Raw genomic sequence first — 71870 nt, forward strand, 5'->3', positions numbered from 1 at the left:
CCTCTCATGCACATGAGGGGTTTCTGCTGAACAGCTCTAGTGTTAGGCTGGATTAAATTTAACGTGATCCGGAGGTGCCCATAGGGATTGTTGGGTGGAAGGCAGGGAGCCCAACACTAGGGGGCGCCAGAGCCAATGGCATGCAGAGCCAGCTAATTCTAGTTTTGTCTCCATCCTCCTTCTGGCTGAGTTCTACAAGGGCAACACTGATGAGAATACAGAGGAGGAATCTGATGGCCAGGTCTCCCCTGCCCACCCCCCACCCCCCGCCCTGGACTGGCTGCAAGTAAGAAGGCAGGCAGATGGGGGCTGGCTGACGACAGACTGAGTTTGGTGGGGCAGTGCCCCATACTATGCTAATGTACCAGCTTCCGGTGTACTTTTCTGAGCAGAGCACATTTCCAAAAAACAGAAGCGGAAAAGGGCAACAGACTTAAGGAACAGGACCCGCTTGGCTTTTCTTTAAAGTTTAAGAATTGACTCATTGCGGCACAAAATACATTCATGGAAAGAAAGCATGGGAAGAGCGAAAGTCTCTTTGATCTAGCCATAGTATAACAAGAACCAACAGCTTGCAAGTTAAAAGTTGGACAAATTCAAATCAGAAATAAGGCACAATATATATATAGATAGATATCTCTCTCTTTTTCCCCTCCCTTCCTTCCTCTTTTTTTTTTTTTTAAACAACAGGGGAAATAGTTAACTGCTGAGGCAGGCTGCTCAGGAATAGCAGTGATATCTCCATCACTCAGACGTCTCCACCTCAAGACAAAACACTGTTGGAAAAGAGACCTCCCCTCTAGCCGGGTGACGTTATACTGGGCTTAGCAGAAGGGAAATTTGCAGCTGGAAAGATGGCGGAGTTGGTGATGTCAGTGGTGCTCTCTGGACACCTTTGTTTATATATACAGGATGTGACACCGTCGTGAGTGGATGGCTCAGGGCACAAAGGAGGTGGAGTCTCTTATGTCTCCTGGAACATTCTGGCCCAGCACCCCCTTGAGGAGGAAGAAGGGATTTCCCTGCGCCTGGTGTGGCCTGCCGTCGCTCGTTCGCATGCAGTGGGGAAGAGAACGGCTGCAGAGGCCACACCAAAGCGCGGTTCCTCCTCTGAGCAAGCCGACCTTTGGCCGGCGTCCTCCATCTGAACAACCCCCAGGTCCACATAAGCAGGCTCTAGTAAGCCCCTCCCTCCCAGGTTCTTTTTGGGAGGGTAGGGGGCGGGGAGAAAAAAGTGCATAGATGCCCCCAAAGGGCCTGCTGGGAAGGGGGGAGGTCGGATGAAAATACAAACAGCAAGTGATTCGCGTCCAGCCCTTGGAGTGTTTAATGTTCATGCAGCGCCTGAATTTCAGATTGGAAAATCCTGACGCAAGTGTATTGCTTAACTGATTATTCAGTTTATCATAAATATATATATGTATATTATATATAATAAGAAGAATAATAATTTCATATATATATATATATATTTGTAGGAGTCTAATATCTGGTTATAAAAGCACACGGTATTGCATCACTCAGATTTTAGGAGGTGGGGTGGGGTCTCCATGCACGTCGACATGCTTTTAAAGTTGAGTTTAAAAGTTCCACCGTGGGGAGGGGGTGGTTCCAGGGACTCCCCAGCCGGACTGAGGTGGACCCACCCCAGGGGGAGACCATGCTATCTGCTGAGAGAAGACAGCAGCATCTCGGGTAAGGAGGGGAGCCCCCCTCCGAATACAGGAGGGAGGGGAGGTGGGTTTATGGGTGTGTGTGCAGGAGGCTTGCCGTGGAGGAATCACAATTCCCCCCCATCCCACCCCTGGCCCTCGTGGCTATAGGTATTTATAGATATGTATAGTTTATTTTCTCCATTTGTTCTTCAAGGAAGTCCATCTCTCCAATTATCCATCCGTCCGTCCATCCATCCATCCATCCATCCTTCCAGCTGTGGCTACTTCATCCCACTTCTCAGCACCTGGTTGGCAGCAATCAACATGACACTGATGATGAACGCGATGGCAAAGGCGCAGATGAGGCTTTTGCGGACGCACGTCTGTCTGATCTGTTGGTTTGAGCAGGCTGAGGAAGAGGGAAGAAAGGGGAGGAGGAGAGGAACGAGGAGAGGAGGAGGAGGAGGAGGAGGAGGGTGGTTTGAACAGAGAATGAGAAAAGAGAGAGCATAGAAGTCAGTGGCATAACTTTGGGATGGCAGCAGAAAAAGGATACCTGCTCAGCTTAAAGATTCTCTAGCCCAGGGGTCAGCAAAGTTTACCTCGCTTGGGCCGGTTCACTCCAGCGGAGATCCCCTGTGCTCTGTGGGCCAGATTGCACACACACACGTGATTTCCAGTGCCTGCATCTGGAATCTGGGCAGATACAATTTCCGGTGTCTGTATCTGCACAGACATGATTTCTGGCGCTGCGGAAGTGAGTCCCCGCGCCGCTCTGCGACGGTTTAGTGCAGCGCGCGAGGACTCGCCAAGAGGGTGGCTTGGTTCGGGCGTGGCTCGTGGGCTGGTTAAACGACCCCTGTGGGGCGCTTGTGGCGCTTCAGGTTAAGAACAGTTTCAGGTTAAGAACAGACCTCCAGAACGAATTAACTTCTTAACCCGAGGTACCACTGTAGTTCATCTAGTCCCATATCCTGTTCTTACAGATGCCCGTGGGAAATCTTCAACCTGGAGCCCCTGCCCTCCCTGCAATATCTGGGGATCCGTTTCCAGCGATATATCCAACTTCTGAGACTTGCTCCTTCCTACACACTGACTACCAACCCCCCGCCGCTCTGGGCTGGTGTGATTTGGCATGCAAAGCCATTCTTTCTCCACTGGTCCCCTTGCAGCTACCATTGGCATTAGTATTCAAAGCAGCTCATAGCCTAAACAGAACAACCACTTCCCTAATTAAACAAAAGACGAGTGAGCAAGATCTAGCACAGGAACAGACAGGACTTGCTGATGTTGTGGCCTTGCCAGGACCGGATCAACATGGGACATGTGGGACATTTGTCCCAGTCCTCAGTCCTTTTGGGACACTGAACAGCTAACCACCTTCTCTGCACTCCCTTTTGGTTCCCAGGTGCTGCAGTTTCTTAAGGAGAGTTAGATACTACAGCCTTTGTAGAAGACAACCCAAAAGGATGGTTTCCCTCCCCTCTTTGAGGTTGGCTGCTAGCGGGTGAATCATGCCCCTGAATAGGTAAAGGTAAAAAGGTAAAGGAACCCTGGACGGTTAAGTCCAGTCAAAGGTGATTCTGGGGTTGTAGTGCTCATCTTGCTTTCAGGCTGAGGGACCAGGCATTTGTCCACAGACAGTTTTCCGGGTCATGTGGCCAGCATGACTAAACCGCTACTGGCGCATGGAGGACCATGGTGAGCGCCAGAGCTCACGAAAACACCGTTTACCTTCCCACCACAGCGGTACCTATTTATCTACTTGCACTGGTCTGCTTTTGAACTGCTAGGTTGGCAGGAGCTAGGTCAGAGCAAGCACCCCATCGTGGGGATTCGAACCGCCGACCTTCTGATCAGCAAGCCCAAGAGGCTCAGTGGTTTAGACCACAGCGCCACCCACCATCCCTTATGCCCCTGAATAGGTTGAGAGGAAAGGAAGGCCTGAGGGATGGATACCCCAATAGCTGGGAGAATGGGAATAGAGACCATAGCCAGTGGGTTAAAAGTGAAAAACGTCAATGAAAGACCTTAGCTCAGTGGTAGAGCATCTGCTTTGCATGCAGAAGGTCTCAGGTTGAATTCATGACAACTGGTGGTTGCTGAGCTAATTTGCCCCACTCAGTTTAACAGTGTGGGTCTCTAGGTGAGGAAGCTTCCTGAACCACTGAGTGCCTGCTGGAGGGTTGCTGTCTAGTTCGATTTATCCTGAGGACAGTCTGGACTTTATGAACATTATGCATAAGATCTGGTTCTTTTGGTGTAGCAGGGCCAGGGAACATACCAGCCAGAGACCCTGTAGAACCGCTTCTTGCCCAGGTATATAGTACTGCAGGGGTAAAGAACCTGTGGCCCTCTGGAGATTGCTGGACTACAGCTCCCACCATCCCTGACTGTTGGCTAAGCTAGGTAGGGATGATGGGAATTGGAGTCCAACAACTTCTCTAGGGCCAAAGTTCTCCATCCCTCTGAGCCCTGGATCAGATCTAGGTGGATGGAGAGAGGTACTGAGGGACAACCATGTGGCTTCCCAGAGTACTTTTAAAGGTAAAGGGACCCCTGACCATTAGGTCCAGTTGTGGCTGACTCAGGTTGCGGCGCTCATCTCGCTTTATTGGCTGAGGGAGCCGGCGTACAGCTTCCGGGTCATGTGGTCAGCATGACTAAGCTGCTTCTGGCAAACCAGAGCAGCGCACGGAAACACCGTTTACCTTCCCACCAGAGTGGTACCTATTTATCTACTTGCACTTTGACGTGCTTTCGAACTGCTAGGTTGGCAGGAGCTGGGACCGAGCAACGGGAGCTCACCCTGTCATGGGGATTCGAACCGCCGACCTTCTGATCGGCAAGTCCTAGGCTCTGTGGTTTAACCCACAGCACCACCCGCGTCCCAGAGCACTTTTAGTTCAGTTTAAAGAACCCCTATCCTACCTACAGGGAGAAGCCAGAGATGATTGGCTCCTTCCCCATCACCTGATACCTTGGCTGGAAGGCTTCTACCTAGATGCTCCTGCCTGTGGGATTCAAGGGCATGTAGTTCCCTTTTATGGCCAGCTGGTAGAAGGGTACGTACGGAGCTGATGTCCAACTCCCATGGCTCCCATGATTCCCATGGCTCCCAAACTGAAATCCCATGGCACCCAGTGATCCAAGTGCTGACAAAGGTTTGCTTACTCTCCACATCAACCGGACACTCCTCTGCATTCCCCATGTGGCTTTCCTCCTCCGTCATGATGATGTTCTCGATGTCCTTCATGGAGAGGTGCTCGCAGAAAGTGTCGTACAGCAGCCGCTTCAGCTCGTCAACCGTCAGCTTCTGCATGTCACACTGCGGAGGTAGGAACAGTCGTCACAGGATGGTCACAGCTCCTGAATCCATTGCATGGAGCTTTGGTTGAGCCAGGAAGCATACACACATATACACACACGTACACCAGGGTTAGCCAATGTGGTGCCCTCCAGATGCTGTTGGACTACAATTCCCATCAGCCCTTGCCAGCATGACCAATGATTGGATATGATGGAAATTTGGGTTGTATCCAAGCAATGACTTCCGGTTCCATTTCAAACCACATGGGCAAAGGAAAATATGCTACCTGATGGCATTGTGATGTCAGATGACTGACAGGTGGGTGGCGCTATCCACTTCTCAAAGCAGCTCTGGGCAGGGGAGGTTGGGGGACCGTTTTACCGGCTTCATCAACTATAGCCATTCCTGGACAGGGATAGCCGGACCATTGTAGTCCATGCATTGGTAACATCGAGGCTGGATTGCTGTAATGCACTCTGTGCGGGTCTGCAGAATGCAGTGGCCAGACGGCTGACAGGAGCTTCTGGTCAAGGAGATGAGACACTATTGCTAAAACAGCTGCACTGTCTGCCCATCTACTACCAAGCCAGGTTCAAGGTTAATTTACAAAGCCCTGAACAACTTAGCTCTAGGGTACCACAGGGATCGCCTGAACTCTTATGCCCCAGATCAGTATCTGAGATCATCTGCAGGAGCACCGTTGGCCATTTCCTGACTTGCTGAGACTCGTTTGACAGCAACAAGAAACTGAGCCTTTAATGTTACTGGGCCAGTCTTGTGGAACTCATTGCCAATAGATATTCAGCAGGCATATTCTATGCTGAAAACCTTACTATTGTGCCAGGCCTATGTAGGCAATTAAGAGTACATCTTTCCAAAATGGTTAATTGATGTCTGTTTTAACCTTTGTTATGGTTTTTATTCTATGGTTTTATTGCTGGAAACTGCTTTGTTATAGATTTTTCTGACACAGCGGCATGTAAATATTTTTAAATAAATAAATACATATCCATCCCACTGGCTGGAAATGGTTTTCCGTCCCTGGCCAAGAGGAATGTGGTTCACGTGAAGAAACTACTGAGCCATGGTTAGGGCTTTGCATGAACAGGCTCAATGCTATGAATCTTAAGATAAAAGAGAGAAGCTCCTTAGTCAATGACTAGTGTTTGTAATTCAAGACCCACGGATCTTTTAAAAGGAAGGTGGCAAGGCAATCACAGACTGGCTGTGTGGCATATTTACACAAATGGGGCTACTTGAAAACGGTGGAGGGAATAGAGTGTTTTGATATATTGATTTGCTAAAAGTGATCCTATGGACATTGTTTTAAAGACAGGGTGCCAAACCCAGCAGCAGCCTCCTTCAACTTGGTTTTGGACTACAAAACCAGAGGGTTTGGACTACAGTTCCCATCAGCCCCAAACCAGCACTGCTGTATGATGGTAGGGTAGATAAGAACATGGTTGGGGCTGATGTGAGTTGTAGTCTGAAACATCTAAAGGGCACCAGGTTGGGAAGGCTGTTCTAGGATTTCATATAGGCTAGTGATAGGGAGGTTGTGGCCATCCTGATGTTGTTGGACTACAGCTCCCATCAGGCTCAGCCAGCATGGCCAAAGGTCAGGCATGATGGGAGCTGTAGTCCAGCAACATCTGGCGGACCACAGGCCCACCATTCCTGATAGGCTAATGTCCTTCCACAGGGCACAATGCAGGTCAGTAGTTTCAGTACCATGGTGAAGGCACAAGGCAGGTGGTAGTTTCAGCACCATGGAGAGTTCTAAGTGAGCTGCTTGCTCCAATGATGACTGAAACCTGTTATGACTTCACCATCACTTCTCCCAGATTCCATCCCTACCTCAATGAGTGGAAGGCCATGCATGCTGGGGCTGATGGGAGTTGTAGTCCAAAACACATGGATGTCACCAGGCTGAGGGGAGGCTGCCATAAAATGTAGAAACACCCTGAAGAATCCCCATTCCCTTCCTCTGCGAGATGGAAATTGAGCTGGGAAGCATGAAGGAGCATGACATAATTAAGGAAAATGGTGATGCCTACCTCCTGGTGTGAACCAGCAGTTCCAGTCACCATGAAAAACGGGAAAATACGCATCTTCAGTACATATATCTGCAGTAAAATCAAGAAAGAGGGCCAAACCATCAGGTTTCAGGGGCGGGGGGCGGGAATCGGTGTTTCCTTACCTTCCAAAACACAGTGTCAAAGTCAGTGCCGTGGAATTTTTCCGGGATGCCGGATGTGGAAAGTTTGGGGCCAAGCAACGTCACAAACTCCTCAAAGTCCACTTGTCCATCGCCTAGAAATGACAGACACCAGCACAAGTGAAAACGAGGCAGCACCAGGTCCCCATGGCAGGTTAAAACCATATAAAAATACAGTACTAAAATCAGTAAAAACAATTCACAGGCAGGCAACTTCTTTGTGGAAAGCAATAATTGCTCTTAGCAATGCTTCATAGAAAACAACCAAATTGGCATACTAGTGTTAGAAGTATGTGTTCTTACTAGGGGTTACCTCCCCTGCTTGCATTGCTCGCCAACCACCTATGTGACGACAGTCTTACATTTATATTTATATGGTAAGTTATTTCTTGCTTTTGTTTGTCTCTAAATAGTTTGAGAAGGGATATGTTTGCTTTTTAGCTTTGCTTTCACACAGAATGTTTTCTGAGGTCCAAATGATATGTTGTGTTAGTCACATAGCTTCTCCTGTAAGGTTGCTTTAATTATTTAAACTAACTACAGTGGTACCTCAGGTTACATACACTTCAGGTTACATACGTTTCAGGTTACAGACTCCGCTAACCCAGAAATAGTGCTTCAGGTTAAGAACTTTGCTTCAGGATGAGAACAGAAATTGTGCTCCGGCGGCGCGGCGGCAGCAGGAGGCCCCATTAGCTAAAGTGGTGCTTCAGGTTAAGAACAGTTTCAGATTAAGAACGGACCTCCGGAATGAATTAAGTACTTAATCCGAGGTACCACTGTAACTAACTAACTAACTAACTAACTAACTAACTATTAAGGCGATTCAAAGACATAAACACAGGGTCCATTTTTATGGGTCAGGGAAAGTCTGGGCTTGCTCTAGTACCTTGATCGTTTTGATTGCCCTTTTCCTGAACTCTGCTCCCCCCCCCCCCAACTCTGCAGTATCCTTTTTGACCTATCTTCCAGGTGTGGTCACAGGATAGATTTGTACAACTGCATTATGATTCTGGCAGGTTTTAATAATAATAATAATTCTACATCCCTTTCCTAATGACCCCTAGCATTGAATTCACCTTTCCCCACCACAGCTGATAGGCAGGCTGGGCCAACATTTTCATCAAGCTATTTGCCACGACCCCTATATATCTCATCCCTGGTCAGTCACCACCAATTCAGTTCCCATTAGTGCATGTGTTAGGAGATAAATATATATGCTAGCTAGATGCTCTGCCTCTGTGTGTATCACTTCACACACTGCCTTTCACTGCCTTTGATCTTGCATCCCAGCTGCCTTGACAAACAGCCATTCCATCTGATTGGACCCCCCCCCCATTCCCTGCTGCCCCCGAAGAAACAGGCACAAAGGTTAAAAAGCCCATTAGGTAACCAGCTCACAGATTAAAATCCGGCAAGGAAGTCAATAACCTAGGAAATAGAGTTGGGCTGAAAACACCATCCCTCTGGGGATCTTCTATCTACCCTGGTGATCTGGTGAGTAGATCAGATGAGCTGGCATGGCCTCTGGATAATTATTGGGGAATGCCAGAGTTAATTATCTCCATTACACGGACAGCTCTGTTAATCTGTCACTGCAACAAAGGCCGCCCAGAGGCAGCAGCAGAAAATGAAGGTATATTATTCTCCAGCTGATCAGTGCAGGAACACCGGAAGCTGCCTTATACTGAGTCAGAGTATCGGTCCATCCAGTTCAGTATTGTCTACACCGACTGGCAGCTACTTTCCTGGGGTTCAGGATGGAGTCTTTCCCAGAACTTCCTGGAGATGTCACAGATCGAAACTAGGACCTTCTGCATGAAAAGCAGATGTTCTACCACTGAAATACCACCCTTGCCCTAGGACCCATCTCATCTTAGTGGAGAACAGCCATACTCAGAGATGCCAAGGATTGAACCTAGGACTTTTGGCATGCAAAGGAGATGCTATGTCCCTTCACTGTATTGAGTCAGACGATTGGTTCATCGATTGGTTGGTTCATTGGTTCATTGTCTACATTGACTGGCAGTGTTTCAAGTGTGGAGTATCTGTTAGAATTCCTGCTCCATTATTGCAGTCATGGGATTTTTGTCTATCACGTGACGGTGTATGTTTTGACTCCACAGAGTGGAAAGTGATGGAGACAGGATGTTTGTGTTGCTGTGTTCCGTGAAGTGGGACTATTATCCTTTGTTCTTTTTCTCTTTGCTGTCTGATGCTAGAGTGAGAGGGAGCCATGTTGCAGTGCTCCATGTGTGTTTATATGTAAGTAAGGTAGTTTAGCCAAAATGCCGAGTTGCTGAGGTCTGTTACACAAGCTGTGAAGACTCTGCGGATCCCTAAGTGTGCCGATGTTTGTTGGCATCAATCGCTGTGATGTTTGGGCAGAAGAAAGCTTTTGAAGCTCCCAAACGAAAGACCAGGAGGGAGAGAACATTCCAGTCGGGCATGTGTCTCTGCCAGGGTCCTACTCGAGAGTAGGACAAGCTCCTGACAGTATCCTCTTCTCCCCCAGTAGCCTCAGAGGCAAGAAGAACAAACTGTTCATATTTTACGGCTTTTGATTCAGTCATCTGGTTGCAAGACAAAGGATCTACGTCTCCGTGTATAGGAGACGTTGGCTACTCTGAGTCCCTCCTCTTCTGTCTCCCACAACATCCTGGAAACCTACGGGAAGTCACAGGAGTCAAATCCCTCCACCTTCTCTGTTCCTGATTGTGGAGGGACCAGTGAGCCCTTGGACTAGGAGGGTCTCCCATACTCTCCAGGGAGGTCTCTGCTGTCTGCTCTCTCACTTCTCCCTCTTCTTCCACTATCTCGTAACTAGACATTTCCTCATTCTGCTGTGCATCATCCATGTCTCCTTCTCCTCCCGAAACTGCTGGAGACATGGGGGTCAAAATTTCCCACTCCTCCTCTTCTGAGAGGAGCCGATCAGACCGAGGGCTCAATTTCCATTCTTCCTGTTCAGTCCAGTCCCTGACAGAGTGGTTCTCCAGGGTTTCAGGCAGGAGGAGTCTTTCACAGTCCTACCTGGAGATGTCATGGATAGTTTGTTTGTTTAACATGTATTCTGCCCTATGCTCACCAGTCTCAGGGCAGTTGACAACATAAAATCACAAAATAAAAACACAAAACACAAAATAAAAACAAGAACAACCCTATAACCCCTGCCCTCAACACATTTTAAAAGGGCATTGGACGTCAATCAGCCAAAGGCCTGGTTAAAGAGGAATGTTTTTGCCTGGCACCAAAAGGTGTGTACAAATGGTACCTCTGGTTGCGAACAGGATCCGTTTTGGAGGCCCATTTACCATGAAAAGAATGCAAGCCGCTGCGGCGCGTCTGTGCACACGCGGGTTGCGATTCGCTACATCTGTGCATGTGCGTGACATCATTTTGCGTTTCTGCGCAAGAGCGAGGGGCGAAACCCGGAAGTAACCCTTTCCGGTACTTCCGGGTCGCCACGGGACGTATCCTGAAAGAACGTAACATGAAGCGGACGTAACATGAGGTATGACTGTATTGAAGGATTGAACCTGTTAGACCTTCTGCATATGCAAAGCAGATACTCTGCTGCTGAGCAACTGAGCCTTCCAACTAAAGCTGTTTTCAGGCTGTGAACTTAGGATCAATTCAGACATCGGGGGTGATTTTTGAAACTCCTTTAGACCACGTCAGCTTACTTGTTCACTTAGTCCACCACTGCCTATTCCCACTGGCAGCGGCTTTCTGAGGTCTCAGACTATTTCCCCCAAACATATTTGAAAATAATGTCCCTATTCAAGCTGAGGTGTTTTTTGCCAATGCAGAGCCAAGGTGGGCTGGGTTATCCAGAAACTATGGATTACCTATAGTCATCACTGGGCTGCTCAGAAAGATACTTGTCATTCCCCAGCTGCTGGGCCAAACTGGCAGCTTGTGTGTGTGAGAGAGAACCAATTTCTTGTTGAAGCCCCCTTGACATACAGGAGTTGTCAGCCAGGGCATCACTACTGAGCTGGATAATACCCCTGTGCAGATACCTGCTCCGCAAATCCACTTTGCCATCATGGCTTTCCTTTGCATGCACCTATAATTGACTGCTACTAAAAGATGGAGATAGAAAGCTGTATTATACTGAGTTAGACCTTGGTCCACGTAGCGCAATATCATCCACACTGACTGGCAGCATCTCTCCAGGATTTCAGGCACTGGTCTCTCCCAGCTTCACCTGGAAATGCCAGGAATTGAACCCGGAACCTTTGGCATGCAAGGCAGGTGCTCTACTGACTGAGCTAAAGTTAGTAATATAGGAAGCTGCCTTATATTGAGTCAGACCACTGGTCCATGTGCTCCAGTATCATCTGTGCTGACTGACAGCAGCTCTCCAGGGTTTCCTAGCCCTACCCTGAGATGTCAGGGATCGAACTGGAGACTACTTGCATGCAATGCATGTGCTGTGCCAAAGGAAGCTAACTTATATTGAGTCAGACCACTTGTCTATCCAGCTCAGAATTATCTACACTGACCATCAGTGGCTCCCCAGGTTGTCAGCCAAGGGACTTTCCCAGCACTACCTTGAACTGCCAGGGATGGAACCTGGGACCTTCTGCATGCAAACTAGATGCTCTACCACAGAGCTACAATTAGGAATGTAGCAAGCTGCCTTAAACTGAGTCACACCATGAGACAATCTAGGTCAGCATTGTCTACACTGACTAGCAGCAACTCTCCAGGGTTTCAGACTGAGAATATGCCTGGCCCTACCTGAAGATGACAGGGATTGAACCTGAGATCTTGTGCATGTAAAAAAGAAGCTCTACCATTCAGCCATGGCCTTTCCCCTAATTAAGCAGTCTCCCCCAAGCTGGAGCCCTCTAGCTATTTTGCACTACAACTCCCAGCAGCTTCAGGTGGTGCAAGAGGGAAAATCGTGCCTCTCTCTGCAGCCTTCTAAAACAGTAGCTAATGGGGGCCATCACATAAGGTAGACAAGCCAAAGAACAGATAGAATTCAGCTACTCCATGGGTGCCCCTTGCCCCTATGAATGGGCCCTTCCTGAATCTGTGGGCCAGGGACCAGAGTCCAGTTGGCTTACTCTCTGGAGCCAGTCAAGTAGGGTCAGTTTTGCCACCTTTAATATCAATCCCTTCCATGGAAAGCAGCCCAGAGATAAGAGCAATTCTGAGCGCTGGCAAATTCGCAGCTTGAATTTTATGGAGCTGTCAACCTTTTTTTACAACTCTGGGATGAGACTCTTTTCTGAAAGACAAATATTCCCTTTAGCTGGGGGACATCAAATCTGTAATAGCTCTGGCAATGGTCACATTAGAGGCACATCAGCCGGGGACGCTCATGAAGTTCAGCGCGGGAGGGAAGGCAGCCTGGCTGAGCAAGCTAGGAACAGAAGGGGGAAAGGTGTGAGGTGAAGGTGGGATAAGAAGGATCAAGATTGAGCACCCTCCCCGAAACATGTTGCCTCTCTGTTCCCCACATCCATGCCTAATAGCACCAGGGAGAAGGCACAGGGATTTGACAAATGAGCACAAGGCTGGCCAGTAGTTTCAGCACCACGGAGAGCTCTAAGTGAGCTACTTGCTCATAGAGTGCCTGGGACTTGACTGAAGCCCTTTATGCCTTCAGGGACAGATCACTCCTCCCAAATGCCATTTCTTCCTCCAGGAGTGGGAGTCTTTGCTGGCTGGTCCACAACATCTGGAGGACACCAGACTGGGGGAAGGCTAGTCAGGGAGGAGAGCACACAGAAGAAACAGGGAGTTTGATTCAAAAGAGAAGAGCAACAAGAGGGGGAGGGGAGCATCCAAAACTTTTCCCACCCCCCTCCAAAAAGTCTTACCATCCATGTCTAGTCTCTGGATGATGACTTCCAGTTCCACCTCATTGGGCATGTAGCCAAGGGACCTCATTGCTGTGCCCAGTTCCTGCTTGGAGATGAAACCGTTGCCGTCCCGGTCAAAAACTTTGAATGCCTCACGGATCTCTGTAAGGAGAGAGAAAAGGTTGTTATTTAGGCTACTAGGGTTTGTGACCAGGCCTTGCAGATAGGCATATTTGTCAATTTTGGTTTCTGCCCCCCCCCCCATTTTTAAGCTTAGTTCTCCTCATTTCCACATTAGGCTGCAAATTTTTCAGAAACAAGTCCACATCAAAATTCACCATAATTTTAGTGCGAATTTCTCTTGACAGGCATATTTGTATGCAATTTTTCCTAGCGTACACGGTTTTGCAAAACAGAATGAATTTTTTTATTATTATTGTTTTTTAAAATGTATACATTTTAATGCACACTTTACCCCAGAATATGCAGTTTTGTACACATTACTTGGTTGAACACAATGCTATATTTCAACATTTGGCAAAGTGCAACTTTCAAAGGTCTAGTACTGTTTTGGAAAGTGAGAATCAGGTGGTTTGCCTTTTGATACTACAGTGGTACCTCGGGTTAAGTACTTAATTCATTCTGAAGGTCCGTTCTTAACCTGAAACTGTTCTTAACCTGAAGCACCACTTTAGCTAATGGGGCCTTCTGCTGCTGCCGCGCAGCCGGAGCACAATTTCTGTTCTCATCCTGAAGCAAAGTTCTTAACCTGAAGCACTAATTCTGGGTTAGCGGAGTCTGTAACCTGAAGTGTATGTAACCCGAGGTACCACTGTAATGGAATTGAATCTCACACCCATCCCTACCAGAGAATATAAGAATATAAGAGGAGCTTGTTGAATCTGGCCAGTGGCTCATCTAGTTCAACATTCTGTTCTCAGAAAATCCAGGGCATGGAAACAGGGCTGTTCCTGACATGACTCCTTTTAGAGGTCTTGGTCTGGAATCTTCCAATCTTCAGCTTCACTGGATGTCCCTGAGTTCCAGTGTTATGAAAGAGGGATAAAACCTTTTCTCCATCTACTTTCTCCATGCTACACATAATTTTATAAACGTCTATGATGCCACCTCTCTAAACTAAAACCCCTAAATGGCTATGGTGTTATTCAACCTTATTTTTATTTGCTCTGAACCCTCATGATGGAAGCAAGTTGGATCTCGAATGCTTATAACATTTTAGAACAGCTACCTGTCCCATGGACTGCAAGAAGATCAAACCTATCCATTCTTAAGGAAATCAGCCCTGAGTGCTCACTGGAAGGACAGATCCTGAAGCTGAGGCTCCAATACTTTGGCCACCTCATGAGAAGAGAAGACTCTCTGGGAAAGACCCTGATGTTGGGAAAGATTGAGGGCACAAGGAGAAGGAACGACAGAGGACAAGATGGTTGGATAGTATTCTTGAAGCTACCAGCATGAGTTTGACCAAACTGCAGGAGGCAGTGGAAGACAGGAGTGCCTGGTGTGCTCTGGTCCATGGGGTCACGAAGAGTCAGACACGACTGAACGACTAAACAACAGCAACAACCTGGTTCCATGCAAAGGGTGGCATGATCTTCACTTGTTTTGTGTCCTTACTAGAACTGCATGTGCTCCTGTGTGCTGCTTCCAGCAGCCACCAGCCAGCCAGATATCTCTGGTGGGAGATGAACAGGGTGAAAGGGTAACAGCCATCCCTCTCTTGTCTTCCTCAGCATCTCGTAAACCTCACTTGAAATTTATGGGCAGTAAAACGCCTTGCTTTCAGATTCATTCCAGGAAATTGGCAAGGAGATCAGGTTAGATGTCAGAAACAAAGCCAGTCCCTCCTTGCTTAAGCTACCATTTAATTACACACAAGAAACCCCATCCAGGCAAGGTGGCAATTTATTATTTATGTGTGGATTTATGGGCTCCTAACTCTTTGTGGCCTTGATGGCACATTTGGAAATCAAAAACTGTCATGGACACACGCACACACACACGTTTCACAGGAAAAAACCCCAGTGAGGCACAGAATCTCCCCTCTTCCAAACAGACAAAACACTTAGGTTGCTTCTAGATGACTTGTTTATTGCGCATTCGTTCTGATTTGTTTGGAGGGGAGTTAGACAACATCTGCTCAGTGGCGTAGCGTGGGGGGTGCAGGGGGGGCCGGCTGCACCGGGCGCAACATCTGGGGTTAGGGCAAATCCATGGGTTAGGGGTCGCAAATCCACGGGTTAGGGGGCGCAAATCCACGGGTTAGGGGGTGCAAATTACTTGCCTTGCCCCGGGTGCTGACAACCCACGCTACGCCACTGCATCTGCTATTTATTGAACATGTATTCTGATTTGCTTGAAGCTGCATGCTCATGAAGGTTAAGGCTATCAGTGGCTAATAATCATGATGCCTCTACAGCAGGGGTCGGCAAGGTTCACCTCACCTGGGCCGGTTCACTCCAGCGGAGATCCCTCTGTGGGCCAGATTGCACACGCGCATGAGCGTGCACGGCCATGATTTCCAGTGTCTGAGCATGCGCAGATGCGATTTTCGGCATCTGAGCATGTGCAGATGTGATTTCTGGCACCGCGGAAGCGATTCCCCGCACCATGCTGCGCTGGTTTAGTGCAGCATGTGGGTACTCGGTGAGCGGGCAGGTCAGTTTGGAGGTGGCTCAGGAGCTGGTTAAATGACCCCCATGGACCACTTGTTTCCGGGCACAATTCAAAGTGTTGGTATTGACCTTTAAAGCCCTAAATGGCCTTGGTCCAGTATACCTGAAGGAGCGTCTCCACCCCCTTTGTTCAGCCCGGACGCTGAGGTCCAGTGCTGAGGGCCTCCTGGTGGTTCCCTCACTGCGAGAAGCAAATCTACAGGGAACCAGGCAGAGGGCCTTCTCGGTAGTGGCGCCCACCCTGTGGAACACCCTCACATCAGATGTCAAAGAGACAAACCACTACCTGAAATTTAGAATACACCTGAAAGCAGCCCTGTTCAGGGAAGTTTTAAATGTTTGACATATTTTTGAAGCAGCACAGAGTGGCTGGGAAAACCCAGCCAGATGGCTGGGGTACAAATAAATTAATTATTATTATTATTATTATTATTATTATTATTATTATTATTATTATTATTACTTAGGTTGCCTACTCCTGCTCTACAGTCAGAGGCAGGGATACTTCTGAATATTAGTTGCTGGAAGTCACAGGAGGGGCGAGGGCTGTTGTGCTCTGGTCTCACTTGATAGCTTTGCACAGGCATTTGACTGGCCGTTGTAAGAACAGGATGCTGGACTAGATGGGCTGCTGGCCTGATCCAGCAGGGCATTATTATTATTATTATTATTATTATTATTATTATTATTAATCCACCCATCACCCTCAGGTCCCAGGGCGGGTTACAACAATGGACACAAACATTAATATTAACATACAATATTACACAATATTAAAAACAGTTGAAAACAACTAATTTCTGTCTCTGTGTGTCTGTCTTTTATTTATTTTCTTAAGTTACATAACAAGCATCAACAATTTAACAAAAGACGAAAGGACGTTATGAAATCTACCCCGTAACAAGCTGAACAAAATCAGAAGAAAAACACCAAGAAGCTTCTATGCACAGACACCCACAAAGAAGTTCATATAAATGCAGAGATAGCGTATTTAAATTAATAAAAAGTGAAAACAAACATTTAACAGATCCATATTCTGGAGTACACCCTAGGGACTTTCTGTTTGCTGTCTGAAGTATTTGTATAAGCAATAAGCGATAAAATTCCACTGGTCTCTCGCAAACCAATCTCTGTGTTTATTTCCTCTAGCTATTCTTAGTTTACATGTGATTTTATCTGCTGAAACCTTTCATACCATGCTGTTAAATTAACACCTTAACAGTCTTTCCAAAAGGTGCAATAGTCAAATGAGCAGCTTCTAATAAGTATCCTATCGTGGTTTATCTCTCAAGTCCATATCTGTAAATAAATTTAGCAGAGCAAGCTCTGGGGTCTTCCTGACATACTGATGAGCAATTTTATCAGTTTCATTGAAAACCTGATCCCAGAAGGCAAATACATTGACACTTGTCCACTACATATGTTTGGAGTTACCACTTACGTTCTCATCCTCCACTTCCCAGCTGCTTTGTCACAAAAAATGGTCTGATATTTTGGGGAAGTGGGTTTGTTGTGCAAGAGCTCTGAATCCACTTTGACCGAGTGGCCTGAATTTGCTTGCAGGTGACTGAAACCTGCTTGAGAATAGCAGCACTCTGCATGGGCACCAGTATAAAGGTAAAGGTAAAGGGACCCCTGACCATTAGGTCCAGTCGTGGCCGACTCTGGGGTTGTGGCACTCATCTCGCTTTATTGTCCAAGGGAGCCGGCGTACAGCTTCTGGCAAACCAGAGCAGCTCACGGAAACGCTGTTTACCTTCCCGTCAGACTGGTGCCTATTTATCTACTTGCACTTTGACGTGCTTTCGAACTGCTAGGTTGGCAGGAGCAGGGACCGAGCAATGGGAGCTCACCCCGTCACGGGAATTCGAACCGCCAACCTTCTGATCCGCAAGTCCTAGGCTCTGTGATTTAACCCACAGCCCCACCCGTGTCCCTCGCGCACCAGTGTACACCTCACCAAAATGCATAGTAAACTTGGGTGTTTTACTTGTCAGGTGTGTAGCTCGAAAGGATGTGGGGGGTGGGCTTCCTTTGCCAATGGGGAAGCTGTTTCCACATCCTGCACCAGAGGGACAATACAGTGGGAGAAGGCAGGGGCGTAGGAAGGGGTGGGTGGGGGTGGATCATCCCAGGTGCCCTCACTGAGGGGGGTGACATTCGGCGCACCTCCCGCCAGCGACTCCCCAGCCTACCCCAAGCCATTGGGGTAAGGGGAGGAGCTGCGCCACATTGCCGGCAGCATTTCCCCCTACCTCCTTTGTTTTGACAGCTTGGGGGAGGCTTGGGAGTCGTGGGTGGGTGGCGCTTTGAATGTCCATCATGGGAGGCTTGCTCTGCCCCTGGCTGCAGGGCATGCTCACTGCTCTGTGCACCTGAGCGGCTATCGCGTGCCTGGGAGGGCAACCTCTGCACCACATCCCCCTCGGGAGCACGCCTGCCCCGGGCAGCATGGGCATATATTCCACAGCTGGGGGGAGAATGGAGGGGATAAAGGACCTGGGGCAGCTCCTTCAAACAAATACAATGGTACCTCAGGTTAAGAACTTAATTCGTTCTGGAGGTCCGTTCTTAACATGAAACTGTTCTTAACCTGAGGTACCACTTTAGCTAATGGGGCCTCTTGTTGCTGCCGTGCCGCTGCCGTGCGATTTCTGTTCTCATCCTGGGGTAAAGTTCTTAACCCGAGGTACTGCTTCCGGGTTAGCGGAGTCTGTAACCTGAAGCGTTTGTAACCTGAAGCGTCTGTAACCCGAGGTACCACTGTAGCTGACTATCAGGGAGATGGCATTGTTAGGCATTTGTCAAGCCCCACAGTCTTTGGTTGGGCTGCACTCAGAACACACACAGGTGTGCATATTCTGAACTAAAAAATACCCATAAGAAGAGCCTCTCTGGGTCAGGCCAATGACCCATCTAGTCTAGTGTCCTGTTCTCTCAGTGGCCAACCAGATGCCTGTGGAAAGCCCGTAAGCAGGATTCGAACACAAGAGCCCTCTCCCTTCCTGCGGTTTCCAGAAACTGCTCTTTAGAAGCATAGTAACTGTATCTGACTGTGGAGGCAGAACGCAGCCATCATGACTAGTAGCCGCTGACAGCCCTCTCCTCCATGAATTTGTCCAATTCTCTCAAAAAGCCATCCAAGTTGATGGCCATCCCTGCTTCCTGGGGGGGACGGGGGACGACAACTCTATAGTTTAACTCCGTGTGAAGAAGCCCTTTCTTTTATCTGTCCAGACTCTTTCAACATTCAGGCTTCACTGGATGTCTGCCAGCTCTGGTGTTATGAGAGAGAGAGGAAAACATTTCTCTGTCCACTTCCGCCATGCTGTGCATCATTTTATACATTTCCATCATATCGCCTCTAACTCTCCTTTTCTCTAAACTCCCAAATGCTGCAATCTCTCCTCACAGGGGAGTCTCTCCACCCTCTCGATCATTTTGGTTGCCCTTTTTTTGAACCTTTCATCACTCTACAATATCTTTTTTGAGGTGAGACAACCAGAAAAAGTACAGTATTCCAAATGCAGTCGCACCATAGGGTGTGTGTGTATGACATTAGGGTATCAGCAGTTTAATTTTCCCTGTCTGGCAATGCCCAGACACACACTTTCAGTCCACAGTAAATAAAACACAGACAAGGAACAGGCGGTAGAGTGGGCAAGGCTGCTTGAAATACTTTAAGGGCTGTATTTAAAGAATCTTTCCCTGTGTGATGGCAGCTTGTGCCAGCTTCTTAAGACCCTGGGCACGTGGGCAATAGAGCACTATGGCATGCCCACTGCACACAGATCCACTATAACTCCTCTCAATTACTGTTCCCATAAACATAAATGTCGATAAGAAAAATTGTACCTGGCTCCTGGGGTGTCCCCTCCCCCCTTTTAACACCAACCAACCTACACTGCAAGGTCCTTGAGTTAACTTCTTCAAACCTGGACAGCTGAAAGCCAGTTTTGATGCTGGTTATTCTTTTAGAACACTTAACTATTTTTCTGATGTGTTCACAGGATCTTTGGTGACTCGAATTGACATCCCGTGGTGCTCGGAACTTGACTGCATTTGATAGCTCTATGTAATGAGATCTTGCACTGGACCATTTGTGGGTTGGTAGGCGTTAAGTCCTTGATAGAATCTGACAGTGGACATACCGTCCTATTAGCTGCTTGGCAGTGCTTGATAGCTGTCAGCTTGCATGACGGCCTGCATGATGTCTCCGTAAACACTCAAGAGGTGCCCGCATGTTGAACACCACAGTCATAGACTCACAGAACCATAGAGTTGGAAGGGACCATGAGGGTCATCTAAGTCAAACCCTCTGCAATGCAGGAATCATTTGCCCAGTGTGGGGCCCAAACCAATTACCCTGCGATTATGAGTCTCATGTTCTACCGACTGACCTATCCTACATATATCTGCTTAAGTGCATCAGAAAAGCCCTGCTGGATCAGGCCAATGGTCCAGGTAAGCCAGATGGGTGGGGTATTATTAATAATAATAAAATCCAGCATCTTGTTCTCTTAGTAGCCAACAAGATCTCTTGGCAAAACCCTCAAGTAGCCTTAAAAAGTAAAGGTAAAGGGACCCCTGACCATTAGGTCCAGTCGTGACCGACTCTGGGGTTGCGGTGCTCATCTCGCTTTATTGGTCGAGGGAGCCGGCGTACAACTTCCGGGTCATGTGGCCAGCATGACTAAGCTGCTTCTGACGAACCAGAGCAGCTCACGGAAACGCCGTTTACCTTCCCGCCGGAGCGGTACCTATTTATCTACTTGCACTTTGACGTGCTTTCGAACTGCTAGGTTGGCAGGAGCAGGGACCGAGCAATGGGAGCTCACCTCGTCATGGGGATTCAAACCGCCACCATTCTGATCGGCAAGTCCTAGGCTCTGTGGTTTAACCCACAGTGCCACCCGCGTCCCTCAAGTAGCCTTAGGACATTCCATATTCCAAGTTAACATTTCACGTTAAATTTTAAAATATCCTCGCTCAGTGGAAGTCCATTTCAACAGCGGTGGCTGGTCTGTTAGGGTGAAAGAGGCAGTGACCCATCAACTTTAGTCTGCTCCCAGTCAGCCTCCACCTGCCAGCCTTCTTTCTTACAACTTGTCCAGGGGTGGCCCTGCCTGTCACCTCCCTCCTCCTTAGTCTTAGTGTTGCAGCAGAGAGGAGGATGAGGGCAAAACTAGAATTAGTTGGCTTTGTGTGTCATGGGCTGTGGCGCCTCCTGCTGTCCAGCTCCCTGCCTCCCACCCTATCAATTTCAATGTGCACCACTCATCACCATTTCATTTCAGTGGTTCACATGCAAATAAGGGATGCTCACAGAGCATTTAAGAAATCCTACATTAAAGTGATGAAGGGGGTCAAGGAAGGAGGTGAATCTCTTGTGTCCCAGGGCTTGAATTACATAACACCCTTCCTGCTATTCCACCACTTCTATTGCTGAAGAAAGACCTTTTTAAATGTTTCGAACAGAGCAAAGATAAATGGAAAGGAGAAGAAGTATAAATCAGTGTAGAAATTGGGCATTTGAACTAAATAGGAACATTAAACCTGAAACCGAAGTGTCACAGTGGGGTGTGTGTGTGTCCCAATTTCCTCTGCTCTCGGAAATGAATTCTTGGTTGGTAAGTTATGACTGTTGTTCAGCAGCTGCTGCAGCGAGGATGTTTTCTAGGCAGCTGAGGGCTCCTTGTGAACCCCTTTAGCTCGGAAGAGGTGAAATGGGCAATGGAGAATTCATGAATACTGCTTCTGTCCTTTTTGGAGCACTCTGTGCAAAAAAGGAAGGGGCCAGCTATTGAAACAGCAAAACACAGGAAGCTGCCTTGTCCACGTAGCTCAGTGCTGCTGACACTGGCTGGCAGCTGCCGTCCAGGGTTTCAGGTAGCCCAACCTGGAGATGTCAGGAACTGAATCTGGGACCTCCTGCTTGCAAGGCAGATGCTCTGCCAATGAGCTATTGCCCTCCTCATTTTACTAATAAGTAAATAACAGAGCTGCCTAAACACTTTTGGGTGGTTTGAAGCAAGTGGAGAGATAGCTGTACCTGAGCTTCGGTCCTTCCCTTAAAATAAAGTAAGGTTCTAATCCTCAGTATTCAGAATAAAGGGCTGATTTCCATAAGAATGTAGGAAGTTGCCTTATTCTTAGCCAGACCATCAGCAAAGCTGTGCTTTCTGGGGCTGATAGGAGTTGTAGTCCAAAACACCCAGAGGGCACCACATTGCCAAAGGCTGGCTTATTGGATGAAAAACCTTTTGGCTGATGAATAGCGTTCATTAATATAACTACCTACAAATCTTAGATGAGACTTTCCTCTGCATCTCTTGTTGCAGATATTAATATTGTTGCAGTTTGAAGCAACTGGAAGCATAAGAACTGACTCCTTTTGGAATAAATCATTGCCCAGACCCATAAAAATATTATTTAAACTTTTACTGGCAGAACTCATTAAAATGAAACAGAATACATCAAATGTTACGTCCAAAATATGCATACAATGTCTTGTGCTGTCCAGTACAGGCTCAGCATCTTAGAAAATATGAAATAATCCAAAGAGACCTAAAAGCAAAGGTTTCTCCCTCCACAGCCAAAACAGTCAAACAATTCCAGCCACCAGGCTGTTTACTCTCCCTTCAGAAGAGCTTCATTTTACATCTTCACCCCAATGAGTTTGGGAGACAAATACTCAAAGGCAACTCCCTTCAAAATGGAGATTTGCAACCCAATACCTCTCACATGATCTAAGGTTACAACACTCAAATGTTAGCTACCAGAGAGAACCATCAGTTAATTAATCATTAACTTACCAAGAGTGCAAAGTGCTCTCCTTGGTTTCAATATAGCCTCAAGGTGGAACCCCATGTTAAACCTTCTGTGATATACCTTTAGCTAGGGTTGCCATATTTCAAACAGTGAAAATCCGGACAGAAAATTTGTTGAGCTTTTCTTTTTCTTTTTTGGGGGGTTGGCAGCTAAGTTGTTGACCTTTTTTTAAGTACCCAACAACAACAAATCTTTATTATGGTCATAGACCAGCATAAGAAGGGAGGGACTATTTTTATTTTATTTTTAGCTTAGGGGCTATTTTTATGGGAAATTGGCAAAAAAATGACACTGCTGACATGGGCTGCCACACAATCAGGATTTCCCCAGGCATTCTTACTGATTTCTGCCCAGACACTGTATTCTGGATATGCCCAGGAAATTCCAGACTTGTGCTAACCCTACCTTAAGCCATTCTTCATTTCTGTGTCAATTAAACCATTACCCTTAACACCTCACACCCAGGAAGGAATACCTCTTCTGAGGCTTGCCTGCTGGGACACATACCTATATAATCTAAAACAGTGGTGAGAGAATTCTTTCAGCCAGGGGGCCTCATTCCCTTCCAGGTGACCTTCTAAGCGCCACGTGCCAATGGTGGGCGGGGCTAGAGGCAAAACTGGGCGGAGCAACTTTTGTATGGTAGGGTAGTTCCTACACTCTCTCACACATACCCTGCTTTTTCCTCCACCCAAGCTATAAGGAGGCTTTATAAGGAGGTTCAAGGGGACATCGAAGCCAAGCAAAACCGCCAGAGGTGTGAAGCAAGACCAGTGAGGGGTGTGGCGTGGGGGGAGTTCCAAGGGGCAGATAGAGAGGCTGGGGTGTGTGTGTGGCTGCATGTGGACTCCTGACCTGAGATTCTCCCCCTCTGATCTAAAATAAAAGAAAGAGCCCTTTTCGTCATTCTCCTGGGCCGTTGTCCTATTTGCATGCAGATTTAATCAACCGGTTAATCCACCGAAAACCATGCAATTAATCCGCAAAGATGCCTTTCGCCTAATTGCTTTTAAAGATGTGGTTTTGACTATATTTATAGCGCAGTTTGGAAAACTTCCTTCCATTCGGCTCCGTTCCCCGTCCTGACTTTGACAAGCCCAAGCTAACTATGACAAAGGCTTAACATCTGTCGTTCTCTGTGTGCTGGCATCTTGTCTGTGACAAAAGGGAAATTAGCCAAAGAGAGAGAGAGAAGGATCCATTTCCAAGTCATTATTCCCGAAGCCAACAAGGTTGTAGGGCGGTCCTGCCCACATTCTGCAGGAAGTGAGATACAGCCTCCGTTTCCAGCCAAGGCGAGAGAGGGGGAGAGAGAGAGAGAGAAAGAAAAAGGAAAAGGAGAAGGAGAAGGAGAAGGAGAAGGAAAAGAAGGTTTTCATAACCACACGGTTCGATTAATGTGTCTCATTTCACTGCCTGGTTTGAATATTAAACAGAGAACCACCTCGAAAAGTCCTGGAAAGAGGGGAAGCTACGAGCAATTAAACATCATGGGTGATAAAGTACAAATATTGCCAAAGAATATTTGATTGGTGGTTTGGTAAATTAGGGTTGTGAAATTAATAGACGGAGCGAATCCGGAGGCACATAATACCGTTCGGCATTTAGGCAAGTGTTTTACACAGGCAAGCGTTTCATGGGACCTGCACGGTGAAATTAATTTCACTTGACTGGGTGGGTGAGCACACGAGGGGGGGGGGCGCTGGTTGCAAGGATTGGGAGCCCCCAGGGCAGGAGGTGGGGGGAGGGAGACTTGGTTGCAGAGTTGAAAAGCAGGTACTGGGAGCGGGGCGGGTTTGCAAGGAGAATGAGAAGATCCTGTAAAGCAGGTGACGGGGAACCATAAGCCCTCCAGATGCTGCTGGGTGGACTACAACTCCCATCAGCCCCAGCAAGCACGGATGATAGCCAGTTAAGCTATGGAACTCACTCCTGCAGGAAGCACTGATGGCCAGCAACTTGGATGGCTTTAAAAGAGGATTGGACAAGTTCGTGTAGAAGAGAGCTATGGAGGGCTGCCAGCCAGAATGGCTATGCTCCTCCTCTATGGTCAGAGGCAGGAATGCTTCTGAGGACCAGTTGTTGGATGCCACAGGAGAAGAGAGGGTTCTTGTGCCCAGATCCTGCTTGAGAGTTTCGCTTTGGAAACTGGCAACTTTGATAACAGGATGCTGGACTTAATGGACCTGATCCAGTAGGCTCTTCTTATGATCTCACATAATTCAGAAGCATCCCAAGGGCCAAAGGATCCCCACATCTGCTGGAGGGCCATAGATCAAGGGTGGGAGAACACTCATCAGACTTCCTCATTTGCCCTTTGTAGCAATTTTGGCCAAATGGCCTTCCCTACATGTGCCGTCATATATGATGTCAGGTGTGGGCCAGGTAAAGATTCAGCTGGGCCAGTAGGGGTTTCCAGGCACTGCTGATCAACTGATCAGCAACGACAACCAGCTGATCACCAACGCAGGCAAAACAGGCCACTTGATGCCATCAAGATGGACAGAGGGCAGGCCTTATGCATTGTCCTTCTATCTTGGATCTTCAAGGACAGACTAGGGGCTTTTCGAATGTCAGCTGAAAAGTTTGGAAGAGGAAGCTGGACTTGTTCATTCATCTAGCTTATTATTGTCTAAACTGACAGGCAGAGGCTCTCCTGGATTCCAGACAGGGAGACATTCCCATCCTTACCTGGAGAAGTCAAGGATTGAATCTGGTACCTTCTGCAGGCAAGGCAGATGTTGGACCACTGAGCTATGGTCCTTCATTATACTACATCAGACCTTTGGTTCATTCAGCTTTGTCTTGTCAACAATGAATGGCTGGCAGAGTCTGTGCAGGGATACAGGCAGAGGTCTCTCCTAAGCCCTACCTGGAGATGCCAAGGATTGAATTTGCATGCAAAGCAGATGCTCTTCCATTGAGCTATATCCCATTACTATACTGAGTCGCACCCATCTAGCTCAGTATTGTCAGCGCTGACAATATTCTCCAGGGATTCAGGCAAGGGGAATTTCTGGTTCTACCTGGAGATGCAGGGGATTGGACTGGGGATCTTCTGCATGTGGCAAAAACGCCCTGCCACTCAGCTATGGCCCTTCCAAGCTCAGGGAAGAGGCTTGCAATACCCTTCAGAGGAACAGGCTCCCCCTTCCCTGCCCTCCATGGCAGCAGCCCTTTGTGAAGCTAGATAAATGAGTTAAAAGCAAGCAAGCAAAGGTGCCGTTATACAAGGACATGCATCGTCCACGGGGCACCTTCAGTCCTGTTGAAGAGTCTGCCGGTGCAGGGGAGGCAGGTGGCACTGAGCAGACTGTGAAACCAGGCGGGGAGACAGGACAATGGTGGAATTAATGAGGAGATTGATGTGGGGGCTGGAGCGTTGCCAGCCTCTGAGATGTGCACCACAGCCTGCGTCAGTGTCCGAGTCCGTGGGACTCGCTCAGAGAACCTTGCGTAGGAAAACACTTCCCTGTCCCTGCTTCGTAGGTACTTGGAACTGGGCCCAGAAACAAATGGGCAGCCTGTGATTATTAACCAAAACTTTGCAGTTCTCTGCACAGTGGCGTGAACCCCGGACGCAACTAGCAGTTGCATTTGCCCCCAGAACACTGTGTGCATCCTAGGACTAGCTCTGGAAGGTGTCTAGGTTGGGCATTTGCCCCAAAGAGGGTCCACCCCAGCCCTGGCAGTGCCACTCCTTCCATTCCAGTTGCCACAGAGTATCCAAGACGATCTGATGTAGCCTGAGTGAATTCTCAGCTTGCATGCCTCACCCCCTTGCAGGTTGGAAGTGTCCATTGAAGGTGCCATTTCCACGGCCCCCCAAAATTATGGAACCAGTACCAGAAATGTGCATGCATGCACAGATGCCATGCTGGCTGGGGAAGGTCTATAGCTCAGTTGGAGGATCATCTGCTTGGCATGTAGAAGGTCCTGGGTTGAACCCCTGACATCTCCTGGCAGGACAGGGAGAGACTCCCTACCTGAAATCACAGGGGTCACTGCCAGTAAGTGCAGAGAGCTGGGTAGACCAGTGCCCTGACTGAGTATATTGTGGCCTTCTCTGCCTTGCCCTCGGGACTCTTCCTAGGCCACACCCTCTCTGCAGGCCACACCCCCTCTTCCTAGGCCACACCCACCACTGACCCTACTTCAATGAATGTTTTTGCTTGGCTGGAATGTGCCCTTGAACTCTGACAATACCACTTGCTTGCCTGGAAGGAGCATAGAATCATAGAATTGTAGAGTTGGAAAAGATCCCGAGGATCATCTAGTCTGACCGCCTGCAATGCAGGAATGAATATGCAACTGTCCCATATAGGGATCGAACCTGCAGCCTTGGCGTTATCAGCAGCATGCTCTAACCAACTGAGCTATCCAGGGTTGCTTTAAACAAGCCTACTGTACAAAAGTCAAATCGCCATTCCATTGCTCTGGCTACTTTTGCTTCCGGCTCTGCAGACCACTTGCATGTGGCCCCCCAAGAGGTTGTCCTTGGGCTGAAAATACTTCCCCTCTCTTCTCTACTGCATCTGGCAGCAGCCTTGCCTCTCAGGGTTGAGAGATTTGGAGCACAGCCCCATATGACAACTGTAGCCTTCAGGAAAGTCCCTTTCTAAGTTAAACATCACCTTGATTTGAGCCTGGGAAGCAAGGCCTCTTCTCTCCATCTCAGCCCACCTGGGCAAAAACTCACGACAGTCGTACCTCTACTTACGTATCCCTCTGGATACGGAATCTTTGGGTTATGGCCACAGCAAACCCAGAAGTGTATACTTCTGGGTTTCGCCGCTTGCACATTTGCAGAAGCGCTCAATTGTGCCACGTGTGCGCACAGAAACGCGCCTCTATTTACGTAATTTTCGGGGTGCAAATGGACCCCCGGAACAAATTAAGTTCATATTTGGAGGGTCCACTGTACTTCTACGTGTTCTTATGATAAACAGGACCATTTCCTACCTCCCTGTCTTTTCATCAGACCTTCCTGTACTCCTCAAAGCGGTATTCTCTTTGATGCTGTGTCCAGGCTTCTGAGGTGCCTGTGGCCCAAAGGGCATTATCAAAGGCATTCTGGAAGTATAGTGTGTCTTCAGTTGGATTGCCAAACTCTGGCGCAAAAAAGAGATCACTTGGGGTTTGTGCACAACTTGATGCCACAGCCTTTGAAGCAAAGAGATGAAAGGGAAGCTTGAGCACAACTGCTGATCCCAGGAACATAAGAATGTTATATGAGCACTTTCCCCACCTGCAATCCCCAGTAACTGGTATTCAGAGCCCTCCTACCTCCAGCCATGGAAGCTGGACATAACGAGCCTGGCTAGTAGCCTTCAATAGCTTTATCCTATGAGTTTGTCTAATCCCCTATTAAAGCTATCCATAAGAATGTGATAAAAGTCTGATTGGATCAGGCGAAAGGTCCATCCAGCCCAGTATCCTGTTCTCACAGATGTCCCAAAGGGAAGCTCAGATGCTGGACCACTCTCTCCCCAGTTGCAGTTCCTAGGAACTGGTATTGAAAGGCAATGCTGAGCTAGATGGACTCAGCATAAGGCACTTTCCTGTGTCCCAAATCAGCCTTCCCATGGTGGTGGTTGCATTCCATAAGAACCCTGTTGGATCAGGCCCAAGACCCATTTATTCCAACATCCAGTTCACACAAACACCAGGAAATAGTGTTATGCCTAAACTACTCATCCTTTCTCTTATGTGTTGTAACAGAACACTTCTGGGTCTTGTCAAACCACTGTTTCCCATTACACCCAAACCAGGAAACTATGGATAGCTGAAAAGCAGAACCAGAGCACAGAAGGTCTCTCCCCATTTGTGATTCCCAGCAGCTGGTACTCAGGGGCATTCTGGCTCCAACAGAGTAGGTTGAATGTAGTCATTGAGGCTGGTAGCCATTGATAACCTTCCCCTCCATGAATTTGTTTTATCCTCTTTTAAATCCACTCAAGTAGGTGGCTGTTGCTCCCTCTTGTGGTAGACAATTCCATAGTTGTAATTCTGTGCTGTGCGAAGATGCTCTTCCTTTTGTCTTTTCATGAAGTTGGAAGTCTGGACCAAAGGAGAAAGCAAGATGCAGGACCAAGGAGCAACTGCAGATACAGGAAAACACCGCAGATCAGGAAGACCTGCTTGGTCAAGCAAGGCTCAGTTGGAGCAAGAAGTCCTCTTATGCTCGTTCCTGCACAGGGGGCTCCAGTGGCAGCTTGGATCAGAAGAGTCAGTCTAGGGCCTGAAGGCACCGCCCAGAAAAGGCTACCAATGTAGCCCAAAGGTTAACCACATGGGGGAGCTGTAAAGAAATCTAGCAGTTATGGAACTCTGACACACAGCTGAGAACTGTGGGGCATAGTCTAGAGGTGTGGCCTTCCAGAGGTTGCTGAACTACAACTCCCATCATCCTTGTCATTGGCTATGCTTGCTGGGGCTGATGGAAGCTGTAGTTTAGCAACCTCGGAAGGATCCAACGTCCCCCACACATGCTCTAGAGGCTTTCTGGACATCATTGTTGCTCCATGTGAATTGGGATTATGCCTGAGTACATTGATCGGCCACTGGTGGGTTTGGACTGATCTAAGGTAGGCCTCTCCATTCTGAAGGAAATCAGCCCTGAGTGCTCACTGGAAGGACAGATCGTGAAGCTGAGGCTCCAATACTTTGGCCACCTCATGAGAAGAGAAGACTCCCTGGAAAAGACCCTGATGTTGGGAAAGATGGAGGGCACAAGGAGAAGGGGGTGACAGAGGACGAGATGGTTGGACAGTGTTCTCGAAGCTACCAGCATGAGTTTGACCAAACTGTGGGAGGCAGTGGAAGACGGGAGTGCCTGGCATGCTGTGGTCCATGGGGTCACGAAGAGTCAGACACGACTAAACGACTAAACAACAACAACAAGGTGGGCTGCAACAGGGGCACAACCAACATACAAAGACATGGCAAAAATGGGTCCCCGAATGCATGGAATTGCATACTCTGCAAGTGTTCGGGGAAACAAGGGAGATCCTGTTTTCCCCCACAACAGCAAGGCAGTCATTTCCCTCCCACAGACACACTTTACGCAGGAAGGTTGACTTTCAATGTCTTTGTGAGACATCTGTCTTTACAAGGAATCTCACCTAACATTACTGTTTTGAGAAATCCAATTTAAGCTTACAAGGAGTCTCAAAAGCCCCCTGAACCTAGTTGGAAAACCTCCATCCTATGACACTGATCCATCCACTGTATTCTTCCCAGAGTCTCTCCGGAATCCAAGAGCATTGTAAATCCAGCTCTCCTGATACTGACATCTCTGAGGCACTCAGACACCCTCTCCCTTCGCACACAGCAAGGGAATGATCACCACCTGCCGACAGAAGTCAATCAAGGAGCCAGATATGAATTAAGTGGACCATGTCCCCAAAGCTGGCTATTGAGGAGGTCTGCAAAGTCCTCCGGAGCCTGACGCATAAAAATGCATTCATTATACATTTGGCATGCAAGCAAGTCACGGCCTGATGGTGGGAAGCATAATCGGTGCCTCCGGGGGTTCCAGTGGCTCATCAACACACCTCGAGATGATTCAAGATGTGAAGTTCAAATGTGAAATGCACATTATTATTTTTTTAATGGACAGGTACTGCAGACCGACTCCCAGCTCAGGATTTCAACACCCTCTTCAATTTCAGCCAGGTGGAAACAGGCACATTAAATACACACACTGTGTGTGTGTGTGTGTGTGTGTGTGAGAGAGAGAGAGAGAGAGAGAGAGAGAGAGTGAGTTATGGTTCGGGCAAAGTGAGATAACCTTTCCTGGAAGCTCCTGTTTTCCCAGCAGGCATGCACATTTAGGGAGCTGCTTCCTCAATGGCACATACAGTGGTACCTCGGGTTACATACGCTTCAGGTTACATACGCTTCAGGTTACACACTCCGCTAACCCAGAAATATTGCTTCAGGTTAAGAACTTTGCTTCAGGATGAGAACAGAAATTGTGCTCTGGCGGCGCGGCAGCAGCAGGAGGCCCCATTAGCTAAAGTGGTGCTTCAGGTTAAGAACAGTTTCAGGTTAAGTACGGACCTCCGGAACGAATTAAGTACTTAACCTGAGGGACCACTGTAGTTAAGACTATGGAACTCGCTCCAACAGGAGGCAGTGATGGCCACCAACTTGGATGGCTTTGAAAGAAGATTAGACAAATTCATGGAAGGCTCTCAAGGGCTCCTAGCCACAATGACTTTGCTCTCCTTGCACAGCTGGAGGCAGATATGCTTCCAAATGCCAGTTGCTGGAAGTCACAGGAGGAGCATGTTGCTGGCTAACTTATGACAACAGCAGCACAAATATTGTGTGCCCAAAGATGGAAAGAAGGAGAGGTTCCAGCAAAGGAAGATTGGCTTTTGGCAATGATGGAGTACTGGCAGAACTGGCAAGATGAAGAGCAAAGATTGGAGACCAAAACGCTGAAAAATTCCTTGAGGACTGGAAACCTTTTATTGAGCATTTAAAGAGCTATTATAGTGAGATAATAAGAGCAGGGCTTGAAATGTGAGCAACAGTGTGAATTATTAAGATAAATAGGTTAAATTGAATGTATTAAATAATATAGGCGAAATATGCAGTGTTCAAGGGTAAATATGGAAACCATAGAAGGGGAGGGCGGGAAGTCAATTGATAAAGTAACTTACGGTTTATGTTAAAAAAAAAAATCTTTGTGAAAAATTAATAAATAAGCTTTTAAAAAAACCATGGAGAAGGGGGCTATTGATGGCCACTAGCCATAATGGCTATGCTCCACACCACCACAGTTGAAAGCAAAAATGTTTACCAGTTGTTGGAAACCACAGGATAGGAGAGAGCTCTTGTACTTGAGTCCTGATTTCTGGTCTCCCACTGGCATCTAGTTGGCCACTGTGAGAACAGGATGCTGGACTAGATGGGCCATTGGCTCTCCCTCTACCAGGCTCTTCTCATGTTCTTAGATCATAGAGTCCAAAAGCTGGAGAAAGCTGTTAAGTATAATTGTTGAATTGCACACTGAACTGGAGAAATGCCTGTATGTATATCGCTGAAGGGTTTAATACTGGCAAAATTCCATTGAAGCATACTGAAGCTCTCTGAGCTCTAACAGTTTGATAATTCACTGTTGATGTTCTTTGCTTGGTCTCACATGAGTGTTTAACCCTAAATCAGGTGAGTAGAGCATTCAGTTGCAAATCTCCATCTTGAAGGGAGTTGCCTGTTAGTCTTTCTCTGTGGCTATAAAGACCAATAGGGGGAAAAACATGTTTTGTTGCAGCTGGAGCAGGTGAAGGCATCTGGTTGTGCTGTTGCAGATGCACAATGGTGTTTCTTCTCTCTGTGCTCCTCCCAGTGGTCATTTATCCTCTGGTCACTGTGATAGATAGACGACTTGACCTCCTGTCTCCAGGCACTTCAATTGTCTGCAAGGGATGGTAGGGTTGATGTTTCCACCTTTCATGTCCTGTCTGCAGACATCTTGTAATGCAGAGTTGGTCTGCCAAATTGGTTATCCAAATTCTGTTACCCAAAATTTTCCTGACACAGCACATATGGAAGGCATTGAGGCATCACTCCTGGTGGTTGTAAGTTGCCCACAACTCACTTCCATAAAGTGGCATGCTCAACACACAAGCCCGGTAGATCCTCCTCTTAGTATTGGACGTTAGCATCACATTATTATTATTATTTCTTACCCATCTTCCACTCTAAGGTCCAAAGGTGGGGGACAGCACTTTAAAATTCAATATTAAAGACAGTTTGAAAGAAATTACAGTCACAGGAATAAAGTGGGACCTGAAATATATATCTCAAGTGGCAAAGGCCAGGGTAAAGAGGTGAGTCTTTGGCATACAACAGGAGCAATATAATGAAGGTGGCCGGACACACCTTTATGGGGAAGGAGTTCCACAACTTAGGGGCTGCCACAAAGAAGGCCCTTTCCTAGGCCATCTGTCAACAGATACCTGAGGGTAGAGGGACCACTAAGAGGATCCCCACACAGCCAGGGAAGGAAGGGGTCTTTCAGGTGTTTGGGGCCTGAGTCACTTGGGGCTTTAAACACCATAGTGATTGCCTTGAATTGGTTCCGGAAATGAACTGGCAACCAATACAGCTGTTTCAAAACAGGGGTTAGATGAGTTCTCCAAAACTAATTAAAAGCACCTTGGGTAGCAGAGCTGGGAAATACCTCTGGCTGAGACTGAAGTGTTTCTGTGAGTCAGATCAGCCAATGCCGGTCTCAATGAATCACTGGTTTGACTCAGCCTAAAGCAGCTTTATCTGTTACTGTGCTACAGTACATGCGAAAGGTTTTTGGGGAGTGCTGTAGCTCAGTAGTAAAAGCACATGTTTGCAGGATGAAGAAGAGCTTTCCGGATCAGGGCAATGGCCCATATATTGCAGCATCCTGTTTTCAACAGGGGCCAACCAGATGCACATGAGAAACCAGCAAGGAGGACTTGAGTACAAGAGCTCTCTCCTATCCTACGTTTCCAGCAACTGGTATTCAGAATGCTAGATGTCATTCCATGGTGGTAGTGGTAATGATTTATTGCTGACCCTTCATCCTGAAGCCTCAGGGTGGTTCAGGTCAAAGGTCCATCTAGTTCAGCATCCTGTTTTCACAGATGCCCCAAAGGGAAGCTCAAAAGCAGGGCCAGCAGGGCTCTTGTGATTTCCAGTAACTAGTATTCAAGGGCATTTACTGACTCTGGCAGTAGAGGGGGAATATAGACATTATGGGTAGTAGTCATTGACAGCCTCATCCTCCATGAATTTGTCTGGTCCCATCCAAGTTGGTAACCGTTCCTGTGGAAACAAGTTCCGCAGTTTAACTATGTGCTTCATGAAGAAGGAATTTCTTTTATTTGTCTCGACTCTTCCAACATTCAGCTTCCTTATGTGTCCAGGAGTTCTAGTGTTATGAGGGAGGGAGAAAAACTTCTCCTTATCTATTTTCTCCACATCTTGCATGACTGCAGGCTTAATTTTGCACTCTGCTTCTCTCTCTCTCTCTCTCTCTCTCTCTCCCTCCCTCCCTCCCTCCCTCCCTCTCTCATCTATCTATCATCTATCTATCTATCTATCTATCTATCTATCTATCTATATCTATCTATCTATCTATATCTATCATCTATCTATCATCTATCTAATCTATCTATCTATCTATCTATCTATCATCTATCTATCTATCATCTCTCTCTCTCTCTCTCTCTATCTATCTATCATCTATCTATCTATCATCTATCTATCTATCTATCTATCTATCTATCTATCTATCTATCATCATCTATCTATCTATCATCTATCTATCTATCTATATCTATCTATCTATCTATCTATCTATCTATCTATCTATCTATCATCTATCTATCTATCTATCATCTATCATCTATCATCTATCATCTATCATCTATCTATCTATCTATCATCTATCTATCTCTATCTATCTATCTATCTATCTATCTATCATCTATCTATCTATCATCTATCTAGAAATAGATAGAGAGATAGATGATAGATAGGTAGGTAGGTAGATAGATAGACAGATAGATAGATAGATAGATAGATAGATAGATAGATAGATAGATATAGATAGATAGAATACCATAAAGAAGGCTGATCGCCGAAGAATTGATGCTTTTGAATTATGGTTCTGGAGGAGACTGCATGGACTGCAAGTAGATCAAACCGATCCATTCTTAAGGAAATCAGCCCTGAGTGCTCACTGGAAGGACAGATCCTGAAGCTGAGGCTCCAATACTTTGGCCACCTCATGAGAAGGGAAGACTCCCTGGAAAAGACCCTGATGTTGGGAAAGATGGAGGGCCCAAGGAGAAGGGGACGACAGAGGATGAGATGGTTGGACAGTGTTCTCGAAGCTACCAGCATGAGTTTGACTAAACTGCGGGAGGCAGTGGAAGACAGGAGTGCCTGGTGTGCTCTGGTCCATGGGGTCACTAAGAGTCGGACACGACTAAACGACTAAACAGCAACAACAACATCTATCTATCTATCTATCTATCTATCTATCTATCTATCTATCATCTATCATCTATCTATCTATCATCTATCTTATCTGTCATCTTTTTTTAAAAAATAAATTTTTATTGATTTTTAGATATAATTTCCAACATATAGCATATTTTCTTATCTTATACAACATTTTGGACTTCCATCAACTACATCTGAAGATTTTTTCAGTCCTTATCACTTAATCTGCATTTCATTAAGTTCACTATTACTTTTAATAGTCCTTAACTAATAATTCTATTCATAAATTTTCCCTGCAATATTTCACACAGTCCTCCTTACAAAACTTCTTATAGTCCTACTAGTGTAATCTGTTGATTACAGTTGCTTTTCAAATAGTTCACATATTTGCTCCAGTCTTCTGAGAACCTCTGATCCCGCTGATTTCGAATCCTTCCTGTCATCTTATCCAATTCTGCATAGTCCATTAATTTCGTCTGCCATTCTTCTTTCGTCGGTAATTCTTCTTGTTTCCATTTCTGTGCCAATAGTACACTTGCTGCTGTTGTCGCATATAAAAACAATTTATTATCTTGTCTATTAATATCCTCACCTACAATGCCTAGTAGAAACGCTTCTGGATTTTTTTATATAAATGTATATTTCAACATCTTTTTCATCTCATTATATATCATTTCCCAGAAGCTTTTCACTTATCTCTTATCAGTCATCTATGTATTTGCATGTATGGATAGATACATGCACATGGACCAGAATGACTCTTCATTAATCGACTTTAACCGAGTCCTCCAGAGCTGGAACACCATAGTGCAGTTCTACACCATGAACACCAGAGGCAGCAAAACTCTCTTAAACTGGCCCCCATCTATCTTCTTTATTCAAAGCAATTGTTGTCAATGGAAAAGAGGTCTCTTGGGCGTTGGACAATGGGGATATTTGTCCCATGCGATGGATTTTACAGGAAGCAACCAGCCCTCTATACAGGGGTAGCCCTTTATTTTGATCATCACTGATCTGCCATGACAGACCCAGTGGAGGCTCAAGGATGCGGTGGCAATTATGGGGAATGGGGAAGTGGGGCTGGAGTGGGACAGAGAAGGTCTGTTCCACTATCCCTAGCTGAGAGGCAACCTGAGGAAGAAAGAGAGAGGAATGGTGGAGGTGCAGGCTGGACCTCCCAGGTAGTGTCCAAACATCTACATCAAGTGTGGGGAATGTATGGCCTTCTGAGTGTCTTTGGACTACAAGTCACATCATCTCTGGCTGTTGGTCATACTGGCTAGGGCTGATGGGAGCTGGAGTTAACAACACCTAGAAGGCTGCAAAAATTATGCCAAGCAACTACCTTCATTGGTTAGATTCGACAGAAAACTTGTAGTAAAAATTTGAACTATGGATTGATTAAGGACTTATAATAACTGAAGTTAGTGATGAGATGCAGAATGAAAATTAAAACATATAGATCCACAAAAGGGGGGGGAGTAAAAAGGGATATGATGTTTGTATTTCATTTCTTTCATTGTTATTGTTTGTAAAACCGAAAATAAAAAAAATAAATTCAAACACACACACACACATCTGGAAGGTTGCAGGTTCTCCATCTTTGCTCTAAAGTTACGGTTGCCATATTTCATGATCCAAGCATAGAAGTTGTTGGGCTGCTGGACATTTCAGCGTTTTCTGGACATATAACTGAAGGAGTGTCTCCACCCCCATCGTTCAGCCTGGACACTGAGATCCAGCTCTGATGGCCTTCTGGCGGTCTCCTCATTGCGAGAAGTGAGGTTACAGGGAACCAGAAAGAGGGCCTTCTCGGTAGTGGCGCCCGCCCTGTGGAACACCCTCCCTTCAGATGTGAAGGAAATAAGCAGCTATCCTATCTTTAAAAGACATCTGAAGGCAGCCCTATTTAGGGAAGTTTTTAATATTTAATGCTGTATTGTTTTTAACACTCAATTGGGAGCCGCCCAGAGTGGCTGGGGAAACTCAGCCAGATGGGTGGGGTATAAATAAATTATTATTATTATTATTATTATTATTATTATTATTATTATTAGGCAACCCTATCTAAGTTGTTGAGCCAGGGAGCAGGCAGCAGACCTGTTTCTCAGGCCCTTCTCCTCTTCCACCTGAGCAAAAGCTGGCACTGCCCATCACACACAGCTTGTGGTTCCTGTCACCCCTCCGATGGCTTTCAACAACTGGTTTTCAGAAGCATTTCTGCCTCTGACTGTGGAGGCAGAGCATAGCCATGATGGCTAGTAACCATCGATAGCCCTCTCCTCCATGAAATTGTCCAGTCCTCTTTTTAAGCCATCCAAGTGGGTGGCCGTCACTGCTTCCTACAGGTGTGAGTTCCATCCTTCAATGGAGTAATGGCATTACCGCGAGACACAAGAGGATATGGTGGAAATAGGTCTGATGCCTGAAGTACGACATAATCTTGGCTTGGTCCAGCGGATACTCACTTACAGAGCATGGTCTGTGGTTTCAGTTAAAGCAGAGATAGGAAACTGTAACCCTCCAGGTGTAGCTGGAATACAACTCCCATCCTCAGTTGGTTAATTACCTGCCCTGGGCAGAGTTGTGCAGCCCCTGAAGGAATGATAGAAGTGTAGAGTTGGAAGGGACCCCAACTCTTATATATAAAGCCCTTAATAGCTTGGGACCAGTTTACTTGTGGGTCTTTTAGTGTGGCAGAACCCACACTTCGGAACTCCCTGCACATTGATATCAGAGGGGCACCTTCAGATTTTGCCTGAAACGTTTCTGTTTAGGCTAGCCTATCCAGACACATAGGTGCTGATGTGGCTTAAGCCCCTTTACTGTTAATCTTTATATTTTTAAACGTTTTGAATTGTTTTAAACTCTTTTTACTGCTAATTTTAACATTTCCTTTTTTTGTGGATATAATTTTATTAAGTTTTCTGTTTAACAATTTAAAATACTCATTTTACATCCTTAAAGTATCAATGACTTCCCTTCTTTTCTTTTCATGGTTCATTTTACATATCATAACCCCTTACATGTTTTACAAAAACTATACTATTCGGCGTTCCATTATTGCATCCATCAAAACTTGTTTACACTGTTAAATTTATCTTAATGCTACCAGCATTTTCAGCTGTACACAATTATTTCCCATATATTCAATAAACGTTTTCCAGTCTTCTTCACACATATGTTCTTCTTGTTCTCTTATTCTATAAGTCTGTGAGTTGTGCATATTCTGTCAACTTAAGTTGCCATTTTTCTTTAGTTAGGACCTCGCTCGTTTTCCATTTTTGGGCTAACAAAACATAGGCCACAGTAGTAGCATACATACATAACCTTTTTTGACACCTGGGAATTTCAGTCTAAATTATCCCCAACCGAAAGGACTCTGGATTTTTTGGGAAAGTACTTTTAAAGCAATGACAAACCTAGACAGCATCTTAAAAAGCAGAGACATCACCTTGCCGACAAAGGTCCGTATAGTTAAAGCTATGGTTTTCCCAATAGTGATGTATGGAAGTGAGAGCTGGACCATAAAGAAGGCTGATCGCCGAAGAATTGATGCTTTTGAGTTATGGTGCTGGAGGAGACTCTTGAGAGTCTTATGGACTGCAAGAAGGTCAAACCTATCCATTCTGAAGGAAATCAGCCCTGAGTGCTCACTGGAAGGACAGATCCTGAAGCTGAGGCTCCAATACTTTGGCCACCTCATGAGAAGAGAAGACTCCCTGGAAAAGACCCTGATGTTGGGAAAGATGGAGGGCGCAAGGAGAAGGGGACGGCAGAGGACGAGATGGTTGGACAGTGTTCTCGAAGCTACTAACGTGAGTTTGGCTAAACTGCGGGAGGCAGTGGAAGACAGGAATGCCTGGCGTGCTCTGGTCCATGGGGTCACAAAGAGTCGGACACAACTAAATGACTAAACAACAACAAAACCTTTTAATTTTAACATTTCCTGTAAACTGCTTAGAGGTTACATTACAATCAAGTGGGATATAAATTCTGTTAACTAACTAACTAACTAACTAACTAACTAACTAACTAACTAACTAACACAAACATTATCTCTGACCATTGGATCATGCTTCCTTGGGGCTAATGGGCATTGGAATCTCTCTCTGATCTAGATTCCAGATGTCTCCACCACCTGTGGTGTGGATCCTGTTCACCCTGGTAATTCAATGGAACTGATAAGGGAGGAATAATGAATCCCAAGAGAGCAATGTCCCTTTGCTGCCAGGAATTCCCTCGTTATGTACGGAAACTTCAGAGACAGTCAGACAAAGCAAATTTGGTGGCCCTTGAAGCTTACTGTGTATGTGGGGGGGGGGGAACCACCCTGTTTTATATCAGATGCAGCAGTTCTTAAACTGGGATTGCACTGCAAATGTAGAAGCCAGAAACTTCTTCCCTGTAGGCCCAAAGAGTAACACAAGCCATTAAGTTCCTCCGAACTGATCTGAAGCAGACCCCAAATTGTCCAGGTCTCAATCAGCCCGCACAGCAGGAAAAGCAAAGTGAAGTCCATGCAAAAAATGGAGGTGGAGGGAGGGTTGGCCCCCTGCGCTTTGTATATGACCCCAGTTTTTAGATACAGTTTTTAGAAGGCTGTAGAGGGGGGTGATTTTGGCTTTAATGGGTGGGAAGGCAAGACACAGATTTCATCGAGGCCCCATCAGCTTTCTAACCAATGACTGGTGCATTTGGCAAAAGGAAAGGGAACACAGGAAACTGCCTCACACCGAGTCACTCCTTGGTCAACCTAGCTCAGTATTGCCAGCACTGACCGGCAGCAGCTGCCCAGGGTTTCAGGTGGGGCGTCTTTCTCACCTTAACCTGGAGATGTCAGTGACTGAACTTGGAAGCTTCTGCATGTAAAGCAGAGGCTCTATGGCTGAGTTATGACTCTTTCCCTAAACATGAATTAAGATTCTAGTTCTCATGGTTCTTCTTCTTCTTTTTTAAAGGACTTAATTAAATAGGAACGTAGGAAGTTGGTATAGACTGAGTCAGGACATTGTTCTGGCAGCAGCTCTCCAGGGTTGCTAATATTGTTGTTGATGTTAATTATATTTATATACTCTTCTGTATTATAAGATCTCAGGGTGGTTTGCAGAATAAAATTAAAACAAGTAATTAATTAGGGTTTCAGGGAGGGTTGATGTCAGGAAACTCTCCAAGCCTTACCTGGAGATGTCAAGAGTAGCACCTGGGACCTTCTAAAAGCAAGGCAGGTGCTCTAACCACTGAGCTATGGCTCTCCCCCCCAGTGCCTCTTTAGTGAGGTTGGCACTCTCTTCCCACCGCTATCATTCCTAGTGGAGATGCCAGACACATCCTCACCCCCCATTTATGGCAGCTGCCTCCTCTTTGGGCCTAGATCCGAAGGTACTGGGGTGCACCAGCCAAGCTCTGATTCACAGCAGCTGGCGGAGAAGCTTTGACAGCCCACTCAATAAATATAAACAGAGCCCTCTAAACATAATAAGAAAAAGCAGAGGAGAAAAGATTGCATTTATGGGAAGATATTTTCTCCTCCTCTCCCCTCCAGCTACAAACATTTTGCTATGCTGAGGGCGTTTTCTTCCATTCTCCAAACACCGCCGGAGGCGTCTCCAGTGAAGATCAGTTGAAGCTCCCTCTGCCCTCTGGGTCTCCAGAAATCTCTTCCCTCCTTTGTTTCTTCTTTGCAGCCCAAAGCTTCTATTTTGTTATTTTGCATCAAAAAAAGCAGCTACATTGCAGTCCATAAGTTTACTCCTGGTGTAATTGCACAATTCCCCTGGGTACCACCACACGGATCCCTACAATTTTTTTTGCCTCTTGTGGCCACAATAAAACCCTTTTATCCACTGAGGATGACTTGTCAGCTGTTTAAACCTCTTTTAAAGAAGATGGACCTTGCCACAGTTGCATGTGTCCTGGTCACATGCAGGCTAGACTGCCGCAGTGCAATCTCCGTGGGGCTGTCCTTGAAGATGGCTCAGATGCCGCAGCTCAATTGCTTGTGAGGGTCAAGCAACTGGCGCTTCTAAATAACACCAATTCTGGACAACTGACAGGCGGCCAGTACAGTGGTACCTTGGAAGTCAAATGGAATCCGTTCCGGAAGTCCGTTCGACTTTCAAAAAGTTCAGAAACCAAGGCGCGGCTTCCGATTGGCTGCAGGAAGCTCCTGCAGCCAACTGGAAGCTGTGGAACCCACGTCGGAAGTTTGGGTTCCAAAGAACATTCACAAACCAGAATACCCACTTCCAGGTTTGCGGTGTTTGGGAGCCAAAGCGTTCAACTTGCAAGGCATTTGGGATCCAAGATACGACTGTATAGTGCTTTCATGTTCTCACCTTTCTGCCCCACTCTTTTTCTCTTAAACACTAAACCTCATGGACATCTCACGAGGCTGAAAGTTAGAAGATTCGGGACAGCTGAAAGAAAGGATTTCTTCATCCAATGCATAGTTAAACTATGGAACTCACTGCCACAGGAGGCGGTGAGGACCACCAACTTGGATGGCTTTCAAAGAGGATTAAACAAATTCATGGAAGGCTCTCAAGGGCTGCTAGCCACAATGACTTTGCTCTCCTTGCACAGCTGGAGGCAGATATGCTTCTAAATGCCAGTTTCTGGAAGCCACAGGAGGAGCAAGGTGCTGTGGCTCCCAGGTCCTGCTAGCGAGTTTCCCTATGGGGGCATCTGGTTGATCAGATGCTGGACTAGATGGGCCATTGGCCTGATCCTGCAGGCTCTTCTTATGGTTCTTATGCTCCAAATCCCTGGATGTCAGTTCCCGGAGGATTCATATAGATATTACATATAGATATTATATAGAGAGCCAGTGTGGTGTAGTGGTTAAGAGCAGTGGACTCGTAATCTGGTGAACAGGGTTCGGTTCCCTGCTCCTCCACATGCAGCTGCTGGGTGACCTTGGGCCAGTCACACTTCTCTGAAGTCTCTCAGCCCCACTCACCTCACAGAGTGTTTGTTGTGGGGGAGGAAGGGAAAGGAGAATGTTAGCCACTTTGAGACTCCTTCGGGTAGTGATAAAGCGGGATATCAAATCCAAACTCCCTACACAGTATGGGGGAACAAGATATTTTGGACCCATCAGCACGACCATTTATTTGGCTGGGGCTGATGGAGGTTACCTCCCAAAACATCTGGAGGGTATCAGGTTGGCAAACACTAGCCTAGTGCAATTTTTTTTCTTTCTGAATAACAATCATTTCCATTGAGCATCTCAGCCCAGACCTACACATGTCCTTTCCTGCAAAGAGAACTAGAATTCCATCTCGATTACCAGCTGCGCTCGATTTCTATTTACCTGGGCTGCGATGCATTGGACTTTGATCTACCCTTATCTCCTACGGTGTCCAGAGCTGTAAATCACCCCAGGAGGACCAGGGAAATGCAAATTCATTTTCTTTACCCACCAGGCATGATGTGGATGTAGAGCAGTGAGGTTTCTCAGACAGGAACCCCCAAATCCAAGTAGCATCAGCCCCCCCCCCAGAAGGTACGAACGTGGTGTGGGTCATGGAGAAGAGAAGGAGGGATTTATTTGCAAAATACCTCTTCTAAATTCTCCTCGGTAAATTGTATCCAGGCTGAAGATCCAATTACAGTGGTACCTCAGGTTAAGTACTTAATTCGTTCTGGAGGTCCGTTCTTAACCTGAAACTGTTCTTAACCTGAAGCACCACTTTAGCTAATTGGGCCTCCTGCTGCTGCCGCACCACTGGAGCACAATTTCTGTTCTTATCCTGAAACAAAGTTCTTTAACCTGAGGTACTATTTCTGGGTTAGCGGAGTCTGTAACCTGAAGCGTATGTAACCTGAAGTGTATGTAACCTGAGGTACCACTGTACCTGCAAGTAACCCCACTGAATTCAAATGGGATGTACTTCTGAGCAGATGTGGTTAAGATTGCACTGTTAGCCATGCTTGCACATTGGAACATAAGAAGGTGTCTTATGCTGAGTCAGATTGCTGGTTCACTTAGATTAGTATTGCCTACACTGACTGACAGCAGCTGTCCAGGTAAGAGTCCTTCCTAGACCTACTTGGAGATGCCAACTTGGGACTTTCTGCATGCAAAGCAGGTGCTCTACCACTCAGCTGTGGTTCTTCAGTGACTTACATAAACCAAGAGGTCTTAAGTGAGGCCAATTGATTTCAGTGGAACTGCTCTCAATGAGACTAATCTAAACCCAACCCTGTTTTTTAATGTATTTCTTAAATTTATATACTGTCCGTCAGGAGTACCAACTTGGCCCTGCAACTGTGGGTGCCCAGGGCTGTGGGTGCCATGCAGTGTGCCTGGCCCTGGCACCAAAATTTGTGGGGAATTTTGTGGGTGCTCGGGCACCCAGGGGATCAGGGAGTTGGCACCTATGCCGCCCATCATCCCAAAAGCTCAGGGCAGTGCAAAGAATAAGATACAAGACACAAACACAATTTTTAACATAGGAAGCTGCCTTACTCCAGGTCAGACCACTGGTTCATCCAGTTCAGTGTTGACTGGCAGAATCTCTCCATGGTTTCAAGCAAGACTGTCTCCCAGCCCTTTCTGGAGACACCAGGAATTGAACCTCATACTTTCTGCATTCAAGATGGATGCTTTCCCCCTAAGCTATAGTCCTGCCCTCTCCACACTTCTCTGTATAAGATTCTCATTTGTGGGATTATTTTCCCTGCCTTTCTTTGTGATGAACATGCTATTTTGTACCAAGCAGCCCAACAGAGGGAGACTTGAACCCAGGACTTTCAAGCCTCCGGGCCAATTGACATCAGGCATCAGTGCCTTCACTGGTCTCTTTTCAGTGCCTGCTAAAAACATTTTTGTTTAAACAAGCGTACTCAGATGTTCAGCACATTGAAGTGAGGTTGTTGTTTTTGTTTGTTTGTTGTTTAGTCGTTTAGTCGTGTCTGACTCTTCGTGACCCCATGGACCAGAGCACGCCAGGCACTCCTGTCTTCTATTGCCTCCCGCAGTTGTATTTTAGTCTACTATTTTAACTTAAGTCTTAAATCATTGTTGTTATTTTTTCTTACTGATATTTTTATTGTTTTATCTTTTTCATAGACCACTTGGAGAGGTGTTTTGTTTTGTTTTTGAAAAAGAGTGGTGTATAAATGTTATGCAAGAAATAAATAAAAATGGCTGCTGCCGGCAAAGCAAATTCTTATTCATATCAAGTTATTTAAGAGAATCATAGAATTGTAGAGTTGGAAGGGACCCTAAGGATCATCTAGTCCAATCTCGTGCAATGTAGGAATATGCAGCTGCCCCATATGGGGATTGATCCTGTGACCTTGGAGTTATCCGCACCACACACTAACCGACTGTTGTCATGTCCGACTCTTTGTGACCCCCTGGACCAGAGCACGCCAGGCACTCCTGTCTTCCACTGCCTCCCGCAGTTTGGTCAAACTCATGCTGGTAGCTTCGAGAACACTGTCCAACCATCTCGTCCTCCGTCGTCCCCTTCTCCTTGTGCCCTCCATCTTTCCCAACATCAGGGTCTTTTCCAGGGAGTCTTCTCTTCTCATGAGGTGGCCAAAGTATTGGAGTCTCAGCTTCAGGATCTGTCCTTCCAGTGAGCACTCCACAAAAGCAATTTCCAGCATGCAAATATGCCAATTGTTACTTCAAAAGAACAACCCCCTTTCCCTATGATACCCCTTGTCCCCATCTTTGAAGACACATTCTTTTTAATTTAAAAAAAGTTACTTTGCAGGAACGTGCACAGACAGACAGACAGACAGACAGGATGCCGTGTGCCTGAGCCTTTTTTCCAGCCCACTCCAGATAATAAATGTAGCTGAATATGTTCCGAGCTGCAGCTGTTCTGTGAAAAGCACATCCAGATCCATTGTGAGATGAAACTTTATGTTAGGGGTGACTAATTTGCACGCCCTGCTTCAGAACCCAGTGCGGAACATCCCCTTTCAAGAAACCTGCTGTTCCATTCTTCTCAGATTTCCATTCTGCCTGCTGGATCAGGCCAAGGTCCCATCCTGCTCAGTATCTAGTCTTCACAGTGGCCACCCAGGTGCCCCAAAGCAGGACCCAAATGCAAGAGCACTTTCCCCTCCTGCAGTCTCCAGCAGCTGATACTAAGAAGCATTAAGAACTGAAAAGGACTGTGCTGGATCAGGCCAATGAGGGCCCATCTAGTCCAGCATCCTGTTCTCACAGTGGCCAGCAAGATGCTGTGGGAAACCTGCAAGCAGGACCCGATTGCAAAGGCACTCTCTCTCCTCTTGCAGTTTTCAGCAACTGGTCTTCAAAAACGTTATGGCCTCCGTCGGCAAATAAACAACATTTGGCATGTGCTCAAAACAACCTCCAAGGGAATAATCGTGATTTATTTGGAAACAGGGAACCAGGAAGAGGGGATGCCCTCACTCAATGAGGACACCTGGAGTGTATGTTATAACCAGCAATCTGTTTGGAAAAGGGCATAGTGCAGGGGTCAGCAAACTAAGGCCCGGGGGCCGGATCTGGCCCAATCGCCTTCTCAATCCGGCCCGCGGATGGTCCGGGAATCAGCGTGTTTTTACATGAGTAGAATGTGTGCTTTTATTTAAGATGCATCTCTGGGTTATTTGTGGGGCATAGGAATTCATTCATTTCCCCCCTCAAAATATAGTCCGGCCCCCCACAAGGTCTGAGGGACAGTGGACTGGCCCCCTGCTGAAAAAGTTTGCTGACCCATGGCATAGTGTTTGTAGTGGGTGGGGGAGAGCAAAGGCTCCAAAACTCATGCTGTCTGCAGCCAAGATGCTTAGAAAGCTGGGGCAATTCTAATCTGTTTTACTAGTTCAACTTCTGTATGTTTTAAGTAGAGGCATCACCTTGCCAAGAAAGGTCCGTATAGTTAAAGCTATGGTTTTCCCAGTAGTGATGTATGGAAGTGAGAGCTGGACCATAAAGAAGACTGATCGCCAAAGAATTGATGCTTTTGAATTATGGTGCTGGAGGAGACTCTTGAGAGTCCCATGGACTGCAAGAAGATCAAACCTATCCATTCTGAAGGAAATCAGCCCTGAGTGCTCACTGGAAGGACAGATCCTGAAGCTGAGGCCCCAATACTTTGGCTACCTCATGAGAAGAGAAGACTCCCTGGAAAAGACCCTGATGTTGGGAAAGATGGAGGGCACAAGGAGAAGGGGACGACAGAGGACAAGATGGTTGGACAGTGTTCTCGAAGCTACCAGCATGAGTTTGACCAAGCTGCGGGGGGCAGTGGAAGACAGGAGTGCCTGGCATGCTCTGGTCCATGGGATCACGAAGAGTCAGACACGACTAAACGACTAAACAACAACAACAAGGTTGTATCCCACCCCCAATTGATTTTACTGTTTTATCTTTTGTAAGCCACTCCGAGGCATTTTTTTGTGTGTGCTTTTTTTACAATGAAGCAATGTATAAATTTCATGAAATAAATAAAACAGGAAGCCTTGGCCAGGCTCCCAAAAGCTTCATTATGCAAACCAGGGGCAGCAAACCACCAGCCATTTCACCCGCCTGCTACCATCTTTTAAAGAGCTGAGCTCCTGCTGAATGTCTCCCTGTGGGCAGGAGGAGCTGAAAGGAGACTGGTCAAATAATAGCACAGATTTGCAAAGCAGGCAAAATTTCAGGGGTTCCCACTAACAATGCTACAAGGTTCAAAATGGTCACTATGTGAAATGAAGCCGAGAACATCTGTTCTCATAGTGAGTCAACAGTGTGATGCAGCAGCAAAAAAAAAAAGCTAATGCTATTCTAGGCTAACTCAACAGAAGTCGAGTGTCCAGATCAAGGGAATTAATAGTACCACTCTATTTTGTCCACCTGTGTCCAGTTCTGGGCACCATAGTTTAAGGATGAGATTGACAAGCTGGAAGGTGTGCAGAGGATTGATCAAGACACTGGAAGCCAAGCCTCATTAGGAACAGTTGAAGGGACTCAACTGGTCCTGAATGGGTTAACTGTGTCCCTGAAGGACCAGGTGTGCAGCCGGGGAGTCATTTTGGACTCACAGCTGTCCATGGAGGTGCAGGTCAATTCTGTGTCCAGGGCAGCTGTCTACCAGCTCCATCTGGTATGCAGGCTGAGAGCCTACCTGCCCGTGGACTGTCTCACCAGAGTGGTGCATGCTCTGGTTATCTCCCACTTGGACTACTGCAATGTGCTCTACGTGGGGCTACCTGTGAAGGTGACCTGGAAACTACAGAATGCAGCAGCTAGACTGGTGACTGGGAGTGGTCACCAAGACCATAAAACACCCGTCCTGAAAGACCTACATTGGCTCCCAGTACGCTTCCGAGCACAATTCAAAGTGTTGGTGCTGACCTTTAAAGCCCTAAATGGCCTTGGCCCAGTAAAGGAGCGTCTCCACCCCCATCGTTCAGCCTGGACACAGAGGTCCAGCTCCGAGGGCCTTCTGGCGGTTCCCTCACTGCGAGAAGTGAGGTTACAGGGAACCAGGCAGAGGGCCTTCTCAGCAGTGGCGCGCACCCTGTGGAACACCCTCCCATCAGATGTCAAGGAAATAAACAACTATCTGACTTTTAGAAGATATCTGAAGGCAGCCCTGTTTAGGGAAGCTTTTAATGTTTGATGTTTTATTGCATTTTTAATATTCTGTTGGGAGCCACCCAGAGTGGCTGGTGGAAACCCAGTCAGATGGGTGGGGTATAAATAATAAATTATTATTATAGTTGAGGGCGTTGAGTATGTTTAGCCTGAAGAGGAGAAGACTGAGAGGTGATAGGATAGCCACCTTCAAATATCTGATCGGCTGTCCCATGGAAGGTGGAGCAGGCTTGTTTCCTGCTGTTCCAGAGGGAAGAACCCAAACCGATGGATTCAAGTGGCAAGAATGGAGATTCCAACTAAACATTAGGAGTAACTTTCTGATGGTGAGAGCTGTTGAACGGTGGAATGGACTCCTTTGGGATGTAGTGGACACTCCTTCCTTGGAGGTTTATAAGCAGAGGTTGGACGACTGCCTGTCAGGGATTCTTCAGCTGTGGTTCCTGCATTGCAGGGGTCAGACTAGACAACCCATTGGCTCCCTTCCGACTCTACAGTTCTATGATTCTATAAAAGCATCAAGGTCAAAACACAGTTGGCTGGACAGTTATTTTGGGAGAGATTCACCATCAGTTGTTTACTCCAAGAAGATCTCATGGAGGAAGACTGCGTACACATTGTATATTGAGAGCACATTTAAAGCGCATGAGTTTAACCCTGAGAACTGTAAAACGGAAATGGTAGCTCTGAGAGGGGTATACTACAGTTCCTTTCTTTGGGGGAAATCTGTGTGCTTTAAACGTATGGTGTGCCACCAAAGCCACTTCCGAGCTGGAGAGGAGGTGGGGTTGTGGGCTCACCCCCTCCCCCCACACACGGGGGTTAAATGCCAGCCCCCGCGAGAACGAGGGAATCCCCGGGCGTGTCTATGACCCGGCCCGCCAATCGGCGGGCTGGGGAGGCATGGCCTAGTCCATTTAAGGCCGGCACGCCTGGGGACCACCCTCTTTGCCCCGTTCCAGCTGCCGGTTTTCCCATCCCACCCACCCTTTAGGCTTAGCTAGCTCTGACCTTGCTATGGACTCCGGTTGGTCACCGCAAGGGGCCTGGTAGGAATTTTTCCATTTGGTGCACTTCCAGCCATTTGGTTTTTTTCGCCTACCTCGTAGCAAACGTCACAACTTCCTCGGTATTGGCGGTTAGGCATTGGCAGGGGTAATTCTTATGCAAATGAAGGGGGGGAAGGAAACGCCATCACCTTCCCCCAATGAAAAAGGGTAGTCCGGTAAAGGACTCCGGGGGGCGTTGCCTTGTCCGAAACCTAGGGAGGTGAGGGCCTCCGGCATGCCCCCAAGTGGTGACACCCATGGGATCCTAGTTGGCGTACTTCAACAGGACCCCCACGATTGGTGGATAACCCTCCATGCCGGGTAGTCGATAGGAGCCAATGCCTAAGGCCAATACCTTTCAATTCCTGTAATCAATAAAGTTGTGACCTTTTATGCCCATTAACCTTAAATAATGTGTCCGTGTCTTCATTTCACATGGGGGGAGGGGACTTGCCATGCGAAAAGTGAATCAATGGTTGTTAGGAGTGGAAATAACAATAGAACTCCCAGACTGAGAAGGCAATCTACTAGCAAAAACAATGAGGAATGGTTGCTGCTTTCACCAGAGCCAGTTCCAAGGTGGGGCACACCTCACCAGCAAATCGCCTTCCATTGATCCCCTTCCTACATCATTGGATGATCTCCTTTGTGGTGGCTCTCAGTGGACTCGCCTGGTTGCAGCAACATCAGCAAAGCTCTGATCAGCTCTGGTCCACAAAGAGCTGGCATTTCAACTTCCCACAATACCCTAAAAATGGCAGCTCCCAGATTTACAATCCGACACCCTCAGACATCTCCAAGATTAAGATGGCATAGTCTGAACCAGATTTCAGATCTCAGCTTGTAAACAGACACCACTGGCATTTTCTTGTGTTGAACGTCATGCGAAACTGTGGCTTGGCATAACCAGAACTGAAGAGCCGGATATGAACCACAGTGGGAGGGGGGTGAGAGCATGTTATGTCACCCTGGTGCTCACTAGCTGATGAAGCCACGATTCGTTACAGCACAGAAATCTCTAGATTAAATAAATAAATCTCAGGTCGATCTGGGGAAGCCCTGAGTAATCACACATCTAGAATCTGCAAGCCCACAGGGCGGTGAGGGGTGGGATGTTAGCTGGAAGATGAAGTGCAAACACAGCTTGCAAAGAAAGGGTTAAGCACACTTCTTATCTGCTCAGAATTGCAGCCCCCAGCGGCTGCTTTTCATTTAAAAACGAACAATCACGGCCTCATTACACCTGTTTGTGGGTAACAAACAACTCGTTCCTCAATGCCACACAGTGTGACTGTAATCAGAAGCCACAAAAATGGCTCTATGTGCCAGCTATGCGCACCAAAGGCACATTTTCTCCCCCTCTTCTCTCCCTCCCACCCACCTCCATTGCATTGGTAACGTTGCGAACACAGCTTTGCTAATGTCAACAGCAGTTTCCCAGAGAGGTTCCAAAATGACCACAGCAAAATGCTGTCCAGCTAGGCTTTATTTAAGCAGTTTCATATTCTCGGGCATTTTGGGTTGAGTTCTCCAGTGCGTATATCCAAGGGCAAGGTTTTTAAACGAAGCTGAGAAGCCTTCTTCCACCCCACCCTAACCCTGTCTCACACAGTAAAGAATTTGAAATGGTTGTCTCTTGTCCTGAACCCATGGAAGCTCTCACCTTCTCCATCATTATCATGACAACGCGAACCAAGAGAGTGATTGCCTTCAGAAACGTATCAGCAGTGATAAGCAACTGTAATCTGCTCTGCGTTGCCACCAGCTCCTGTTTCTCCAGGTTATAGCCCCCTTTCCCATATTATGTAAAAAGCACAATGATGCACTTTGATGGAAAGATAGTCTCGCCCCTGTGTTGCATAATCCACATAGCTCGGGAAGAGCAAACCATCACTTTCCCAGGCCTGGCATATTATACGAATCAATGGCACTGTTAGATCGCAATGAAATCACAGCAGCCGACTGCTAGGCAACATCCCTGCCGGAAAGGTCTTGAGGAGTCAGCCCCAATTTGCTGAGATTTCACCCCAACACTTTGCATCGTTCTGAGGCCACCTGAGCATCGCACAGGGTGCCTCACCTAGGCAATTACTGAGATGGCAATTTTTTTTGTTATTTCTTTCCGGGCACTGAAGAAGTGGTGGAGAAATGCAGTGCAGGAAGGTCCCTGCTCTGTTGCAGAGAACTCCAAGGTACATCTCCATGCCCTTCAACATTTTGCAGAAAATAATAATAATAATAATAATAATAATAATAATAATAATAATAGGAGCTCATGTGACACCCCCAGCCTCATCCCAAGGGATTCCTCCTCACCCCTCCATGGGGATGGAGATATCAGGCCATTTTAGGTTTCTCTGCTTCTCGGTGTTTCAGTCATACATTCAGTCTGTCACATTTCCGCAGTAATTCACGATTTATTTCTTTATTGCAAAATAATAATTTTAAAAATCCTCACGGAAAATCCACCAGCATTTTTGAATAAGTGTCTTCTAATAAATACTTTTGTGTGTGTGCTGTTTTTGATTAATATACACATTTTTTTGCAAGCTACGTCCCCTGATCCAATGTATTTTTGTAGGTTACTTCCACAAATACATACATTTCCAAGCCTCCTCCCTAAGATATGCGTTCTTTGTACACATCGGTTGGAATACTGCATTGCAAAATTCGTAGGAGGGCAAATTTCGAAGGGTATTCTGCGCACCAGATCACGTACTGGTTTGAGAAGAAGCTTCTCGTTAAATCACAAACAAAATTGGGTTTCTCTTTGTTGCCTATTAAAACTCACCACCTGCCGTATTATTACAGATTGCTATGCTCCAAATACTGCTGTTTCTCCACATTCTCTGTTCCTTGATTCTACAATTGTCTTTCTCCCATTAATCCAAAAGACGAGCAGGTGTTCCTTTTTGCTGCTGCTGTTGAAGGTGCACAAGGAAAGCACGCCGGTCCTACACACTGCGGTGATGTTGACAGCTTGGAATCTATGCCACCAGCTGCAACCTGTCCTCTGCATGGGACCTTAGTGCTCATGCATAGTGGTGGTGCATCTGCATGCATGTGCACTAAGGATGATGATGAATTGCATTCCATGCTGCTGAATTTCGAGAGACCTTGGAGGAGGAAAGACTGTAGCTTGGAGGCAGATCACTGGATTTGCATGCAGAAGGTCCCAGGAGCCCAAGCCTTGGTACCTCCAGGAAGACTCCACTGTGAAACCTTGGAGAACCACTGCTGGTCAGCGCAGACAGTGATGTGCTAGATGGACCATTATCTGCTTCAGGTAGCTTTCAGTGCTGCTGTGTGCTAAGGAAAGTGCCCTGGCTCTGTGGTGGAGCACCTGCCTTGCATGCAGAAGGGCCCAGGTTCAATCCTCAGTACCTCTGGGAATGACTCTCTGACTGAAGCACTAGACAGCTGCTGCCAGCCAGTGCTCACCAACCAGGAGCACTTGGAAGATCTCTGGATGGTTTGCAGTTGATTATCAAGGGTTCCTGATTTGCCTGGTTAGGGCCACATTCATACTGTACATTTAAAGCACTATGATGCCACTTTAAACTGTCATAAAAGGTAAAGGTAAAGGACCCCTGACAGTTAAGTCCGGTCACGAACGACTCTGGGGTTGCGGCGCTCATCTCGCTTTACTGGCCGAGGGAGCTGACATTTGTCCACAGACATTTTTTCCAGGTCATGTAGCCAGCATGACTTAAGCACTTCTGGCGAAACCAGAGCAGCACACGGAAACACCGTTTACCTTCCTGCTGGAGTGGTACCTATTTATCTACTTGCACTTTGATGTGCTTTCGAACTGCTAGGTTGGCAGGAGCTGGGACTGAGCAGTGGGAGCTCACCCTGTCGTGGGGATTCAAACCGCCGACCTCAGGGTGCTGAGAGTTGTTAGAAGACACCCCCCCATTATTTTGTCCTAGAGCCAGAATTCCCAGAATTCCCTGTGAAGGGGAATTGACTCTTGGAACTGTAGCTCTGGGAGGAGAACAGTATCAATAGGCACCCATGTGTCAGATGATCAGATATGAGTCAAAAGATGCTACGAGCTATGGAAAAACAGTTTGGAGAAAAACCTCGAGGAAGGCACCATGGAAAACCCATAGCCCAGTGGCAAAGCAGATCTCAGGTTCAATCCCTGCCATAGTAGGGCTGGGAGAGATTCCATGTCTGACACCCTGCAGAGCTGCTTCCAGTCAGTGCAGACCATATTGGACTAGATGGACCAATGGTCTGATTCCTATTTAATTCAGTTCTCTCTTTTAAAAACCATAAGGACTAGAAACTTAACTTATTTTTAGGAGAAGGGCAGTAGCTCAGTGGTAGAGCACCTGCCTTGCAGGTTCAATCCCCAAGGGCATCTCTAGATGAAGCAGTGAATATTACCTGCCTGAAACCCTGGAGAGCTGCTGCCAGTCAGTGTCAACAATAATGAGCTAGATGGAGCAATGACCCCACTCAATGAAAGGGAACCTCCTCTTCTCCTTTGTATAGGCATCTTCCAATGTTCCATCCTGCCTCCACTCCTTTTATAGTTGAGTACAAAGTGCATTTGAGCAATCATCATTGGCATGGCGAGCTATACCTGCTGAAATCCCCCTTTCCTTTACGCAACTATGAAAGGCGCAGGAGACCCGCCTTCTTTTCTACCTGCTTCCTCCACTGCAAACTAGGTGATCAGTGGATGTATTGTGCTCTTGTGACACACAGAGAGAGGTGGTCTTGGGGATGCCCCTGCCGACCCATTTATGACCGCTGCATCAGAAGGAAGCCAGCGCAGATACCACCACGCCGTGTCCAAGGCTTGCCGTCTGTTCCACTGCATGTGTGAGGCAGTAATATCAGGCTCTGCAGTCCAAAGCCATCTCTGTGAAGAGCGGAATCAACAGCAGAGTGTGCAGATTTGACCCTTCCTTGAGGATGTCCCCAAATGCACCCCTCTACTCTCTCCCATATGGGGACGTGGGTGGTGCTGTGGGTTAAACCACTGAGCCTTGGGCTTGCCGATCAGAAGGTTGGCGGTTCAAATCCCCGTGACTGGATGAGCTCCCGTTGCTCGGTCCCAGCTCCAGCCAACGTAGCAGTTCGAAAGCACATCAAAGTGGAAGTAGATAAATAGGTACCGCTCCAGCGGGAAGGTAAACGGCATTTCCATGTGCTGCTCTGGTTCGCCAGAAGCAGCTTAGTCATGCTGGCCACATGACCCGGAAGCTGTTCGCTGGCTCCCTTGGCCAGTAAAGCGAGATGAGCGCCGCAACCCCAGAGTCGTCCGCGACTCGACCTAATGGTCAGGGGTCCCTTTACCTTTACCTTTACTCTCTCCCGTAGGGTGAGAGGTTCTCTTCCACCGTCTAGAGTAAATTGTTGCATCTGAGGTCCCTGCTTGCAGGGAGAGCCTTGTAGTAGGGACAGGCTGTGGATTCAGGGGAAGAGCATCTTTTCTGCATGCAGAAAGTCCCAGGTTAATCCTAGGAATCTCCAAGCAGGGCTGGGAAAGGAAGACTTCCCCGATCTGAAACCCTGGAGAGCCACAACTCGTCAGGGTATACAATAGTGAGCTAGGCGGACCAATGGTCTGGCTCAGAATAAGACACCCTCCTATGGCAGGGCGCTTGCCTTTCATGCTGAAGGTCCCAGGCTCAAACCCTGGCATCTCCAGGTAGGGCTTGGAACGTCCCATCTGAAACCCCGGAGAGCTGCTGCAAGCCAGTGTAGACAATACCAAGCTAGATGAAGTAATGGTTTGACTCACTGTGATTTAGCTTCCTTTACAGGACATTCCTTCCATGCAAAAAGGTTCAGTCCCTGAAATTTCAGGGTATGGGTTTCTGCCTGAAACCCCAAAGAGCTGCTGCCAGTAAGTGTAGACAATATTGGACTACATAGCCCAGTGGTCTGACTCAGTATAAGGCAGCTTCCTCTCTCTCTCTTTTACTAGCAATTATAGGCACATGCAGAGGAAAGCCGTGATGGCAAAGCGGACTTTCAGAGCAGGTTTCTGCACAGTGATATTATCCAGCACAGCAGCGATGTCCCAGCAGGCAGCTCTTGTCTGCCAAGGAGGCTTGCCTAGGAAGCGGTCTTCTCCTCTCTCTCTGGCTGCTAGTTTGGCACAACTGATGGGGAATAACTGGGGAATGGCAAGTATCTTTCCATGCATTGCCCAGCAGTGAGTAAAGGCAAACCATTGTTTCCGGATGACCCAGCCTCGGCTTGGATAGGAGCACCTTTTAAGATGTGTGTGTTGTGTTTTAATTCTGTGTTTTATGTTATGAAACACCCTGTGAACTTTGGATGAAGGGTGACATATACATTTAATAATAATAATAATAATAGTTCTAGGAAGGAAAAAGCCACCCCTGCCCTTTCTAAACAGAGCTTCTAAGGATGCTGGAAGCACCAGAAAATCCAGCCCAGCATTCACTAGGGGAGGCAAGAGGAACAGAAGAACATAAGATGGGCTTGCTAGATCACACCAATGACCCATCTAGTCCAGCATCCTGATCTCACAGTGGCCAACCAGATGCTCCAATGGGAAGCTCATAAGCAGGACCGAAGCGCAAGAGCATTCTTCCTACCTGCAGTTTCCAGCAACTGGTATTCAGGAGCATGGTGGCCTCCCATGGTGGAGGGAGAACATAGGCATCATGGCTAGTAGCTATCCATAGCATTCCCCTATATGAAGAGCTGGTGGTTGAGCATGATTTGAAGAAGGCTGCTGGTTCAGCCTCCCTAGCTAAAAGGGTCAATGGCCTGAGACCCCAGGGAGCAACTGCCCCTGAGAGTAAGCAGCAGGGGTTAAGTGAACAGGCAAGCTAAAAGAGGTTCAGAAACCACCCTCAGTGTAGCCTCCAAAAACAGCTTTAGAGGAAGGACTGAAACCCCCAAGAACCACTGCCAGTCAGTGCAGACAATATTGAGCTAAACAGACCAATGACCTGACTTATCCTTAAGGTTAGCTCCTGAGGATGAGATGCGTCCTAGGGGAACGGCAGTAGCTCAGAGGTAGAGCAGCTGCTTTGCATTCAGAAGGTCCCAGGAGGGCTGGAAAGGACTCTTCTCTGAAACCCCGGAGAGCTGCTTCCAGCCAGTGTAGGGAATACTGAGCTAGATGGACCCAATGGTTTGACCTGACATCCTTTGCATGCAAAGCCGGTGCTCTGCCACAGCAACTGCCCTCCACTATACTGAGTCAGGTCATCGGTCCACCTAGCTCAGTATTTCCAACACGGACTGGCAGCTGCTCTCCTGGGTTTCAGATGGGCAACATTCTCAGTCCTGCACGGAGAGGCCGGGAATGGAACCCGGGACCTTCTGCACTCAAAGCATTTGAACTACAGCCCCTCCCACAGAGATAAGGCTAGCAGGGCAAGATCCTTAAGGACCTTGTTACTTTTCGGATAGGGACTTGTTGATCCGTGCTCAGTCACACACAGCAACAGCCGCCCCCTGCCCCCCCGCGGCACACACTTAAGAGCTCTGACCACTCGCCCCCTTCCCCCCGCTTTCCCTACCTCACTGCCAATCTCCATTAAGCCTCTCCTAAAAAAGAAAAATAATAATAACAAACCCGCTCGCCCTGCCACTCTCTGATGACTTTGGCAAATCGATAGATTGACTGAGGCAAGGAAGGGAAGGCGGCGGAGATGGGGGCTGGCTGGTTGCGACTGAGTGTGGAGGGGGGGGTGCTTGAGAGGCTTCTCCTCCGCTTCGCCTTCAACCCAAACAGATTGGATTCTTCAAGAGAGGCGAGCGGAATTTCAATCGGGGGAAGCGCAGTGAACGGTCGGGAGCTCTTGGAGTGGGGGGGGGGGGCGAGCTGTGGAAAGGAAGTGATGGGTTGTTTTTTTTTTTGAGAGATTCCCTCTTCACAGCCTCAGCTCACGGGTGCAGCAGGCACAGACCACCTCCCCCCTCAATACATTCATACTTACATACATACATTCTTCTGCATTGGGGCCACCGCCGTCAGGCTTGGTGATGCCCAAGGTAGACCGGGTGGCGGTGGGGCACTCTACCTGCATTAGGGCATCCACAGCCCCAGGTGCATCTAGGAGGGGAAGGAGGGTTGCTGGCGTGCGTGCTTCCCAAGTTACAACTCCAGGATGAAGCCAGGAGTGGGTGCCTTGCTCGCGAGAGAGACGCATGGAGGAGTCCGCCTCCTTCCTGGGCGCCCGGAGCAAACCCTCCATGCACACCTCCGCTACCTGTTCCACCACCACGCACGGACTGCAGAAAATCTCCCTTCCCACAGAGAGAGAGAGAGATGGTGGGTGCAAAAGCGAGGGAGAGGAAGAGAAAGGGGGCGCGGACGGAAGTTTTCTCCCCACCTGCGACACCCCCCATCGGATACCTGCCGGCCTCACAGCCACCTGGAGCTGGTTCTTCCACCACCCCACTTCCTCCACCTTTCCCTCAGCAAACCAGATCCTTTTTTACGGGGTTGGGGAGCTTCCTTGTCCTGAGGCTGCTGGTGTTTCCGCCTCACTTCCCGGACCTGATCCGGACTTGGACAGGCTTGCACCCCCTTCCTGACCCCTCTCTTTCCTCGCCCTCCTGCCCTTTGTCCTCCCAAGTGACATCTACAGTATACGCGCAAGCACACACAATCTCTGACACGCGAGCACACAATAGCCAGCCAGCCATCTCCTTCTGGCTGATGCGTATTTCGGGGTTTACCCCCAGTTCCTCGACTGCTGGAATCCCTAGGACCAAAAAAACAAACAAACCCCAAACGGGTCCCATCCTGCCCTCTCCTCTCTACCTGCAACACAGACCCAAGTCAACACCGAAAGATACCCCGGGTCTGAGATGCCACCATCTCTACCTTGGTTGTTTTTCACCGCTGCGGACCATTTCTCTCATCCCGAGAGAGAGAGAGAGAAGAAAGCAACCACCACCACCCGGTTTGGTTTTGGTTTTTAACGCTTGTTCCCAAAACAGACTCACCTTCCAGTTCATCTTCAGGTATGTCAACAGGATGCTGCTCCGTTGCAAGGATATTGGGGATGGTATAAATGCCCCGGTACATTAACGCCGCGGTGACTGGGTGGAAAGGCATGGTGGCAGCCGCTCTCAGAAAGCCAAACTTTAATCCCAAATGTCATAGGAAGCGACCTGGCCGGACACACAGCAGCGCAGGAAAGGGAGGCAGGGCTCGCACCTGCCACGGGGCTACCTGTGGTCTTCCCGGAGCCAAAGAGAGAAGCCCCCTCCTTGTCCCCAACCACAGCAGAAACCGCAACTCTTTTAATTTTTTTTTTTTTTAAGTGGTTGTTATGTTAGTCACAACAGATCCTTGGCGCGGCAGATCCCGACGACTCCGGCTGAAATTCGAGCCTCGCCACCCCGGCCTCGAAGAGATTTAGGGCCACGGTGGAAAGGGCTCTCTCTCTCTCTTTCCAAAAACCGCCTCCGATGCTGCTTCTGCACAGGTGAACAGCACAGCGAGACTTTCTCCTGTTGTCCGCATCCAAATAACCAGGTGGCAAAATTCCGGGGGCGAAAGGATTCCTCTCCCTTCCACCCCCCTCGCCACCCGCCGCAGCCAATTCCTAAACCCCCAGCCTCGAAACCGGGGAGGAAGAGGAAGAATCAGTTCTTCTCCATTCACCAGCAACTCTCTTGTCCCTTTGCTGCTGGCTCTGAGCGTGTCACAACGCAAGGCTGCAATCCTTCCTCGCTGGAGCCTGAAAAAAAATACTCAGCTGCAGAAGACCTCGTGGAGCTAGATGCTGCACAGCATGGCTCTAGGCCAGCTCCCTGAGGTTGCACATGGGGAGGGGGTGGGAGAAGAGGAGGGGGAGAGGGTGCCACCCCAGTGGCAAGTTTTCCCTCGGTAGGAGTTCAGTGGCAGACTCTTCCTTTCTTTCTTTTTTAAAAAAAAATTAATCTCCCTTTCTCTTGCAGTCTTTGCCTCTCCAATCGGTGTAGCTGTGTGGCTTCTTCCCGCTTTTGCTTGCTCCCTCGGTCTCCCCCTCTCACACGCACACACACACCCAGCACACGTACAATGCACACATGACTCCCCCCACTACCAACCAAATGAACATCTGAGTGGCGGAACATCTAAATCAATAGGAGGAAAAGATCAGCAACATGCAGGAGAGAGAGAGCGGGCGGTGGGGGCAGGGGAGAAACATTCACCTCCTTGCTCAGATTCCACCCACCCCTCATCTCACACACGCCACACTTGAGCACTGCACATTTGGCTGCCCTTGGGGAGCACACCGCACCCACATCCAGAAGGCAGAAAGCTTCCCCCTGCCCAGTAACAACACCCCGGAACAGAGGGTTCCGCCTTATATACTGAGCTCAGTACTGTTGACTCTGACTGGCAGTGACACAGTTCTCTCTCCCAGCCTTACTGGGATATTGGACCTCAGACCCTCCGCACGCAAGGTAGAAGCTCTGACTGCTCAGCTACTGCCTCCCACAACCAGTGTGGGTTTTGTGTGTCCTCCCAGCCCTGGAACACACAGGCTGTTGGCTTAAGAACACCTGGAGCCTGGCCAAGCAGTAGGTATAAATGAAAAGAACCCTTCGTTCCTTCTGGGTGCTGTTTGGGCCTCTCAAACGATCCTTTATGGGGGTAGGAAAGGAAGACAGTAGACACACAGGGCAGTGGAGAACCAGTTTATTGAGCACTCCTGATTTGTTTGCGGGAAGGTTAGACAACATCGGCTGTTTATTGAGCATTTGTTCTGGTTTGCTTGTGGGGAGGTCAGGCAATGTTACACCAAGCAAATGTTACTCTGTGGTTTCCAGTGCATTTCCCAGTCACTTTCCTTACTGCAAAAAGGTGTGGTCTTTTAAGGAGGCTGGTTTGTTGCACAAGAGCTCCAAATAATCTTTGATTGGGCAAACTGGTACATGATTGTAGATCTCACCTGAAAATTCTAAAATGGCAACAGCCAGGAAGTGCCAGTACATCCCTACACACACACACACACACACACACACACACACACACAGAGAGAGAGAGAGAGAGAGAGAGAGAGAGAGAGAGAGAGAGTTGCCTCATAGTGAGCCAGGCCTGGGGTCCATCTAGCTCTGTATTGTGTACAATAAATGGCAGCAGTTCTCCAGGGTTTCTAACAGGAGGCCCCAATGGAGATACTGGGGGCTGGATCTAGGGCCTTCTCCTTGCAAGGCAGCCACACACCTTGTATGCAGACAGCCACACTCAGTTTGGTCTTGCTGTTCTCTTTCCTATCTTTTGTAGTACATGTTCAAAAGCCTCCCACTTTGCTGGCCAAGCATTTCATCTATTTTAAAATCCCCTGCATCTCCCAAAGAAAAGGAGCCATCGTTTGATTGGAGAGGGGGAGCCCAAAATGGTAGGGAGGGATGGGAATGGATTAAGAAGAGAGAAAGTACACGCAGTACTTAAAAAAAAACCACACCATCTCCATTGTGCTCATTTGTCCAGAATTCAGACTGCAGCACAAAGGCCTTTGTTGGTTGTGCCCCCTGGTCTGTAGAGCACTTAACACCCAGGACCCAGCGCATGCAAAGTGGGCACAGCCACCAGCCTTTTTTTTTAATATGATATTTATTCAGAGTTTCAAAAATACATAAGTATAAAAAAGAACAGAAAAATACAACAGAAAAATATATCAAAAAGAAAGTACAAAAAGAAAAAAACAAGAAAAAAGAATACAAATCCCATATTGCATCTTTTCATTTACTTGTTTCTTGGACCTCCTCACACCTCCCTTTTTGTATTCTAGCTTAATTCGTTGTTTCAGCAAATTCTTCCCATATTTCTCAATTTTTGTTTAAATAATTTATCTTAACAATCTATCTTATTTATTAACTCAACATATCCTTTCCATCTTTTGCTATATTCTATTGTTCAATTTACATTAATTTATTTAACCTTATATTGCCTTAAAAATCTTAAAATTCAAATTTTAAGCCATATTTCTACATAACTCCTTAAATTCTTTTTACTAAAGCCAATTGGTTCCATTCCAGCATAATCCCATATATTTCATTAGTGTTACACTAATTCCAAAAATAGAAAGAATTTTTTCTTTTTATAGACTTTTTCTTTTTCTCTAGTTTTTATCCAACGTCCCTTCTTCCTGGTCTCGGGTTATGTCAGTCCTTTCTAACCATTGCATCCAGTCCATCAATCTGGTGATCTTATGTCCGAGGCCCTTAAGTCTCTTCTACGCCCCTTCTGCAATTTTTTTTTGTTCTTGTTTGTGCTTACGCTCTTCTTTGTCTTTTGTTGGTTTCTTTCGTAGTTTCTTTCCTTTCTCCTTGGGGAGTGGGTCTCTGGGGAATTCCAGCCGGTAATAATCTCCATTTTCCTTCATCAAACTAGCCCATTCCCCACAGTCCCACTCCCCGTCATCGTCATTGTAATCCAAAAAGTAGTTATCCAAAAGATAATTGTCAACCTGTTTCATAGTCCCACCAGAATTAAGAGCTTCCTTGACTCCAGACGCTTCCAGCCACACTCCAAGTTCAATCTTCCAAAGCAGCGGCTTTTGCTCCTGCAGGACTTTGGGTCTCACCATTTGTGTTGCTTGGGGTGCAGTCGCAACCTCTTCCGTCTTCATCTGCCCTTGGACTTGCCCTGTCGAACCAGTTTCCTGAATAGGTCTCTGTATAGTTTCTTTATCCTTGTTTCCTGTTAAATCATATTCACTGGCTACAGCAGTCATCAAGTCCAACTTTTCATTCATCAAGTTCATCTTCTCATGCAACTGCTCCAGCAATGCATTTGTCCTGCCAAGGGCAGACACCAAAACTTCCTCCCAGCACATTTCTGTTCAAGGTCAAACGACTGGTCCCACGATCTCAATCTCGCAGCTGTGAAGTCTCCGAATAAACTGCAACAGCAAACTGACAGTCTCCCTCTAGGGGACACAATTTCTATTTGTATCCATCTTTAAAAACGTATCCAACAAAGGAAAATTACTTTCGATTTTCAAATACTTTGTTTCTTTGAAATGCAGAAATGCAGAAATCAGCGTTGAAGTTAGTTTGTTTCTCTTTTTTTTTGACTATCTGTCAAAGTGCTCCACTTTTAATCAATGGACGTCTCCAACGATTTCTGTCCTGACACCCCGTTCCCAGGTTTGGGACGATGAAAACTTATATTCCTTTACTCTCTCTCCTGCAGGCTTAAACAGTCAAATTCCCCCCCCCTTTTCTCCTGCTTCCAAGGGGGTTTTATTGGTAGTAGATGCAGGAAATTTCAATCTTTAAGACAACTTTCCAGGCTATTAGATTGCAAGGTTTTTGCTTCAGTCTGTTTACAAAAAGCGGAAGGCGGACTTCCTGTTTAAACCTTCCCGCTTCGGAGCCTAATTCACAAATTTCTTAATCCAATTTTCCGTTTTTACTCACGGGTACTTTGTTTAGAGTCCAATTGTCATCAGGAAAAAGTCAGCGCTCTCCGGCGATGGCTGTGCGGCTTCCCTCCGTGAAAGTAGCAATCGGTTCGCTGCACCGCGCTGCTCACCCCACTTCGCTCCGGAGCCCCAAAGAGGGGGTTTCCTTGCGAGTAGGGGAGGCGCTCTTGGTGCTCTGCCGAACCCCACGTTCCCAGGCTCCTCCGCCTGGGATTTCTAGCGGGTCCCCGCCTTCGCCGCGGCGGGAAGACCCAATTTCCACGGAGCCCGTTCCTCCGGTTGGAGGAACTCCGCCATTCGTCAATGGCGCTGACCTGGAAGTGGCACAGCCACCAGCCTTGTTGGCCCTAACCCAAAGTGTCTCCAGCTGGGATGAGAAAGGCCTCCCATCTCTTCTAGACCACAACGATGGACACCCCAAGGCAGCATCTCTGGATCCTGCTGTTGTTTTTATCCACTCATTGCATTTAGATCCCACTTTCCCTTCCAGGAGCTGAAGGCATTGCACATGGTTCTTCTCCCCCTCCTGTCTCCATTTCCTCTGCCCAACAAGGTAGGCTAGGTCAAGAGATGACGGCTGGGTGGCTGGAGGTCAGCCATGTGGCTGAACGGGGCTTTGAGAAGCTGGGTCTCCTGGCTCCTAGCCTGACACTCTAACTGGTATTCCATACTGTATGATTTTGAACATAGTTGTTGAAATAGCAATGCATCTGAAAGCTTTGCCACTTGGGGCACAGAACAAAGGAACACAGAAACATAGGGAGCTGCCTTATACTGAGTCAGAGCCATTGGTTCACCTAGTTGTCTACACTGATTAGTAGTGGTACTATAGTATTTCAGACAGGGGTCTCTCCCAGCCCTGCCAGGAAATGCATGGGATTTAACCTGGGACCTTCTGCAAGCAAAGCAGATGCTCCATCACTGAGTTATGATTGTTGTTGGTATTCATCTGTCTCAAGAGACAGTGGAGAGTACCTCCGGGGGTGAAGTCAAACTGCTGCGTTAGCAGCACCTAAGTGACCTCCCTGGGGCACAAGCCTGGACAGTGTGTGTGGAGGTCCTGAGCTGCCCAGAAAATGGTGCTATCTGCCTTGCATAAGAAGAGCCTGTTGGATCAGGCCTGTTGGATCACAGTGGCCAAGCAGATGCCCTGTGGGAAACCCTTAAGCAGGACCTGAGCACAAGAGCAATTCTCCCCTCCTGTGGTTCCCAGCAGCTGGTACTCTGAAGCATCATTGCCACTGATGGTGGAGGCAGAGAATAGCCATTGTGGCTAGTACCCATCAGTAGCTTCCATGAATTTGTCCAATCCTTTGTTAAAGCTATTTCCATGTACTGAAGCTGACCAGACCAGCAGATGAATGATCTTGCTTCACCACTGGTAATGGGACAGCAATTGTCACAGCACCTGAGGAAAGAAGACTAACACAAGGCAGGCCACCTGGCACTCCCATTCTGTCCTACAGGGTGCTGCCGCCACTCCCCTCCCAGCTTCTTTGGCCGCCTGAGGCTGCTGTCTCACTTTGTTTAATGGTAGGGCTGGTCCTGGAGCTGAGGAAACTTAGAGAACTTTCAGAGACATGTGGTGCGATTTAGGGCTAGAGAGGTATGAGATCACCATCCATGCACAGCACATTTAAAGTGCATGGCTTCTTCTACTAATCCTGAGAACCACAGCGCGTCCCTTGCAGAGCTCCAATTCCTAACACCCTTAACAAACTACAGTTCCCAGGATTCTTTGAGGGGAAGCTGCAGGCTTTAAAGATGAGATGTGAATGTGGTCTTAGGACAATTTCTTTGCCTTTTTATAGATGAAAACGGGGGGCACCCATTGTATGACGACTGCTCAAGGTCACCTCTCTCTCACTCTCTCTTTTACACACACACACACACACACACACACACACACACACACACACTGTTGGAGAAGACTTTACTCCAGCTTCTGCAAAATCCAGGAGTGTGTTTGTGCTTTTGATTAATGGCACACTTGAAAACTGTAATTGCCTTACAACAGACGACCAGCAGTTCAAAATATACATTAGCAGGTACTATGAATGAATTGGCAGGCAGAGTTTAAACGCAGGGACTTTAAACAAATGTTGGAAGATTCAGGATAAAAGAAAGTCCTTCTTCATGCAGCTATGGAACTTGCTCCCGCGGGAAGCAGTGCTGGCTGTCAACCTGGATGAATTTAAAAGAGGATTGGACAAATTTATGCAGAGGAAGGCTCCATAAATGGGTACTAGCTATGATGGCCATACTTCGCCTCCGAGACAGCGATGCTTCAGAGTACCAGTTGCTGGAAACCACAGGAGGGGAAAGGTCTCTTGTGCTTGGATCCTGTTTGCTGGCTTCCCACAGGCATTTGGTTGGCCACTGTGAGACCAGGAGGCTGGACTAGATGGGCCATTGGCCTGATCCACTAGGCATTTCTTACGTTCTTATGGACTTACGTCCACACACATGCATCAGTGCTGCGATACATTTGCTCCCTGAGGTTTAACTCTGGAAAAGGACGTGAGCCTTGAAGAAGAACAACTCCAGCGGCTTGCGCTCAAACCAGATGTTGCAAGATGCGGGAGGGAGAAAAAGACAAACCAGGGACAGCAATCAGCCAAGATATTGTGAGGCAGAGGGCAAGATTCCTACCATTCCTTATAAAGAAGCTGACCAGAAGGGCAGCTGAATCTTACTTCAGAACTGTGGATAGAGCAGCAACCTGTCTTCCACCTGAGAGCAGCAGTCTAGCTCAGTCTCCTGAATCATGGGTGATCATTAACTGATTCGTTTGTTTCTTTGTATTTATATCCTACCTTTTTCTCCAAGGAGGTCAAGGCAGTGTACAGTGGTACCTCAGGTTACAGATGCTTCAGGTTACAGATGCTTCAGGTTACAGGCTCCGCTAACCCAGAAATAGTACCTCGGGTTAAGAACTTTGCTTCAGGATGAGAACAGAAATCGTGCTCCGGCAGTGCGCAAGCAGCGGGAGGCCCCATTAGCTAAAGTGGTACCTCAGGTTAAGAACAGTTTCAGGTTAAGAACGGACCTCCAGAACAAATTAAGTTCTTAACTTGAGGTACCACTGTACACAGTTCTCCTTCTCCTCATCTAATCCCCACAACAACCCTGTGAGGTAGGTTAGGCTGAGAGACAGTGACCGGCTCAACATCACCCAGTGAGCTTCATGGCCAAGTGGGGATTTTGAACCCTGGTCTCCCAGGTCCTTGTCCAACACTCTAACCACTACACCACACTGCCTCACCACCTCAGTCATGAGTTCTGTAGTTTAACTCTGCACTGCGTTAATAAGCCCTTTCTTTTATCTGTCCCGAATCTTCCAACATTCAGCCTCATTGGATGTCCACAAGTTCTAGCGTTATTAGAGGAGGAAAACTTTTTCTATCCATTTTCTCTGCACCATGCATGATTTTATAAAGTTCTAGCATGTTGCCTCACAGTTTTTCTAAACTTAAAAGCCCCAAACCCTGCAACCATATGCACGGTCTTATAACATCAAAACAAACCTATGCATTTAGCTCCATTGGTCTGTTCCAATATGTCAAAACATAGAAATTGTAAGCCACAGATATAAATTTAAAGCAGAATGTGGACACGAAAATAAATCAATGCAAACCCAGACCCAGGAACACACTGGTTTTAGCTTGGGCCAATTCTGTATTTGCTGTGGGATGTTTAATAATAATAATAATAATAATAATAATAATAATAATAATAGTTGTTATTTATACCCTGTCCATCTTGCTGGGTAGCCCAAGTCACTCTGGGCGGCTAGTGGAGACCCTGTTGGTGGATTCTCTGCTGATGATTGGCTCAGCTGCCTGCCTGGGTTAGGTCCCAGGGACTGCCATTGGCTGAACTGCTCAGATCACAAGGAATGTCACCTCCTAGGGAGCAGGAACTGATTGCTTTTGTCTGAGAAAGGCATAATGCAACTGACGCCAATTTATGAATGGATATGTGAATGGAAGATCCTAGCACTGGCTGAAGAGGCATGCATGGGGCTGGGGGTGATGTTGAGGTGGGGCCAGTGGTACTGTGCTGAGGGCCCCTTGAGGTATTGGACTAGCCTTGCACTGCACACCTCCTGGTTCAGTGTCATGCTCCTTGAACCCCCTGCTTTCCCCTGCTCTGCCGAAAGCGCACAGCTGAAGCTTTGAGGCACACACATCACTTGCCTCCTGAATGGAGAGATCTGCTAAACAAAAGGGTCTCGCTCTCTGTGAGATTTCCATGACTTTTGATTGGCAGCTGTGGACAGGGAGGCAGGAACTGCGGCTGCTGGGCATGTCAATTATGAAAATGAAAAGACACTCAAATAAACACTTCAATCTCCAGGGTAATTCTCTCTCTCTCTCTCCTCCTTCCCTGAGCTAGATGACTGGTTGCTCCCAAGCTGCATCACTGTTGAAATCAGTTGTCCTCATCAGAAGGCCAGTGCGGGGGTGGGGGGTAGCCCAGAAGAACAGAAATCCATTCCAGCTCAGAAACCTTCTCTCTCTCTCCCCAACCTCAATTATTTCCAGGTTGCACTCAAACCCTGATTCTTCCCTACTTATTTCTCACTTTGCCATTGATTAAAAGCAGCTCTGCAAACTTATAAGAATTAGAGGCACACCTGAGTGATCACAGAAGCGCCCCACTCACTGAAATGGGGAGATTTTGGCTCTTGGATGGAGACAGACCTCCAGGCTTGGTGGGGCTGGCAGATGTGTAGATTGACCAGGCACTGCTAGCAAAGGGTGAATTTAGGGGGCTGGACTGCCACCCTGTGAGGTTGGCTGGGGTGAGAGGCAGTGAACGGCCTACAAAATCCCCCAGTGAATTTCATGGCCAAGTACGGATTTGAACTCTGGCCTCTCAGCTCCTAGTCTGACACACTAACCACTGCACCAAGCTGCCACTCAGACAGAAGAGGACTACTTGCTGCATGAAGGTGCAGTCAGCCCCTGCGTTGGCATCACTTGTCTGTGCCAAGCTTGCAGACTCACCTGGCAGATGTGAGGCTGCGATCAACTCTGCAGCGTAATGTTCTGAAGCGTCTGTAAGGTTCTGCCGGCGCCAGTCACCCAGAAAGGCTGGAGGGCTATTTAGCACTCTTTGCAGACATTGCACAAATAGCCGACGGGCTCACAGCATATGCTTCAACTGTCCCTATTTCCCAGGAACAGATCCCATTCCCTGGCACTTCATAAACCATCATCTCTGCTGTTGCCTTTGGATGATACCTGAAAAAACCTAACATGAAGCAAACGTAACATGAGGTATGACTGTATTTTACAATAATATCTTATGTCCTTTAGAGGAGAAATTGTGAATTGCGGAATTTTAAATACCTGTCATCATCCTTGGCTTCACTCAGTTTTGTTTATAACACTCTTCCATTTCCTTCTAGTTGTGAGGGTGTGGGGAGGGGCCTCACAAGTGGAGTAGCCTAGGGCCTCTCTTCATCTAAATCCACGTTTCCCTTTCCTTGTTTCCCCTTACTTGCATGCAAGAAGGAGGGGGCAGGGATCTCTCAGTTAGGCAGCACGAAGCCTCCCCACCAGAGCAGGAGGGGGCAGGGATCCCTCAGCTGCAGTCCAGAAGATCTCAGTTTCACCCTTTGCATTAGTGCAGGCATGCTCACTTCATCAAATCATGCCTCAGTTCTCATGCTATCTGTTGCTGCTGCTGCATGTTGTAGTCTCCATCATCTGGGGCAACAGGTTGACAAAGGCTGCTGTAGAGTCTCAGGAGTTGAAGGAGCCCAGGAAAGGAGATGCCAATAATAATGGAGAGCTTGTTTCTTTGAAGTTTGACCACAGTCACTGTTCCCTTCTGTCTCCTCTCCTCTTCTGCTTTAGGGAGCGATCCTAAACAAAGCTCAACTTTGGGGTTGACCAACAACTTTGGGGCAAAATCCTTAAAAAAGCTCAACAACTTTGGCTGGCCCTTATGCCCTTCATCAGATCTGGCCCTCTTTGAAAAAAGTTTGGACACCATTGGTGAAAGCAATATAGAGCTGGATGGGCAAATGGTCTGACTCAGGATAAGGCAGTGTCTTATTCCAGGGGTGCCACCTTGAATAAAATATTGGGGGGAGGGAGGTAAGCCCCACCTCGCATATTCAATCACAAGACACAGTGTACACATACCTTTTGAATGGTAATACCTATCAGTGGCGTAGCGTGGGGGGTGCAGGGGGGGCCAGCCGCACCGGCCGCAACATCTGGGGGTTAGGGTTAGGGGGCGCAAATCCATGGGTTAGGGGTGCAAATTACTTGCCTTGCCCCGGGTTCTGACAACCCACACTACGCCACTGATACCTATCAACTTGGGGGGGAGCAGCTAGGCTGCCTCAAATATTTTATTTCGGAGGGGACGAAGGGATCTCTTCTTCTAGGAGTTGGCTCCTATGTGTCCCCGTTTTGCACTAAACGAGTAAAGCACACAGCAGAACTCCTATTAACAGAAAGCAAAAGACGAAGCAAATCTGAGGATTGTTCCTGCGACTTAACACGATTGTGTAAATAGAGAACCTTGTTTGGCGGAATGGTTGAAAGGCTAAGCCGTGCACCAGGCAGTCCCTTGTTTAAATCTCATTACCGGTAGGAGTTCATCTAGTGGCCTTTGGCAAACTGCTCTGTTTTTTGAAAGATCCAATAAAACCCACCCCCTGAAAATTCCTTAAACCAAAAGTGTATATACTTATTGAAAAAGGAGTCAAACAGAACCAAAGCTGATGAGAACAGCTGTCAGTTTCCTCCTCCACCTTATGGTCTCTGTGTTTCCCTCACGGAACTCAGAAAGGAGGAGGATAGAAACAAACCTGCTCAGTTGACTCTACCAGGTTGTGTGTCCTGTCCCCCCCATTTTCTCATTTTACAAATATATTTAACAAAAAAACATACCCAGTTCAAGCCTGTTTGCTATTTCCCCTTTGCATTTCCTTTTAATTATTTCTTACTGCACGGGTTTGCTGTCAATCCTGCTAATGTTTTAAGTTGTTTACAATGGGTCTTCAAACATGACTCCACCAGTTGTTGGTTCTGGAGGCACCTACTGTGGGTCTCCCTGCTTTCTTCAGTACCGGTCTCAATGGACACCAGCTGCCACTGGCTGTTTGCGGTTGGTTGTGCTGCCCTCAGCAGAGGATATGGGCAGAAAAGACTCTGGGAAGTCTATGAATGGTGCTTTCTTCTTCTTCTAGCAGTCCTCAAGTGTACGTAGTGCCAGCACCACAGGCACCGGGTTGCCCTCAAGATCGAAGAAGCCTGGCGCACACATGTGACATCACACATGAGACATGTGACGTCACCTGCTCCTCCCAACGCTATGTAAGCCTGCTTGACCGTGCTGGTCCCCACTGTACCTGGAGATGCTATCACCTCACACCATAGATCGTGGAATATTCAGGGAGCCCATCCCTCCCTTTAAAAATTTTTTGGGCCCTCGCCCCCTTGCCCCCCCTTAGATGGCGCCCGTGACCGGCACATTTTTCCCTAGAAGGAAAACACTGGTTAAAAGTGTGACACTTACTGTAACATTTTCATGGTAAGTACTGGAACCTTTTATATACATTGTCAGGAACTGGGTGGAGACCACCTCCCCAGTCTGACCCTTCCAGAGGAGAAGAAGACAGTTCAGAATTACAACAGGGGTTTGAGGGAGATCTCAGCTCAGAGGTGGATGAGGGGGAAAGCTGGGAAATAATGGGAGAGGAGGAGGAGGAAGACGGAGCACCAGCTGACGGACACAGAAAGCATTCAAGAGCCGCCTCTCCCAGAACCCGGCGAGCCTTGAAAGTAGGAGAGTAAAGGGCTCAGAAGCAAAGGGCCCTCAGTGAGAGATGACGAATGAGGAAGTGGGAGAAAGAGGAGGTGGAGAGTCATTCAGGACAATGCCATTATTCCAAGAGGCTGCATTCCCAAGCCTCTTTCTGTAAATATTGAATAATAAGCAGGTGATAAGGACTTTTCCTTGTCTTATCCATTCCTGGCAACCTGCCGTGGGAGCTGGTTCCTCTGCCGCCTGACATATATATAGAAGAAAAGCACCACTGATGACTTTTGCTTGCCTGGATAGATAGAGGTGATGTCTGTGGGTGTGAAGAAACCAGCCTCCTGTGCAAAGCGGGGTGGGGAGTTGTATTTGTTGCCCCACCCTTGGCCCCACCCTCCCCTGGCACATGGCTCTCAAGCAGTTCCCCTGAAGGTAATGTGGCCCTTGGGCTAAGCACCCCCAAACTGTGTCCTTGAGCTAGGAAAGACTGGACTTGTGAGATCCCTCAATCGCCCACAGCCTTAACCCACCAGCAGCTGTGCACTGGAGATGTACACAACAGCTGTGTCTTTGTTCCAGCTCGACGTTGCCGTTTCCCCCCTTCTTCCCCCAGCCACTTCATTTTTATTCTTTAGAGCTGCGCGGTCAATTTTCTGTCCTCGTTTCAACCTCCGCAGGCACACGCTGCTCCTCTCACGGGGTGGCGGAACAGATGCAGCGTCTGACAACAGGCGTGTGGGTGGCCCACCTTGATACATCCGGGGTGTGTGTGTTGCATCGCGAGGGGATTCTGCCTCTTAGGATCAGAGAGGATTCAAGCTAGGAGCCTCCTGTGCTCTGTCAATCATCCCATTGGGTCAGCTACTTATGGCTCCTGAGTGGAAGGCAAAGGGGTCAGTACAGTGGTACCTCGGGTTAAGTACTTAATTCATTCCGCAGGTCCGTACTTAACCTGAAACTGTTCTTAACCTGAAGGACCACTTTAGCTAATGGGGCCTCCTGCTGCTGCTGCACCGCCGGAGCACGATTTCTGTTCTCATCCTGAAGCAAAGTTCTTAACCCGAGGTAATATTTCTGGGTTAGCGGAGTCTGTAACCTGAAGCGTATGTAACCTGAAGCGTATGTAACCTGAGGTACCACTGTATTGCCCATCTGGGGTTCAGCATCTCTAACCTCCAAGCCATCCTGAAGTCTAGGGCTAAGGATTCTGTGACCCTCTAGCTCTCGTTGGACAACAACAACATCCCCATCGTCCCCCTGACCATTGTCTGTGCTTGCTGAGGTTGATGGGAGGTGCAGTCCCCAAACATCTGGAGCATCACAGGCCATAAGAATCTAAGAACAGCCCTGCAGGATCAGGCCAATGGCCTGTCTAGTCCAGCATCCTGTTCTCACGGTGGCCAACCAGATGCACGTCAAGGTAGGAGTCAGGAGCAGGCCAGCAATAACTCACAAGGTGTCAGTGAAGTTTACTCTTTATTCAAAGAAACAAAGCAGCTCACGCCTAATGATCACAGCAGCTCTTCTCAGTAGGTCTTGCCCCAATGAGGACTGAAGCTCCCTGCCTCCCCACCCCACCCCCTAAGTCTCCTCTGGGTTCTTCCCAAGCAACCTGGGTCTCCTTTGTCTTATCAGATTTTGATCCACCCTCTTCATACCTCGTCAGGTTCGGGGACACCAAGGGGGAGAGGAGCTGATCCCATCTGGAGAGGGAGACTTACTCAGCAGCCAGCCTCATCTTTGCCTCCTGGACCCATTCCCCTCCAGCCTCCACTGCTGCCTCTGATTCTGGACTGCTCTCTGACACAGCCTCTTCCTGCTCACGAAACCCTGTTACCTCTTCAGTGTCCAACACCTCATCCTCCCAGTCTGCTCCTTCTTCTTCCTCTGTCCACTCATCATTGTCCCACCACCAAACCCCTGGCTCTGAGTCTTCTTTTCCTGGGGGCTCCCTTGGGGGCTCCCCAGCTGGTTTCTCCCACCATTCCTCTGCATCCAGCCAGTCCATGATGATGCTTGTGAGAAGCGTGCAAGCTGGGCATGAGCGCAACAGCACCAGAAATTCCTGGCAACTGGCGTCCAGAGGCATACTGACAGTGGAGGCAGAACACAGGGGTACCTGTTGGTCCCCCCAACCATGCTGCTGGACCACAACTCCCATCATTTTTGAACACTGACTGTGCTACTAGTGTGGGAGTGTTTGGGGTGGCAGGAGAGGATATATTGTTTATTAATATCCTTCCTAACTTGTGCTAGCAAGTTTCTGCACTTAGCAGACTGCATTCCCCTTCTCACACAGCAGAAAGCTGGTTGCAAACTCATGATTTTCTTAAGACAATAAGCAATTCAATCTGGCTTGTCCAGACTGAGATATGTTCTAATATTCCTGGTAAGACCCCTTTGAATCCCTCCTAAAAGAATAAAGACACTACAGTCTTATTCATAAGTAACAAAAAGTAGTTTTACTCACGATCAGGCAGAGCACAGTGCAATCCCTGAAGGCAGGCTTTAGGCTTAAAGTTACAAACATGTACAAACAGGTTTACCC

General features: G+C 47.5%; 1 protein-coding gene across 2 annotated transcripts; it reads right to left on the reverse strand.

The window, feature by feature from the left end:
- Positions 1–1869: 1869 nt before the first annotated feature.
- CABP7 (calcium binding protein 7) lies at positions 1870–58196 on the reverse strand. Of its 2 annotated transcripts, XM_083590632.1 has the most exons (6): positions 57117–58196; positions 13024–13167; positions 7166–7278; positions 7023–7091; positions 4830–4983; positions 1870–2064 (listed from the first exon to the last, which is right to left on the reverse strand). In XM_083590632.1, the coding sequence occupies exons 1-6, from the start codon at positions 57226–57228 to the stop codon at positions 1937–1939; spliced, it is 720 nt and encodes a 239-aa protein (XP_083446758.1). In that variant the 5' UTR covers positions 57229–58196; the 3' UTR covers positions 1870–1936. The 2 variants fall into 2 exon arrangements, with proteins under 2 accessions (XP_083446758.1, XP_083446759.1); XM_083590633.1 differs by lacking the exon at positions 7023–7091 and having other exon boundaries at positions 57117–58189.
- Positions 58197–71870: the final 13674 nt, after the last annotated feature.

The sequence above is a fragment of the Podarcis filfolensis genome (assembly GCF_964270895.1).
Source record: "Podarcis filfolensis genome assembly, chromosome: 16".
Lineage (NCBI taxonomy): Eukaryota > Metazoa > Chordata > Lepidosauria > Squamata > Lacertidae > Podarcis > Podarcis filfolensis.

Coding starts and splice junctions, on each gene's coding strand:
- CABP7 (XM_083590632.1), bottom strand. CDS start 57,228: ATGCCTTTCCACCCAGTCACCGCGGCGTTAATGTACCGGGGCATTTAT. Junction 13,168..57,116: donor ACCTGAAGATGAACTGGAAG/GTGAGTCTGTTT, acceptor CTCTCCTTACAG/AGATCCGTGAGGCATTCAAA. Junction 7,279..13,023: donor CCAGAGACTAGACATGGATG/GTAAGACTTTTT, acceptor TGTCATTTCTAG/GCGATGGACAAGTGGACTTT.